General features: G+C 49.9%; 1 protein-coding gene and 1 pseudogene across 4 annotated transcripts; both read left to right on the top strand.

Moving 5' to 3' along the window:
- Positions 1-18936: 18936 nt before the first annotated feature.
- On the top strand, positions 18937-19479 carry LOC100435127 (glycine cleavage system H protein, mitochondrial-like; annotated as a pseudogene).
- Positions 19480-36172: 16693 nt separating this feature from the next.
- On the top strand, positions 36173-69741 carry PCDH1 (protocadherin 1). Of its 4 annotated transcripts, none has more exons than XM_054556000.2 (5): positions 36173-36346; positions 46156-47018; positions 50172-52367; positions 58144-58363; positions 61161-69741. In XM_054556000.2, the coding sequence occupies exons 2-5, from the start codon at positions 46182-46184 to the stop codon at positions 61553-61555; spliced, it is 3648 nt and encodes a 1215-aa protein (XP_054411975.1). In that variant the 5' UTR covers positions 36173-36346; positions 46156-46181; the 3' UTR covers positions 61556-69741. The 4 variants fall into 4 exon arrangements, with proteins under 4 accessions (XP_054411975.1, XP_024103364.1, XP_024103362.1 ...); XM_024247596.3 differs by lacking the exon at positions 36173-36346 and adding an exon at positions 36767-36874; XM_024247594.3 differs by lacking the exon at positions 36173-36346 and adding an exon at positions 37189-37395.
- Positions 69742-70816: the final 1075 nt, after the last annotated feature.

Genomic DNA, 70816 nt, shown 5'->3' with positions numbered 1-70816 from the left:
CCCTTCCCCCGGATTGGGGAAGGCAGGTGCAGGTTCGCCCTGACCAAAGGAGCGCCCCGGCGGCAGGCTCGACTGCCCGCGGAGACGGCCCCAGAATCGCCCGGGGCCAGGCCGCACCCACGTGATGGCCCCGCGGCTGAGCTGCCGAGCACCGCCGCAGTGCAGTGGGCGCGGGCGTGTGCGCGCTCCTGCTGCTGCCGCGGCTGTGAAATCTGGAGGGAACCGACCCCAGACGGCGGCCCGGGGCCTGGGAGGGAGGGCAACTCCGCGCCCGGCAGGGGGCTCTCTCTCCCCACGATCCCGGGGCCGAGCCCGCAGCTCCAGTGCCTGCATCACGTTCCCTCCAGCCTTGAGGGGGAAAGCAGCGTTCATTTCTGATTAAAAATGACTATTTTTAATGGGCATCATTCTTTATTTCTTGCTGTCCTCTCCCAGGGCTGGAAAGAGGCGGAAAGCGACACTGAGAATCCATTCCAAACGAGCAGCCAAGAGGAGACGCGGCAGCTCCCAGATGTTGATGTTTTGTTTTTTGACATAAATCTTTGCACTCATATGGGAGTTTTCATTGATTCATGTTCCCATCTGCTGAATTTCCTTTTATTTATTTAATATGGCTTTGGGGGGAAATCTTGCTCCGAGGCTCTGGAGGAACAATAACTGTGGCAACCATTGCACCCCACCCCCCAATCCCAAAAACCTTGGCTGCCGGGGGAGAGAAATTTAGTGGCATCCTGCGCTCATGCCCTCATCTTGAAGGCAAGCGCTCTAGGCATGCGTTTACGTGGCTGTTCTACTTGGGGCCTGCCCAAGGCTGTAAACCCAAGAAAGAAACAGCATAAGAGAGTCGGGGATCATTGAGTCTCTGTTCCTCATCCTTCCTGCCAACCCACAGCACCGTGTTTCCTTCATGCTAAAACACACTTACTCTCTTTTTAACAACTTGGAAATCAGGAAACATTTAACAGCGGTTGTATTAAGTGTGTTAAAAGTATATCCTCCTCCCCCCACTCATTCTGCACACCCCCATCCCACTAGTGATTCTTAGCAATGAAGAACTCCAGCTCTGGTGTCAGACTGCCTGCGCTTGAATCCTGACTCCGCTTTCTCTAATGAATTCTTGAGCAACCTAACTTCTGGTATTTGTCATCTGTAAAATGAGGATAATAACTATCTCTTTCTCAGATATAGGTATATTTTACCAATGAGGAAACTGAGGCTGAGAGTAATCAAGAGATTTGCCCAACTAGGGCAGAGCTAGGAAGCACCTCCTAGGTCTTTCTGATCCTCACCCTATCCCACCACCTCTCCTACGCCCACAACCCCCTATGTATCTCACATCCAGTCCACCCTTCTCTGCATGTACTACATGGGACTGTCCTTGCAGGACAGGATATGGCTGGACATCTAAGACTCTATAAATTGGTTCTAAGCTTACCCTGTGGGTGCACATACCCTTAACCCTTCAACTGTGCATGGCCTTTTATTGGAATTTCCATGCATGGTAAGCAGTCAGGATGCCTTTGCATGTGCTTAGTATCTTATGGGAAGTAAGCCCTCAAAATATGTTTATTCAAGAAAATTTGAGGCTGGGCGCGGTGGCTCACACCTGTAATCCCAGCGCTTTGGGAGGTTGAGGTGGGCAGATCACTTGAGCTCAGGAGTTTGAGGCCAGCCTGGCCAACATGGTAAAACCCCGCCTCTACTAAAAATAAAAAAAATTAGCCCAGTGTGATGGTGCACACCTGTAATCCCAGCTACTTGGGAGGCTGAGGCAGGAGAATTACTTGAACCTGGGAGATGGAGGTTGCAGTGCACCAACATTGTGCCACTGCACTGCAGCCTGGATAACAGAGTGAGACGCCATCTAAAAAAAAAAAAAAAAAAAGAGAGAGAGAAATTTGATGGTGTAGAAGGGCATTTCTGCTCACATTGCCCAAAACCACCTAGAATGAAATTATTGCCTTCTTGAACTAAAGCCTACTCATTGGTTCCATGATTTATCATTGAGGTTGCTGTGAGATAGGAAAGAAGGGGAAATTATTAATCAAAGTACGCAGGAAAGAAAAACTCCAGAAATAATGGGAGGTGGGTGGGTAATACATTGTAGCAAAATGGCCAATTATCCACCAACATCCATTTTCTCCTTCTTCCATGGTATTAGAATTCAGCTGGGATGTGGCTGTCCAGTCGGGGTCTACATTTTCTAGCCTTACACGAAGATAAGAGTAAGTTTAAAAAAAAAAAACTCGAAAGGATATGTACAGTATGATCCCATTCACTTATATTTCAAAAATAGGCAAGACTAAATTATATCATTTAGAAATGCATATATGGGTAACAAAACTATAAAGAAAGAAAGGGAATGTTGTTACAGATATATATGTAATAGATATATATTAATATAGATTCATATACATGTTTTAGACATCTTCTGTATATATGTTATATTTCACAATTACCTTTTTAAGATGTTACTTACCTGGCCAGGTGTGGTGGCTCACACCTGTAATCCCAGCACTTTGGGCGGCCAAGGCGGGTGGATCATCTGAGGTCAGGAGTTCAAGACCAGCCTGGCCAATATAGCGAAACCCCATCTCAACTAAAAATACAAAAATTTGCCGGGCATGGTGGCGCACGTCTATAATCCCAGCTACTTGGGAGGCTGCGGCAGAATAGCTTGAACCCGGGAGGCGGAGGTTGCAGTGAGCCAAGATCCACCATTGCACTCCATGCTGGGCGACAAAAGTGAAACTCTGTCTCAAAAAAAAAAGAAAAGAAAAAAGAAAATGTTACTTACCTTATAGGGTTGTGTGGGAACTGAATGAGGTGATGCATTTGTAAGGCTCTAAGCTTAACTGCCTGGTGCATTGTAGGTACTCAATGGAAACAACTTTTTTCATTTATTATTTTTTATTTTTAAAATTATTTAATTATTTTACAGATGGGGGTCTCAGTTTGTTGCCCAGGCTGGAGAGCAGTGGCATGATGATAGCTTACTGCAGACTCGAACTCCTGGGCTCAAGAGATTCTCCCTCCTCAGCCTTTGCAGTAGCTGGGACTATAGGCACATGCCTCTGCCCCTGGCTGGCAGTAACTGTTCATGTTGAGGGAAGGATTTGAGGCCTTGAAGAAGGCCACATAATTAGCCAATGATAAGATTTTAAAAAGGTCCTACTTTTTTCTATGAAAGACATTGACTTCAAATATATATATACATATATATACACACACATATATATACATACATATATACACACACACATATATATACATATATACACACACATATATATACACACACACAAACACACACACACATATATATATGGTTTTTTTGAGAAGGAGTCTTGCTCTTTCGCCCAGGCTGGAGTGCAGTGGTGTGATCTCAGCTCACTGCAACCTCTGCCTCCTGGGTCCAAACGCTTATCCTCCCTCAGCTTCCTGAGCAGCTGGGATTACAGGCATGTGCCACCATGCCCAGCTAATTTTTTTTTTTTTCACTTTTAGTAGAGACAGGTTTCACCATGTTGGCCAGGCTGGTCTCGAACTCCTGACCTCAGGTGATCCACTCGCCTCGGCCTTCCAAAGTGCTGGGATTATAGGCGTGAGCCGCTGTGCCTGGCTGACTTCCTATATTTGTGTATATAAGTGTGTGTGTGTATAGGGGTGGTGATTATTGATTGATTTAGGGTTAATTGATGGTCACAAACTTAGTGAAGACTTGAAAAATTTCACCCTTCCCTTCAGAGAAGACAGAGGAGAAAAGGAAAATTGCTTGACTAGAGGAAGCCTGCCCCTGGATGAGAAGAGGTAAGAGCAGTGACGATATAATTATATTTGTGCTGGCTCCATATGAGAGGCCCAGGTAGGAGGCTCCATCCCCTGGATGTCCCACCTACATCCTCTTGGGTGCCTCATGCTTCCTGCAGTATTGATGAGGCCTCAGAAGTCAGCATAGGCGACAGTGGGATGGCCCAGACCCAGCTCAGTGATGCTGAGGGAAGCTATTCTGCTGACTGTGTGCCCTAAGGCACCGTGGAAGCAGCCAAGAGTGAGAGCAGTCACCAAGCCAAAAGGCACTGGGATCAGCCAGGGAGACCAGGAAAACCTGGCCAGAGTCTTCCAGCCAGGCCATGCCAACAGAGCTGTGCACCTCTGGATGCCATGCTCCAGGGTCTCAGAGCCAAGACTACTCTGCTCAGTCTTGGCCATGAGCTCCTAGAGGTGCCTCCCCAAGGGGAGCCCAGTCTGGGGCCGTGGGGAAGGCCTCCTTTCCCTACCATAGTTTCCTGATTTCCACACTGTGGGCTGATACATTTTGTTGTGCAATGGAAGCCATGGGGATAATGGGGGTTAAACGCTGGTCCCATTACTTACACTGTGGATTCTTGGGCTAGAGGCTCCTTAAGATTTTTCCCTTCTACTCTGATCCCTTCTAGTTAATCCAGTTCAGTCATTCAGTTCACTCTATATCAGGCCGGGCGTGGTGGCTCATGCCTGTAATCCCAGCACTTTGGGAGGCCGAGGCTGGTGCATCACCTAAGGTCAGGAGTTCAAGACCAGCCTGGCCAACATGGTGAAATCCCGCCTCTACCAAAAAATATAAGAAATTAGCCAGGCGTGGTGAAGCGCGCCTGTAATCCCAGCTGCTCTGGAGGCTGAGTTAGGAGAATCGCTTAAACCTGGAGGCGAGGTTGTAGTGAGCCGAGATCACACCACTGCACTCCATCCTGGGTGACAGAGCGAGATTCTGTCTCAAAAAAAAAAAAAAAAAAAAAAAAAAAAAAAAAAATTCACCCTGTACCTACTGGGCACATGTAAGGTCAAGGTGCTTTTTCTTTTCTTCTCTTTATTTTATTTTATTTTTTGAGACAGAGTCTCACTCTCATCCAGGCTGGAGTGCAGTGGCACAATCCCAGCTCACTGCAGCCTCAACCTCCCAGACTCAATCTATCCTCCTGCATCAGCCTCCCAGGTAGTGGGGACTACAGGCACATGCACCACCACACCCAGCTAATTTTTTATTTTTTTGTAGAGATGGGTTTTTGACACGTTGCCCAGGCCTCAGCCTCCCAAAGTGCTGAGATTACAGGCATGAGCCACCATGCCCAGCCTCAAGGTGCTTTTTCCAAATGCTAGCATTATGATGATGAAGAAGGAAGATATGGGCCCTGCCCTCATGGAGTTTACAGTCTATGAGAAACAAGGTGCAGGATAAGCCATTACAATGATGATATATGTTACAAAAAGTAAAAGGCTCAGAGATCTATGGAAGAGAATCAGTTCGAAGCTTAACACTGTTTAACAATGTTTCTCAAAATATGGTCCCTGGACCACTTGCATCAGTGGTATCTGAGGTACTTGTTGAAAATTCAGGTCCTGGGCATCATGCCAGATATACTGAATCCAAAGCTCTGAATGTGGGGCCTAAGGAACTTGCTTTTTAAAAAAATTTAGGTAAAATCTACATAACAAAAAATTAGCCATTAAAAGTATACACTTCAGTGGCATTTAGTACATTCACAATGTTGTACAATCATCATCTCTATCTAGTTCCAAAACATTTGATCATCTCCCAAAGAAACTCCTGACTCATTAAGCAGTCACTCCCATTCTCCCTTCGCCCCATCCCCTGGTAACCACTAACCTTCTTTCTATTTCATAGAAATGAAATCATACACTACATGATCTTTTGCATCTAGCTTCCTTCACTTAACAATGTTTTCAAGGTTCATCCATGTTGTAGCATACATCAGTACTTCATTTATTTTTATTGCTAACTAATATTCTATTGTGTGGATATACCACATTTTGTTTATCCATTCATCCATTGATGGATATTTGGGTTGTTTCCATCTTTTGGCTATTGTGAATATTGCTACTGTGAACATTTATATACAAGTATTTGAGTGCCTACTTTCAAGTCTCTTGGGTATACCCCTACGAATGAAATTGCTGGGTCATAAGGCAATTCTATGTCTAACATTTTAAGGAACCACCAACTGTTTTCCACAGTGGCTGTACCATTTTATGTTCCCATCAGGAAGGCCCAAGGGTTTCAGTGTCCCCACATTCTTGCCAATACGTGTTCTTTTCCTTAATTATAGCCATCACAGTGGGTTTAAAGTGGTATCTCATTGTAGTTTTGATTTGCATTTCCCTAATGACTAATGATGTTGAGCATCTTTTCATGTACTTTTTGGCCATTTATATGTCTTCTTTAGAGAAATGTCTATTCAAGTCCTTTGCTCATTTAAAAAATTGAGTTATCTAGGCCAGGCAGGATGCTCACACCTGTAATCCCAGCACTTTGGGAGGCCAAAGAGTGTGGATCACTTGAGCCCAAGAGTTTGAGACCAGCTGGGGCAATATGGCAAAACCCCATCTCTACGAAAAAATACAAAAAAATTAGCCTGGCATGGTGGCACCTGTAGTCCCAGCTACTCAGGAGGCTCAGGTGGGAGGATCACTTGAGCCCCAGGAAGGTTGAGGCTGCAATGAGCTGTGATCTTTCCACTGTACTGTAGCCTGGGTGACAGAGTGAGACCTTGTCTCAAAAAAAAAAAAAAAACGGATTGTCTTTTTGTTATCAAATTATAAGAGTCCTTTATATATTCTGGATACTAGAAGGTTATAGGATATGTGATTTGCAAACTGACAAATGAAATGAAAAGTGTCTTTTCACTTTCTTGAAGATGTTCTCTGATGCATGAAAGTTTTTAATTTTGCTGAAGTCCAGTGTATCCATACCTACTTTTTGTTGCATGTGGTTTTGATATCATGTTTAAGAAACCATTGCCAGGCCGGGCATGGTGGCTCACGCCTGTAATCCCAGCACTTTGGGAGGCTGAGGTGGGCGGATCACCTAAGGTCAGGAGTTCGAGACCAGCCTGGCCAACATGGTGGAACCCCGTCTCCACTAAAAAATATAAAAATTAGCCGGGCGTGATGGCCGGTGCCTTGTTCCCAACTACTTGGGAGGCAGAGGCAGGAGAATTGTTTGAACCCAGGAGGCAGATGTTGCAGTGAGCCGAGATTGAGCCATTGCACTCAAGCCTGGGGAATGAAAGCAAGACATCTCTCAAAAAAAAAAAAAAAAAAAAAAAAGACAGAAACCATTGCCAAATCCAAAGTCATGAATATTTATCCTTATGTTTTCTCCTAAAGGTTTTACACTTTTTGCTCTTACATTTAGGTATTTGATACATAATGAGTTCAAAATTTTTGTTTTTTTGTTTTTGTTTTAGGCCACTAAGTTTGTGGTAATTTGTTACATAGCAATAGAAAGCTAATACAGGACCAGAGCAAGAAAAGTTTCTGAAGCTATTGCAGGTATGATATAAGCTGCTTTCCTGCTTGGGCCTTATGACCCAGCAGATTCAACAGTGCTCCAAACATCTATTGCAGATAGGAATGCTGGCGAACCATCTGGGAATCCCTGATAGAGGAAACATGATGTAGACTCCTAGAGTTTTGTATTGCAGCTATGCCTTTTTACACAAATAACTCATTCACACTTTGAAAAAATAAAAAAAATACAGCTCCTGGGCTTGTTCCTGGGCTCTGGTGGAGACCAAATGCCTGACCTAGGATGCCAAGTGAACGTGTAGCATTTACCCATTTATCATAAGGGGTATTTTAAAGATGAACAGCCAGATGGAGAGATGGATAGGTCAAGCCATGTGGGAAGGGGCATAGAGCTTTCATACATCTCTAGGCATGCCACCTTCCCTCCAAGTATCTTCATGTGTTCAGCTATCCAGAAGCTCCTTAGTGAGTTAATATTTGTATATGGTATGAGGTAAGGGGTCCAACTTTCTTCTTTGTTCTTCTTTCTTTCTCCTTCTTCTTCCTTCTTCTTCCTCCTTCTTTTTCCTTCTCCTCCTCCTCTTCCTTCTTCTTCTTCTTCTCCTTCTCCTTCTTCTTCCTTTTTTGTATGTGGATATCCAGTTGTCCCAGCACTATTTGTTGAAGACACTATTCTTGCCCATTGAATGCTCTTGGCACCCTTGTCAAAAATTAATTGACCCCATAGCTGTATTAGTATATTTTTGGACTCTCAATTCTATTCCATTGATATATATCTCTCTATCCTTTATGCTACTACCACACTATTTTGATTACTGTAGCTTTGTAATACGTTTTGAAATCAGGAAGTGTAAGTCTTCCAGCTTTGTTCTTCTTTTTCAAGATTGCTTTGGCTATTTGGGGTCCACTGCAATTCTATATGAATTTGAGGATCAGCTTTTCCATTTCTGCATTGAGTCAAAACCTCTGAAGGTAAAGCCAAGGAATCTGCTTTTTTAAAAAAAAAAAGTTTTGATTGTGAGTAAAATACACACAACATAAATTTTACCACTTTAACCATTTCTAAATGTACAGTTAAGTACATTCACATTTTTATGCAGTCAATACCCAGAACATTTTCATCTTGCAAAACTGAAACTATACCCATTAAACAACCCCCCTTTTCCTCCTACCCCTGGAACCTGATAACCACCATTCTACTTTCTGTCTCTATGAGTCGGACTACTCTAGGTACTTCATATAAGTGGAATCATATAGTAGTTGTCTTTTTGTGACTGGCTTATTTCACTAATGTCCTCAAGTTTCATCCATGTTGTAGCATGTGTTTGAATTTCTGTGGACAGCAAGCCACCCAGGTGCCGAGGCAAGAGACAGAGGACACGAGCTGTTCCAGTATAATAAAATGTAAAACAAGAATAGTTATACCAGATATAGATCTTAGATATGATTATATATGAATATCATTAATCATTAGTTGGTAGCAATTACTCTTTATTCCAATATTATAATAATCCTCACTCTATAATCATAACCTAGGAAAAGCCAGGCCATACAAAGATAGGAGCTGAGGAGACATAGTGAGAAGTGACCAGAAGACAAGAGTGCGAGCCTTCTGTTATGCCCAGACAGGGCCAACAGAAGGGCTCCTTGGTCTAGCGGTGACACCAGCGTCTGGGAAGATTCCCGTTGCCAGGCGGACCGTGGTCTAGCAGCAGCGAAAAGTGTCAAGGAACAACACCTGCTACTTAGCAGACCGGGAAAGGGAGTCTCCTTTTCCCTGGGGGAGTTTAGAGAAGACTCTGCTCCTCCACCTCTTGTGGAGGGCCTGACATTTGTCAGGCTCACCCGCAGTTATCCGGAGGCCTAACCGTCTCCCTGTGATGCTGTGCTTCAGTGGTCACGCTCCTAGTCCGCCTTCATGCTCCATCCTGTACACCTGGCTCTGCCTTCTAGATAGCAGTAGTGAATTAGTGAAAGTACTAATAGTCCCTGATATGCAGAAGTAATGGTGTAAGTTGTCTTTCTCTCTGTCTCCTCTCCCTCTCTGCCTCGGCTGCCAGGCAGGGAAGGGCCCCCTGTCCAGTGGACACGTGACCCACGTGACCTTACCTATCGTTGGAGATGACTCACATTCTTTACCCTGCCCCTTCTGCCTTGTATCCAATAAATAACAGCACAGCCAGACATTCGGGGCCACTACCGGTCTCCGCGCATCGGTGGTAGTGGTTCCCCGGGCCCAGCTGTCTTTTCTTTTATCTCTTTGTCTTGTGTCTTTATTTCTACACTCTCTAGTCGCTGCACACGGGGAGAGACGCACCAACCCTGTGAGGCTGGTCCCTACAAATTTCCTTTGTTTTTAGGGTTGAATAATATTCCATTGTATGGATATACCACATTTTGTTTACCTATTCAGCTATCAATGAACATTTGAGTTGCTTCCAGTTTGGCTATTGTTGAATAATGCTGTTATAAACATGGGCATACAAATATCTCCTCAAGGCCCTGCTTTCAATTATTTTGAATGTATATCCAGAGGTAAAATTACTGGATCATATGGTAATTCAATTTTTAACTTTTTGAGGAACCACCGTACTATTTTCCATAGCAGCTGTACCATTTTATCCTCCCACAAAAGCTTCAGTTTTCCACACCCTCACTTTTTTTCTTTCTTTTTTTTTTTTTTTTGAGATGGAGTCTCACTCAGCCACCCAGGCTGGAGTACAGTGGCGTGATCTTGGCTCACTACAACCACGGTCTCCTGGGTTCAAGTGATTCTCCCGTCTCAGCCTCCCGAGTAGCTGGGATTACAGGCACCCGCCATCATGCCTGGCTAATTTTTGTATTTTGGTAGAGACGGGGGTTTCACCATGTTGGCCAGGCTGGTCTTGAACTCCTGACCTCAGGCGATCCACCTGCCTCGGCCTCCCAAAGTGCTAGGATTACAGGTGTGAGCCACAGTGCCCAGCTTCTTTCTCTTTTTTTAGGGGGGGATAGTGTGTGGTGATATTGCATTGTGGTTTTGATTTCTGCATAGGAATCTGCCTTTTTAAATGAACTTTTTATTTTGGAATAATTTTAGATTTACAGAAAAGGTACAAAGATAGTACAGAGAGTTCCTGCACATCTTTTATTTGGTTTCCATTTCCCCTAATGTTATCATCTTACATTACAATGGCACTTTGACAAAACTTGGAATCTGCTTTGTACTAAGCACGTGCATGTGCACACACACACGTGCACATCACTTATACTCATTATTTATTTATTTATTTGAGACAGGCTCTTATTCTGTCACCCAGGCTGGAGTGCAGGGTGTGATCTCAGCTCACTGCAACCCCCACCTGCCAGGCTCAAGTGATCCTCCTGCCTCTGCCTCCTGAGTAGTCGGGACTACATGCGCATGCTACCACACCCAGCTAGTTTTTTGTATTTTTCTGTAGAGACAGAGTTTTGCCATGTTGCCCAGGCTGGTCTCGAACTCCCAGGTTCTAGGGATCCACCCACCTTGGCCTCCCAAAGTGATGGGATTACCAGCATGAGCCACTGCACCTGGCCGTGATTCTTACTTGCACTACAGTTTGAGAGCTGCTAATCTAGGGGTCAGGAAAGTCCTTCCAGGGAAATACATTTCAGCTGTTACTTGAAAGATGCGCATGAGTGAGTAAAAGGAACAGTGTGTGATCCAGGCAAAGGAAACAAACTGTGCCAAAGCCTGGGGGTAATAAAGAACTTGGAACATTTAAGGATAATCATAATAGCAGTAATAGTAATTTATTGACACTTACCATATGCCAAGCACTGGTAAGCACTTTAGAACATTATTTTACTTAATTTTTCACAACAATCCTACAAAGTGGAAAATATGATCATTTCTATCTTATAGATGAGGTAACAGAATTGAAAGAAGTAACTTGCCCAAGGCCACACAACTGTAATGTGGCAAAAGCAAATTTGAACTTAGGTCTTTCTTTCCTGATTCCTTTTCTCCCACTAGGCCCCAGTAAATTTTATTCACCTGCTTGCAGCAAGAAGCAAAACCTTAAATATGTGGCTTTTCCTCCTTCTGGTCTACTCTTCCCATTCTCTTTTCCAGACTTCTCATCCTTCAGGGTTCAGAGAGGTCTTCCCATTCCAAAGCTATTCCTTAATGTTATTCTCTCTCGTTGCATTGAAGGCTAAATTAATGAATAAATATAAATAAACAGCCTTAGCAACAATTTGCAATTATATACTCATTCATGCATTTATTTATTTAATGCCTATCTTTCCTGCTGTACTGTCAACTTCATGAAGGCAAGGATCCAATCTGTCTGGTTCACCTAGTACCAGGAGGTGCTTACTAAGTATTTGGGTGTTTTTTGTTTTTTGTTTTTTGTTTTTGAGATGGAGTCTCGCTCTGTCACCCAGGCTGGAGTGCAGTGGCACCATCTCGGCTTACTGCAACTTCTGCCTCCTGGGTTCAAGCAATTCTCCTTGCTTCAGCCTCTCGAGCAGCTGAGATTACAAGCACCCACCACCATGCCTAGCTAATTTTTGTATTTTTTAGTAGAGATGGGGTTTCGCCATGTTGGCCAGGCTGGTCTTGAACTCCTGACCTCAGGTTATCCGCCCACCTCCACCTCCCAAAGTGCTGGGATTACAGGCATGAGCCACCGTGCCTGGCCTAAGTATTTGTTGAATAAATGAAGAAAGATAGGAACTCAAACATGTTTTGGATGTTAAATGAGTGACTTATTTTTGAGAAAGAAAAAAATCAAATGGATTGTTGAATATCATTTAAGACATGAACCATAGGTTCCCTTTTTCTCTAGCAAAAACCTCAACATTGCTGTGCATGGTGGCTTATGCCTGTAATCCCAGCACTTTGGGAGGCCAAGGCAGGTGATTGGTTGAGCTCAGGAGTCTGAGACAGCCTGGGCAATGTGGTGAAACTCCTTCTTTAGGAAAACAAAACAAAACAGAAACAATTAGCGGGGTGTGATGGCACAGGCCTGTAGTCCCAGCTACTCTGGAGGCTGAGGTGGCAGGGTCGCTTGAGCCAGGGAGGTGGAGGCTGCAGTCAGACGAGATCATGCCACTGCACTCCAGCCTGGGTGACACAGGGAGACCTTGTCTCAAAACAAACAAAAACCCTCAACCTTGTTTATCCAACTGTCATACCCCATAGAAAGTGACAGTGGTTTTGATTCCCTGGAGAGACTGACCTGAGTCTGACTGACCTGAGAAACATCTCTTTGTTAAGAAGTTCAGATCTGAAGACAGGGGTGGGAAGTCTCTATTCCTGACGCAAAAGGTCAAGAGTATCATCAAGAAGAAAATACCATCCTAACAACTTCAGAAAGTCAACTGGCTGCAAGGAGGGAAGGGTGCAATTGACCTCCCCAGGTCTTTTTCTCCTCTGGGGTTCTGCTTTCCAGCATAGCACCAGAGTGCTAGCAGAGTGACCATGTTGTAAGTGAAGGCTAACTGCTCCCTACTTCTCCTGGCTCCCCCAGTGTTAAATTAACTTTATGTCAATACCACACCAGCAGCTGGGATGAATTATTGAAGCTCATTCATTGCAGTGAGCCCAGGTTCCACTTGCTTTATGAAATGGAAGTGAATGTGACCATATTATTTCTGTTTGTCTTGTTGCAGTCAGTACATCTTCAGTCTGTTGTTAATGTGAAGGGACTCAGCCCTGGCAGGCAGATAATCCCAGCCTCTGCTTCTCATGAGAGCTACAGAGATAAGCATAGTGGGAGTGTCAGAGCACATAAAGTGGGAGGGGAGGAGTGCAGGAACACATCTGCTGGCTCCAGACTCACAGGGGCTCTTAGTTATCACAATTTACATGGTAGTCCCCAACACCTATTCATATACACATAAGCACAGTCAACACACACATACACACATATATGCATATATACATTCAGAGTCTTAAAGGCACACTCATCAGGGGCCCAGGAACAAAAATGTGGAGGGTGCCAACATTTTAAAGTTATTTTCTCAAAGATTGTGCACATTTTAAAGCCTTCTCCTCCCCCCACCTTCAGCACCAGTCCTTCTCTAGAAGTGCTGGCTAGCTTGCCCCTGACTCTTGGCAGAGATGGCTGACCTGGAATGTCTAAGGTCATGAACAGGGAAACCACTTGTAGGAGGCTCCTGTGTGCATGTGGGAGAGCAGTCTTTCTTCTCTGCTCCCCTCCAACTCCCTCCTGAACTGATGTATGCCTGACTTTCAAGATATATTTCTGTTGCTTGGCCCAGATGCCAAAATTCTCTGTTATAGCTCTGCATCTATCCATATACACCCGCATTGACGTTCACAGTCACAAACATGCAGTCACACTCCTACACGCTCATGCTCACACACACACACTACATACCCAGAGCCAGGCCTCCTAGCCGTATGGCTTGGTTTGAAGGCTAATGAGAAAGCCTCCTGATCCTATCTGCTGGTCACAAGCCTCTCAAAGATTCCACCATTAAATATTTATCATTTTGGGAGTACTCAGCTAAGAATTAAGACCTCCAGTCACGGCAACACACCATAAAGTTTTCATCCAACATTTTGGCAGAAGCCCACTTCTACCCAGAAACTTCTTTCTCCTTGACTAGCTGACTCTTACTCATTCTTCAGGTCTGACCCAACCTCCCCTGCTCACCCCTGACCCCTTACTATTGAGGGATGGTAAGTTCCCCCATTATCCATGCTCCTTACTCTCTGTCATTTTCCTTCCATGCACTAATTAAACCTGTAATTAAATGATTATTTATGTGGTCACATTTATATGGTTTGTGGCCCCATTAGAAAGAGAACTCCAGTTGGTTAGGAGTTGCCTTTCTCTCTGTTCTTCACTATACCCCCAGTGCTAGCACAATGCCTGGCACAGAATTGACGTTCAATAAAACTTAAATGGCTGGGCGCGGTGGCTCACGCCTGTAATCCCAGTACTTTGGGAGGCTGAGGCAGGTGGATCACCTGAGGTCAGGAGTTCAAGACCAGCCTGACCAACATGGAGAAACCCCATCTCTACTAAAAACACAAAATTAGCCGGGCATGGTGGCACATGCCTGTAATCCCAGCTACTAGGGAGGCTGAGGCAGGAGAATCGCTTGAACCTGGGAGTCCTAGGTTGCGGTGAGCCGAGATCACACCATTGCACTCCAGCCTGGGCAACAAGAGCGAAACTCCATCTCAAAAAAAAAACATTTATTTATTTAAAAAAATGAAGTTGAATGGTTTGGGGAAAGGACATTAGAGAAGAAGGAAAACAGACAGAAAATGTCAGAACAGATGGTTCCAAATCCTTCTGATCTTGAGCCTCTGACTATCACCAGTATCTTCCTTTCTCACCTGCCAGGGTGCCACCATGTAACTCTCCTGGGGCATGTTAAGATGCCCAGCAGAGGTCGGGGGTGGTGGCTCAAGCCTGTAATCCCAGCACTTTGGAAGGCTGAGGCGGGCGGATCACTTGAGGTCAGGAGTTCGAGACCAGCCTGGTCAACATGGCAAAACCGCCTCTACTAAAAATACAAAAATTAGCCAGGCATGGTGGCATGCACCTGTCGTCCCAGCTACTTGGGAGGCTGAGGCACAAGAATCACTTGAACCCAGGAGGTGGAGGTTGCAGTGAGCCAACATCATGCCACTGCACTCCAGCCTGGGCAACACAATGAGACTCCATCTCAAAAAAAAAAAAAAAGATGCCCAGTAGAACTACACAGGGACAGCATTAGGATTGAAGCACACAGAAACTTCTCAGCTGGAGGAAACAGGCCCGAGGGGCATCCTGGCATGGTCTGGCTCTGCAGTTTTCCAGAATGTGACTAAGAGGTCATAGTTCTAGACCAAGCTTTGTGTGAGGATCCTTCTATTCCAGATGTTTTCTGGTAATTAAGATGGGAGATGTTTGTTGCCGAGAACATATGGTATTGATAATAATAACAAAAATACTATCAGCTACCATTTATAGAAAGCTTACTATATACCAGGCACTGGGCTAAGCACTTTATATATAGTTACATATAATTAATTAATCCTCACAACCATCCCGAGAGAAAAATGTACTACTATTTCCATTTTGAGAATAAGTAATTTGCCCAACATCACATAACTAGGAAGCAACTGAGCCAGGAAAGGACTCTGAGGCCAAGCTTTTAACCAGCATGATAGGCTGCCTTCTATGTAAGCCCCGAGGAGATACCAGACCACCTCATACTCACTCAACAGCTATAAAGTGGTGCCCTTTAATGGACTTGGGATTTATTTGCAATCTTAGAAGCTGCCACTATTCCCTTGTCTTAGAACGACCAGGACCTGGCTCCTGATTGCTGGAGTCACAGAAGAGAGGTGCCGAAACATCTGGAATTGCAGGAGGAAGCAAATACAGGCAGCTGGAAGGCACCTGATCCTTGGTCTTCTACAGCAAAATACTCCTGGGTCCCTGGCCCTCCTGCTTGGAAGATGGGACCACTTTGAATCCTTTCCCTCTGTATTTCTCTTCTCCCAGTGGTGATCCTGCGGGCTCATTTGTGAATGATGATGGTCTTGAGGCAGGTGACAAATAAGCCACAAAGGGCCTCATAAACCATAACCAGCCAGTGTGAGAGAGAAGCTGCCACTGAAGGTGGGCCCTATTTACTTGGGGCTGCACTCGCGGCCTTGTGTACAGCCACTTGCAGGAAGTGAGAGCTCCAAGCTTTTGACATCGGGTCATGGTGTCTTCTGTTCCCCTCTCTTCCGTGTTGCACTGACTTCAGCTTTGTCCCTTTAATGATTCTGAGTCTGACCTCCATGGCTTCAGATTAGGTCTGGAATCATTTTAAGACTACTATGGGGCAGATGCAGTGGCTCATGCCTGTAATCCCAGCACTTTGGGAGGCTGAGGCCGACAGATCACCTGAGGTTGGAAGTTCGAGACCAGGCTGACCAACATGGAGAAACCCCGTCTCTACTAAAAATACAAAATTGGCTGATGTGGTGGCGCATGCCTGTAATCCCAGCTACTCGGGAGGCTGAGGAAGGAGAATCACTTGAACCTGGGAGGAAGAGTTTGCAGTGAGCCGAGATCGCGCCATTGCACTCCAGCCTGGGCAACGAGAGCAAAACTCCATCTCAAAAAGGAAAAAAAAAAAATAGTCCCAGACTCGTGCCACTTAAACTCGGTCTGAAACAGATACTTCCTGGCTCATCCTTTCAACCTGCATTTATTGTGGTGTTCTCTCTCTAGTCTGTGGACTCCTAAAGGGCAGGTTTGTATTGAATATGGTCAATTGGCATGCATCCTCTATTCTTGTTTTCTTCTAATGTGTTACAGGGACTGGGAAGCTAGAATACATTTCCATGACTCCCTTACAATTAGGCACACTTGTATGACTGGAAGACAGAAAGGAGGAAGATGACTTCTTTCTGCTATTCTGGGCTTTCTGTTGGCAAGCAGGATCCTGGAGACATGGGGTTCTCCTGCAACAGCCATTCAGCATCCTGATCTCTGCTTTCTAGTTCCTGGATGGCAGATCTCTGACAATGTGTTCTTTAACTCAACAGTTAGAGTGGTGGCCTTTTGATTCCCCATCTTACTAATCATGGCAAACATATTCGCTTTCCTGTTGCAGTTTTGGGAAGTCCATTCCACAACTCCTTTCAATGATTGTGTAAGCACTAATTCTCTACACTAAGTTCTCCTCAGTTCAAAATACCTAGAGTAGTTTCTGTTTTCCTACACTGAACTAGGCCCTCAAATAGTTGTGAAATGACTCCTTGGAGAAACAAAGAAAAAAAAAGTCAGTGTTGTGTTGGAGAGAAAAGATTTCTTTTCTCATCCACTTCTAGGTTCATGGCCAAGATTCCAATAATAAAAAACAGATTAAGAAGAGAAAAGTATGCAAATGTATTTAATATAAGGTTTACATGACACAGGAGCCTTCATAAGGAAATGAAGATCCCCCCAAAACAGGAAAACTTGTGTATTTATTTAGGCTTAGGTTTGAGGAAGAGTAGAAGTGGTCACTCACGCAGAAGTATGATAGGACAAAAGGGGTGTGATCTAATGGTAATAAACTGGGGGTGGGGGACTTAGCAAGTCCTGTTCAGATTCTTCTGTCTTCAAGAACAAGGAAGTCCCTTTTCTTCAGTATAGGGAGGGTATCTCTGGAATGAGGATTTCATGACCTACTTCAGGAAAGAAAGGAGGGAGAAGGTCAGAGAGTGACCTTGCCAGGTTTTTTTCTTTTCTTTTTTTTTGAGATAGAGTTGCACTCTGTCGCCCAGGCTGGAGGGCAGTGGTGCGATCTTGGCTCACTGCAACCTCTGCCTCTTGGGTTCAAGTAATTCTCCTGCCTCAGCCTCCCAAGTAGTTGGGATTACAGGTGCCCGCCACCATGCCAGGCTAATTTTTTTTTTTTGTATTTTTAGTAGAGACAGGGTTTCACCATGTTGGCCAAGCTGGTCTTGAACTCCTGACTGCAGATGATCCACCAGCCTCAGCCTCCCAAAGTGCTGGGATTACAGGCATGAGCCACTGCGCCTGGCCAACCTTCCCAGGTTTTATGGCTTGCTTCAGGGAAGAAGGGAGAGGGAAAGGTGAGAGTGGTTCTCCTGCTTCTGCTGTTTTTTCAAATGCCAAGTTGCCATATTTTGGAGTACGGTATCCTGAACCCCATCATTCTCCTGTCTGAAACTTTCCCAAGAGGCTTCACAGCCCAAAAACTGAGTTGGAAGATTATTGTATAACCCATTGAACCATCTCTCAGTTCCAGGAATAACTCAGTCCAGTTAAATAGTTAACAGTTGTATCTTATTCCAGTTGTTAGGTGGTATTGCAGTCGGGCTTCTACCAAAGTTAGGCCTCTATGTAGTGTAATCAATCAGGCATTTAATAAGAGGCATTTCCAGACAAACAATAGAAAAACAAACATTAACAATTAGAGCAATCCATAAACTCAGTTTTTGAGTCCGGAAGACAGCCAGTCAAAAAAATTTCTAGATTTGAGCTCAAAGCATCTTGAGATGGTGGAATGAGGACACACAGTGACAAGCTGATAGATTTTCCTGGTTTGCAGTTTGCATGAGGTGTTCTGGGGAAATTTCTGTGCAGCACATAGAGCAACAGGTACAAAAATTGTTCATATATGGCTGTTGTGATTTCTCTAAAGTCTATATGAAGTTGTCCAGCTTTAGCTTGCAGGGCTTTGGGAAAAGGGCAGTTTTAATTTTTAGTGATTCTCAGTCATAAGGTGGGAGAAAAATTGGAAATTGTTTGGAGAGTGATAACCAGATATTGGAGGAAACTAGAATTTAAGATCCAGTCCAGATTATAGGTAGATAACAAAACCTCAAGTCCGTGCGCGGTCGCTCACCCTTTTAATCCCAGCACTTTGGAAGGCGGAGGCGGCTGGATCACGAGGTCAGGAGATCAAGACCATCCTGGCTAACACGGTGAAACCCCGTCTCTACTAAAAAATACAAAAAATTAGCCAGGCATGGTGGCGGGCACCTGTAGTCTCAGCTACTCGGGAGGCTGAGGCAGAAGAATGGCGTGAACCCAGGAGGTGGAACTTGCAGTGAGCTGAGATCGTGCCACTGCACTCCAGCCTGGGCGACAGAGCAAGACTCCGTCTCAGAAAACAACAACAACAGCGAACATGGCGCTGTGAGTGGTGCAGAGCTTACGGGCCCTGCTCTGCACCCTGCGCGCGGTCCCGTCACCCGCCGCGCCCTGCCTGCCGAGGCCCTGGCAGCTGGGGGTGGGCGCCGTCTGTACGCTGCGCACTGGACCCGCTCTGCTCTCGGTGCGTAAATTCACAGAGAAACATGAATGGGTAACAACAGAAAATGGCATTGAAACAGTGGGAATCAGCAATTTTGCACAGGAAGCGTTGGGAGATGTTGCTTACTGTAGTCTGCCTGAAGTTGGGACAAAATTGAACACACAAGATGAGTTTGGTGCTTTGGAAAGTGTGAAAGCTGCTAGTGAACTCTATTCTCCTTTATCAGGAGAAGTAACTGAAATTAATGAAGCTCTTGCAGAAAATCCAGGACTTGTAAACAAATCTTGTTATGAAGATGGTTGGCAGATCAAGATGACACTGAGTAACCCTTCAGAACTAGATGAACTTATGAGTGAAGAAGCATATGAGAAATACATAAAATCTATTGAGGAGTGAAAATGGAACTCCTAAATAAACTAGTATGAAATAATGCAACCCAGCAGAGTTGTCTTAAATTAGTGGTGGATAGACTTAGAATAGCAACTTTTAGCACTACCGATGGGGAAAAAAAAAACTACTGTTAACACTGCTAATGAAAGAAAATGCCCTTTAACTTTCTAATGATTATAGATAAATATAATATGCGTCTTTTTCACAATATCCTATGATTTTTAGACTAGGCTCTAGTGTTCAGAATTCATGAAATTATCCATGGTAAAAACTAGTTATAAAAATTACACAATTCAAAGATAACATTGTTATTCTTAAGCCTTATATAATATTGTAACTTGCATGTATCCATACCTGGATTTGGGATGAAATACTTAATGATCTTTCCATTGAAAATAACTGGAAGTGAAGAGGTTTTTGCTGCTTGTACAGTGTCAGATGAGGAACACCACTATCTTAAGTTTGCAATACACTGCATTTGCTGGTGCTATTTTTATACAGTGAAGCAATAGCTTTGCAGCAAAATAATAAAAGACTTCTTCATTAAAAACAACAACAACAACAACAAAACAAAACCTTAAAAACATGAACAGGACTAGAATTCAATAATAGATACACTTTAGTTTTCTTCTGAACTGTAATTTTTAAACCTACAGTCACCTCTGTTTCTACCAAAGATGATCAAAATAAGATGAATTTGTTTGCAAAATAGGCCCAATCTCATTAAACTTAACCTGATTATTTGCATAAGTGCAGCAAAACAGTGATTGCCATATAGGCTCATTTAAGTTTGCTTTGCTGTAATTTTTCACAAGGAATCTCAAACTGGACTTTTAAAACCTCACTCAAGTCTAGGAAGCCAAACCAAGGATTTCTCATTATACTTTGCCTATAATACCTATAGATTTGGGTGAATTCCTCTCTTTTTTTTTTTTTTTTTTTTTTTGAGAGGGAGTCTTGCTTTTGTTGCCCAGGCTGAAGTGCAATGGCACGATGGCACAATCTCAGCTCACTGCAACCTCTGCCTCCCGGGTTCAAGCAATTCTGCTGCCTCAGCCTCCCCAGTAGCTGGGATTACAGGTGGCCGCCACCATGCCTGGCTAATTTTTGTATTTTTAGTAGAGATGGAGTTTCACCATATTTGCCAGGCTGGTCTCGAACTCCTGACCTCAGGTGATCTGCCCCCCTTGGCCTCCCAAAGTCCTAGGATTACAGGTGTGTGCGCCTGGCTGAATTCCTCCCTTCTTGAAGTCCCCAAAATACCCTGAGTTTCCTGGGCCTGTCAGAAAGTGGCATTACTTACTTACCTGTAAGGCAACCATATAGGGGAACCATGTAAGGGAACCATGTATGCAGACTACCAAGCCAGTTTTTCCTGAGGCTTTACTAGATCAATAAAGTCAGCCTTAGTTCTTTAAAGTATTCTGGTTATATCTGAAAATAGGCATTCCAGTCAAAGCTTTGGTAATATAGCCAATATTTGCAATGTGTTCTGCTACAAGGGGAACAGATTCTTTTTGAACTTATGCAAATAACTATATTGCCATAAAAATAAGGATACTCACTAATAGTTTCTGAATTCTGGAGGAATCAGGAAAGGATACTAATAGTTTCTGAATTCTGGAGGAATCAGGTAAGGAGAAAAAGTGATGACTTCAATTCTGTTTATAAAAGTATACTTTACCAAGTGGCTGTAAGCTATAGATAGCTTAAAAGTGGAAAAAAAAAGTTTTCTTAAATATGGAAAACAAAACATTAAAGAACCAGCAATGTTTCAGACAAAAAGTCATCCCCCAAAATCATCCTCATTAGTTTATTCAGTCCTATGTAATCAAATCTTGTTCCGTTTGATCTTGCTTAACAGTTTCATGAATTTATCAGTTTCTTCATTAGAGTTTTGGAAATTCTTACCTAGTGCAATGGTATGATTTTTAAGTTATCAGAAACCTGAACCTGCATTCTATCCCAGGGTACTTGTCAAAATCTTTTTCATGAATGTCTTGAAGAAGAAGCAATTTTGGACAATAGTTGATTGCAAATACTTTCAGACAAGAATAAAAGTAAAACAACTGTCTGTGAACAACAACAACAACAACAACAAAACTGGCCATGGTTAAAAATATGAGAGTTCATCATAATAATAACAAAATTGATGAAGAAATTTGTTTTTTTTTGAGACAGAGTCTCGCTGTGTCGCTCAGGCTGGAGTGTAGTGGTACAATCTCCGCTCACTGCAAGCTCTGCCTCCCAGGTTCATGCCATTCTCCTGCCTCAGCCTCCCGAGTAGCTGGGACTACAGGCGCCCGCCACCGCATGTGGCTAATTTTTTGTATTTTTAGTGGAGACAGGGTTTCACCATGTTAGCCAGGATGGTCTCAATCTCCTGACCTCGTGATCCACCTGTCACGGCCTCCCAAAGTGCTGGGATTACAGGCATGAGCCACCGCGCCTGGCCTGATGAAGAAATTTGATTATTCCTGTGGGATAAAACATTTTAACATAACTAAAATTACGACCAAAAACATTATATGAGAACATATCAGATTTTTAAGAATTTTATACAGTTTTTGGAACACACATTAATAATATACCCATACAGATATAATTCAAAGAACATTAAACATCGTTTCTTAGTTGACAATGTTTCCCATGTAAATTTAACATGTCAAATAAGCCAAATTATGGCTCACGCCTGTAATCCCAACACTTTGGGAGGCCGAGGTGGGCCGATCACGAGGTCACAAGATCGAGACCATCCTGGCAAACAAGGTGAAACCGCATCTCTACTAAAAATACAAAAAATTAGCTGGGCGAGGTGGCGGGCACCTGTAGTTCCAGCTACCCGGGAGGCTGAAGCAGGAGAATGGTGTGAACCCGGGAAGTGGAGCTTGCAGTGAGCCCAGATCACGCCACTGCACTCCAGCCTGGGCGACAGAGTGAGACTCCATCTCAAAAAACAAAACAAAACAAAACAAAACAAAAACAAACAAAAAAACACAAATAAGCCAAATTAGTTTAATATCTCTCTTTATATAAGGAGAGAAAATAATTTTGAGATATTCCAGAGGCCCTCTAAAAGCTCCCAAATTTAGATTTAGGTCAAAAAGATTTAATTTAGAATTTGATTTGGGGAAGTTTGTCAACAATATCAAAAGGTGTAAAACTCTTGATTAAATCAGGTTATTTGTTATCTATTTAATCAAAGTAGCAACAAAATATTTTAAAGGCAAGTACAGAAAGTTACATAGTTTTAAAAACAAATCTTTAGTTCTTTTAATAGAGAGAACTCCATTTTCTTAAGTAATCAAAGACCTAGTAGAGACCATGTGAAGCACCAAAAATTATTTTGATAGCTCACAAAACCTTTGTTTTCTATGCCAATTACTTAAAAGGTAAAGAAAAAACTTTTCATAATCTCTTATCAAAAGCAAACCAATATACCCCCCATCAAAAAACTTTGTCTTTATTATTTTTATCTTTTATTTTTTATTTTTTGGTGAGATGGAGATTTACTCTTGTTGCCCAGGCTGGAGTGCAATGGCGCGATCTCAGTTCACCGCATCCTCCGCTTCCCAAGTTCAAGGGATTCTCCTGCCTCAGCCTCCCGAGTAGCTGGAATTACAGGCATGTGTCACCACGCCCAGCTAATTTTTGTATTTTTAGTAGAGACGGGGTTTCACTGTGTTGCCCAGGCTGATCTCGAACTCCTGACCTCAGGTAATCCGCCCGCCTCGGCCTCCCAAAGTGCTGGGATTACAGGCGTGAGCCACTGCGCCCGGCCAAAACTTTGTCTTTGACAGAGGAGACCAAATTCTAGTTTTGCATCAGTGTACTATTAATGCTAAGGCTAATTTTAAAAATGTCTTCTGAATAAATCTATCCAGTCTCGGATAGCTTTGATCACACCAGATAAGACTCCTTTCCTAAGATTTCCTTCCTCAAACCCATTACAACCTTTTAAAAATATCCATCAAGCTGGGCGCGGTGGCTCACGCCTGTAATCCCAGCACTTTGGGAGGCTGAGGTGGGCAGATCACAAGGTCAGGCGTTGATGATATATATCCATCAACATTTCTTTCCCTACATTTTTCTCTTTCTCATTCTGGGAAGATCAGTCATTCTACTTTATGACAGAATTAATTACTCGTTTTTCCCCTAACAGAAAAACACATCCTCATGCCTTATAATTTTCTTTACCAAAAATGTGTCTTATTTTCCTTGCATTACATGCATACAGAGTTGTTACACTTATAATTTCTAATAGTTTTAATTCCATATATTAATTTGAATTTTAAATTTTAGTATCCTTAATTTCTAGTGAAAACTAAGAAGTAAGCAATTGTGAACTGTCACATACCAACATTCTGTAGATTAACACCATTTCATAATTTCTAGAAATGTATGCATCTCCATAACAAAATTTTTCAATGTGGCACAGGACATTTTTACTGAGACCCAAATATATTTCGTTCTTCTGAAATAAGAAGCAAAAGTAGATAAACTCATGTTCAGCGATTAATGTTTCAGCATTATATCTTACACAGAAATGACTTGTTTGATAAATGTTTGTTACTCAATTTAATTTAGTATAACTTTAAGCTTGAAGTTGCCAAAAAAATTTTGGAACTATTTTTAACTGGAAATGTTTTATAAAACATAATTGTTGTTGGAAAAGATTATTTATAAGCTTTTATCCCACTTATATCTCATTTAATTCACTTGTTCTTAACAATTATGCTTGAATTAAATTGCTCATGAAAATTTCATGAGACATTAAACAAAGCTAGCCACCATCTTAAGTTATTTTTCTTGTTGACAAATTAGGCAAGTATCAAAAATACCACAGAAGCAAAGAAACTAAAAGTTAAATATATAAGTGGGATAATATAAGCTTGTTTGACTAGTAAACCCAAGTGGAAAAAAATGTATGTCTGCATTATATTTAATGCTAACAATTCTGAAGACATTTCTGATTTTCTTTTATGAACAATTTAAAAACTAATCTTATTTCTTGAAAATTTACCCAAGTCAGCCAGGCGTGGTGGCTCACGCTTGTAATCCCAGCACTTTGGGAGGCTGAGGCGGGCGGATCGCGAGGTCAGGAGTTCAAGACCAGCCTGGCCAACATAGTGAAACCATGTCTCTACTAAAAACACAAAAAACTAGCTGGGCTTGGTGGCAGGCACCTGTAATTCCAGCTACTTGGGAGGCTGAGGCAGGAGAGTCCCTTGAACCCAGGAGGCAGAGTTTGCAGTGAGCTGAGATAGTGCCATTGCACTCCAGCCCAGGCAGCAAGAGTGAAACTCTGTCAAAAAAAAAAAAAAGAAAGAAAGAAAAAGAAAGAAAGACAGAAAGAAAGAAAGAAAGAAAAAGAAAGAAAGAAAGATAAAGAAAGAAAGAAAAAGAGGAAAGAAGGAAGGAAGAAAATTTACCCAAGTCATCTAAACTCAAAAAAGCTTGGGGTTAGTTTCTGTTTCTTTCTTTGTTTTTCAGAGAGAGAGAGAGAGATGAGGCCACTATGTTGCCCAGGCTGGTCTTGAACTATTGGACTCAAGGAATTCTCCAAGAGATTCTCCTGCCTCAGCTTCTGAAGTAGCTGAGACTGCAGGATCATGCCACTACACCTGGCTTAGACTCTACATTTCTGAGAGTTTTAGGAATACTTTATACAAGCACTGATTTATTTCCAGACCAATTTGAATAGAATTCCTTTAAGGAATTTTATAAATAAATGTGATAATACTATCCAGAGGTAGGAAAAATACCAGCTATGCATAACATACAAATACACATACATATGTAAACATATGGACAGATGGCAAAGATCTTACAGCTTTTTTTTTTTTTTTTTTTTTTTAGACGAAGTCTCGTTCTGTCACCAGGCTGGAGTGCAGTGGCACAATCTCGGCTCACTGCAACCTCTACCTCCCTGATTCAAGCGATTCTCCTGCCTCAGCCTCCTGAGTAGCTGGGACTACAGGCGCATGCCACCACACCCAGCTAATTTTTGTAGTTTTAGTAGAGACAGGGTTTCACCATGTTGGCCAGAATGGTCTCAATCTCTTGACCTTGTGATCCGCCCACCTCGGCCTCCCAAAGTGCTGAGATTACAGGCATGAGCCACTGTGCCCAGCCGATCTTACAGCTTTTAACATGTTAGCCATGTGCCAGGTACAATAATTCAAAACACACTAATTTATAAAATAAATGGCTAGATCTAAATTGTGTTTTTGGCAGGTATAAAAAGTTAAGATTACCTTCTCAGTTGTCTAAAGCTTTTTTACCAATATTTGTAGAAAAGACTTTTAAGATTTTTTACTTACCTGATTTCAAATAGCTCTTTTTTTTTTTTTTTTTTTCTGATGACAATTCCCTCCCTGAAGTTTGTATTTCCAAAAGGTAACTATTAGGTTCTAAAGAAGACAGGGTAGAAAATTTACAACTCAATGGCACAGAAAAAGAATGCAAGTTTTGGAAGCATATTTGTCTATTATCAGAGGTTAATCTTATGGAGGCTGTGGACTAATTTTAGGTGAGTGACTGAGGAGACATCTAGTGGCTATCGGCCTCCAAAGCCCATCTAAGTAGACATCCATTTTTTGTTTCCAAATAGTATTTTTCTTTCTCTTTGTTAGCCTCAAGTGGTTACTTTCAGGAGTCTCTGAGTATCTTGAGAGCTGGAGACCTAAAGTTCAAGTAATTGAGGTTCCGGAGAGGGAAGGGAGAAAGGTGGCATATCAAGAATTCAAGGGAACTGAAAGAAGACCAAAGCAAAAGGAGGAAGGAAAAGCAGAAGTAAATGGAAAGAAGAGGTCTTAGAGGAGCTAGTCTGGGGGGATCTTCAGCTTCCCTAAGAGGCAATGAAGCTCAAGAAAGAGGGAGATGGAGAGAGTTGACAGAAAATATAGTCAGAAGGAGTTTGGGAAGGGGGCGAAGGGTCAGTCAACTGAGAAGTTCCCATGAGAAAAGCAGGGTTCAATAGACAGAAAAGAAATGCCTTAAAATATGTATATTCTGGGCCAGGCACAGTGGCTCACACCTGTAATGCCTACACTTTGGGAGGCTGAGGCAGGTAGATCACGAGGTCAGGAGATCGAGACTATCCTGGCTAACACGGTGAAACCCCATCTCTACTAAAAATACAAAAAAAAAAATTAGTTGTGAGTGGTGGCAGGCACTTGTAATCCCAGCTACGCGGGAGGCTGAGGCAGGACACTGGCATGAACCCGGGAGGTGGAGCTTTCAGTGAGCCAAGATTGTGCCACTGCACTCCAGTCTGGGTGACAGAGCAAGACTCCGTCTCAAACAACAACAACAACGACAAATATATATATATATATATATATATATATATATATATATATATATATATTCTGGGCCAGGCATGGTGGCTCACACCTGTAATCCCAGCATTTTGGGAGGCCAAAGTGGGTGAATCACTTGAGGTCAGGAGTTCAAGACCAGCCTGGCCAACATGGTAAAACTTCGTCTCTATTAAAAATATAAAAATTAGCCAGGCGTGGTCATGCGCCCCTGTAGTCCTAGCTACTCGGGAGGCTGAGGTATGAGAATTGCTTGAACCTGGGAAGTGGAGGTTGCAGTGAGCCAAGATCACGCCACTGCACTGCAACCTGGGCAACAGATTGATAACTTGTCTCAAAATATGTGTGTGTATATATATATATAATATATATAATATGTGTATATATATATAATATATATAATATGTGTATATATATAATATATATAATATGTGTATATATATAATATATAATATGTGTATATATATAATATGTATATATATGAAATATATATTCTGAATATCAACTTTCTTTTTTTTTTTTTTTTTTTTGTGAGACGGAGTCTCGCTCCGTCACCCAGGCTGGAGTGCAGTGGCGCGATCTCGGCTCACTGCAAGCTCCACCTCCCAGGTTTACACCATTCTCCTGCCTCAGCCTCCCGAGTAGCTGGGACTACAGGGGCCTGCCACCACCATGCCTGGCTAATTTTTTTTTTTTTTTTGTATTTTTAGTAGACACGGGGTTTCACAGTATTAGCCAGGATGGTCTTGATCTCCTGACCTCATTATGCGCCCGCATCAGCCTCCCAAAGTACTGGGATTACAGGTGTGAGCCACCACGCCCAGCCTATCAACTTTCAATTAAACCAACTTCCCACCATAGAGCTATTTATTTATTTATTTATTTATTTATTTATTTATTTTTATTTTGAGACGGAATCTCACTCTATCGCCCAGGCTGAAGTGCAGTGGCGCGATCTGGGCTCACTGCAAGCTCCGCCTCCCGGGTTCATGCCATTCTCCTGCCTCAGCCTCCCGAGTAGCTGGGACTACAGGCACCCACCACCACGCCCAGCTAATTTTTTGTATTTTTAGTAGAGATGGGGTTTTAGCGTGTTAGCCAGGATGGTCTCGATCTCCTTACCTCGTGATCCGCCCACCTCAGCCTCTCAAAGTGTTGGGATTACAGGCGTGAGCCACTGCGCCCGGCGGAGCTCTTTAAAAAACAAGTTAAATCACGCCTGTAATCCCAGCACTTTGGGAGGCTGAGGCGGGTGGATCACGAGGTCAGGAGATGGAGAACATCCCGGCTAACATGGTAAAACCCCGCCTCTACTGAAAATACAAAAAATTAGCCTGGCATGGTGGCAGGCACCTGTAGTCCCAGCTACTCCAGCCTGGGTGACAGAGCGAGACTCTGTCTCAAAAAAAAAAAAAAAAAAAAAAAAAAAAAAAAAATTAAACTTAAAAAATAAATTAAAAACTTTCAAATATCCTTTTTCTTATTTTAATCAAAGACAGCAATCAAGTGACTCAGAACCAAAACCAATAAGTCTTTCTTTCTTTCTTTTTTTTTTTTTTTTTTCTGAGACATAGTCTTGCTCTGTTGCCCAGGCTGGAGTGCAGTGGCACCATCTCAGCTCACGGCAACCTCTGCCTCCTGGGTTCAAGCAATTCTCGTGCTGCAGCCTCCCAAGTAGCTGGTACTACAGATGCGCGCTTCCATGCCTGGCTAATTTTTGTATTTTTAGGAGAGATGAGGTTTCACCATGTTGGCCAGGATGGTCTCGATCTCCTGACCGCAAGCAATCCACCTGTCTTAGCCCCGCAAAGTGCTGAGATTACAGGCGTGAGCTACCGTGCCTGGCCCAAAACCAATAAGTATTTTATGACTTAACCGTGGATGAAAGAGATGTCCTCAAAAGAGGGTACAAAAAGATTCAGTCCTCCCAAGATCCAGAACCACCCCCAAAGATAGCCTAAAGAAAACAAAGGCCTTCAGAGCCACAGGTGGTAAAGGATGGTGTTTGTGAAAATGGTTTCTCCAATTTCCCATGAAATGTAGAAATGTAGGACACTTCCAGTCACATATCCACTAATCTGTGACACCAAACTGGTGCTACTGGGATGGAACTTTCCCAGCAGTAACCAAACAATGAAGATTAAAATGAGGAAAGCTGGGCCAGGTGCAGTGGCTCACACACCTGTAATCCCAGCACTTTGGGAGGCCAAGGTGGGTGGATCACCTAAGGTCAGGAGTTCAAGACCAGCCTGGCCAACATGGTGAAACCCTGCCTCTACCAAAAAAATACAAAAAATTAGCTAGGTGTGGTGACGTGCGCCTGTAATCCCAGCTACTTGGGATGTTGAGGCAGGAGAATCGCTTGAGTCCAGGAGGTGGAGGTTGCAGTGAGCCAAGATTGTGCCACTGTACTCCAGCCTGGGCGACAGAGCAAGACTCTGTCTCAGAAAAAAAAAAAAAAAAAAAGGAAAAAAATGAGGAAAGCCCCTAATGGATGGACTGGGATTTCTTTTCTTTTTCTTTTCTTTCTTTTTTTTTTTTTTTGAGACAGAGTCTCGCTCTGTTGCCCAGGCTGGAGTGCAGTGGCACAATCTCAGCTCACTGCAACCTCCGCCTCCCAGGTTCAAGCGATTCTCCTGCCTCAGCCTCCTGAGTAGCTGGGATTTCAGGCACGCACCACCACGCCCTGCTAATTTTTGTATTTTTAGTAGAGATGGGGTTTCACCATGTGGGTCAGGCTGGTCTTGAACTCCTGACCTTGTGATCCACCCACCTTGGCCTCCCAAAGTGCTGGGATTACAGGAGTGAGCCACCGGGCCTGGCCAGACAGGGATTTCTTATTAAGAGTGGACAAGCAAGCAGAAGTATGATTGGACAAAGGAGGTATAGTCTAGTGGTAGTAAACTGGAGAAAACTTAGCAAGGTCTCTTTGTTCAAATTCTACTTAGTAACTCTGTGTAACTTGAGGACAAGGATGCTCCTTTCCTCTGGGTATGGGGAGGATACGTCTGGAATTAGGGTTTTATGTTCTACCTCAGGAGAAAAGGAGGAAGACGGTCAGAGGTTTTTGGCCCACTTCCGGGAAGAAGAGAGAGGGACAGGTGGGAATGATTTTCCTGCTTCTGCTGTTTGCTCAAATGTCAAGTTGCCACATTTTGGTGTAGTGTATCCTGAACCCATCACCTGTATGGTGATAGGTAGGAGGCCAGTTAAGCAAACAAAAAAACACATTATCATAAATCAGCTTCTCATACTAACAACCAGTAAGCATTCCCATTCAGAATATAACAAAGACATCCAAATTCATCAAATCATACATATTAAATACATGTAGTTCTTTGTATATCAGTTATATCTCAATAAAGATGTTTAAAACAACAAATTCCAAAAGAGAGAGAGGAAAGGACAGAGCAGACAGGTAGGCAGGCAAAGAAATAGACTTGTATTTTAAGAGCTTAAATAGAGGGGATAGAGAGGCAAACAAGCACACAGTTCAAACGCAGGAGTTCAGAAGTCAGCTATAGAGTTACTGTTGAATGTGAATTAATGTGTGTGTTCCTCAGACACACACACACACACATATACACATACACACAGCATGACAGAATTCTCTTTCCTAGTTTGAAAATTCAGCCCTTTTTTTCACTATGATGGCCCCAAATGGGATGAAGAATAATGTAGAAGGTGAAAAAATGTATGTGTATTAGGAGGATAAGAATCAAAGTGAAGTGATAAGATGTCAGTGAAAGAAGGAAAAATGGAGTAGGAACAATGCAGAAAGAACTGGAAGCTGGTGGGAGGGTAAAATGAGAGTGAACTTAAGTTGAAAGGAAGGAAGGAGGTAAAGGAAGGGGTGTTTGAGGAACAAATAGGCAAGAAAGCCAACTTCCTCACTCCTGGATAACTTACTCTCTATTGTACAGTACTTGGAAAATAGTAGGCATTGGATAAACATTGAACAGAAGAACAAAGTCAGGGAGGCTATGGGAAGCAGGATCAAACAGGGTAAGGTATGTGTGTAGTAATAACTACTAACATTCATTGAGTTTTACCATAAGCTGTACACCCGGCTAACCACTTTACATGATTTATCACTTTAAATCCTCACCAACACTCTATGAGGTAATTCACAGTATCCCCATTTAATAGATGAAGAAATGGAGGCTCATAGTTCAAGTAACTCATCGAAGGTCACCTGAGTAGTAAGTGGCAGAGTCAGGATTTACATGTTGACTTGTCCGACTTCCAAACCAGTGTTTCTCACCACTATATTAAATGTATTCCTAGCCAGGCACAGTGGCTCATGCCTGTAATCTCAGCACTTTGGGATGCTGAAGCGAGCGGATTATTTGAGGTCAGGAGTTCGAGACCAGCCTGGCCAACATGATGAAACCTGTCTCTAGTGAAATATTAAAAAATAGCCAGGCGTGGAGGTGCGCAGCTCTAATCCCAGCTACTCGGGAGGCTAAGGCAGGAGAATCACTTGAATCCGGGAGGCAGAGGTTGCAGTGAGCTGAGATGGCGCCACTGCACTCTAATCTGGGCGACAGAGTGAGACTCCGTCTCAAAAAAAAAAAAATTCCCCTTTGAGTAAAGGGTAGGTCTATGCTCCTCTCCCTTACCACCCCATACACATAAAAGTTTGGCGAAGACCACAAAAGTCATGGTACCAAACCTAGCCTATTAGTGAGGAGAGTACTAGGAGAGGAAGAATGGGGGAAGGCTCCCGGGCTGAGGAAGGACCATATTAAAGCCTCATCTTCAACAACACAAAGAAAAACAATTTGAAACTTAATCATCTCCCAGAATTATGATCCCTCCCCGCAGCGGGGAGCACATTAGCAGAGCTGAGAAATGATAATTCAGCAGCCCCCAACCCAGCAGGGAAGGAAAGAGAGGAGGAGGGAGGAGAGCCGGAGGAAAACAGAAACAGAGGCACAGAGAAAGACGGGGAACGCGGGGAGAGGCAAGGCCTGACCTCTCATGGCTCTTCTTCCTGCCCAAGTCTGAGACAGGGTTCCAGGAAAGTGGTCTGGTGGCCCTTGGCCCTTCAATTGTGCCCAGATAGGGCAGGGGTCAAGGTGCTCCCTAGGTCAGTTCTCAGCACCGATGGATCCCCACGTCCGGAGCTGCATCCAAGCTCATCCGGGCCAGGCGTGGTTTAGTGGTCTTAGCCTGGTTGGGGGAAAGCTCCCGAGCCACCAGGGCTGGCTCTGAGCACCCGCTTGTCCGATGGCACCTAGGCGAATCAGCGGTCCGTCAGGACCCGAGGTGCTGGACAGCTCCCGGTCCCAGAAATGGTTCTCCGGAGTCCACCAGAGAGGTGGGGCGAGGCTGCCCCCGCGCCGCGGCAGTCCCCACCCTCCGGAGAAGCGCGAAGGTTGCTGGGAGCTCCTGGGGAAAGGGCTCGGGGTCGTGAAAGGGTCCCGATGGAGATCTGGTGGGGACCTTGAGACTGGAGCCCCGGGGGCAACTTCTCCAGACGCATTCCTTCCTTCTGAGTCCAGACTCCTTCACTCCCCACACCACCCCCCGCTGGGGACAATGGCGCCTTCAGCCCCCAGAGATGAATGGGGCCTTTGAGAGCCGCACGCCACAGGGTCAGCGGCGGCCACCGGGTCCCCAGGGGCTGCCCAGCCTCCCGATCAAGGAGACTCTGGCCAGGGAGAGTGGGGAGCTCTTCGGGGAAGAAAGGAATCCCATGATCCCTTTCTTAGAGACTAGTGGGCCCCGGAGAAGAGATTCATCTGGATCAGGGAGTTCCTGGTAAAGAAGGATTTTAAGGGGGTGGGGAGGGAGGAACCCCCACTACCTGTGGCAGGGAAAGGGAGATTCTGTGCCCCTTCCTCAAGAGGCAGCAAAGCCAGCTACCAAGCTTTTGCTACCTCTTCCTCCCAGTCCACCCTCCATCCTGCCCGGTTCCCCAAATCGGGGTCCCACCCTCAGTTTGCATGGGGCAGCTCCCTGTTTCCCTCGGGCCCTTCATCGGGGGCTGTCCCTAAGGCTTGGTCCCTCCTTCCTGCTCCTGTCTCCCCTCCGCTTCTTGCACTGCACAGCCTACCCAGTTTCTATGGAAACAGGCTGGGAAGGCACTGCCAGGAGGCCAAGGCCACTACAGCTCTTGGGGGGAGGGGAAGATAGAAATGGAAAGAGAGACACAGGAGGCGAGTTCTGGCCATTCCCGGAAGCGGGTGGAGATCTGTTGGGAGTGAGACTTCACTGCCAGAGGGGTGGGGCAGAAGGAGAGGTGTGATTAAGTGATGTGACTGAGACAGAGTCGAGGGGCTCCTCCTCATTCCCCCAATTCCCAGTGCTCCAGACATCTAGACAAGCCTCCTCAGAGGGGAAAGTGGTGGATGAAGAAGGAAAAGAGACAGGTAGTACCAAGAGCTCTGCCCATTTCTAACTTATGTGAGGCTCTATCCTTTTACCCCTCCTGGGGACATGCCCACTTGAGAGGAGGTCTCCAGGGAACTAGAAGGCTCCCAAGAAATGGGAGGGAAAATTGGAGTGCAGTGTGAGTGGTCAGGGTTGTTCAGGAATCTCCCCTAGGAAGGTGAGCTAGAGGTGGGCAGAGGCCTCAGAATGTCAGCTACTTTTATGGTACCCCTCTCTGGCACCTCCACTGAGGAGTTGGTAGGGGGCTGGAGACTGTCAGCTTCCTCCCCTCTGTTCATCCCATCAGAATGTTGGGCTATGAGAAAACAAAAGTGGCCTAGTGGGGGTTGGGTGCAGAGAAAGGGAGATAAGCCTAAGGCAAGAAGGGCCAGAAGAGGGTTGGGTGAGTGAGTGAGTGCAGATGCTTGTGGCTAGGGCAGGGAGGGAGCTTCTTAGAAGCTTCATCTGCCAGCTCCTGGGAAATGATCCCCAGCCCTCACCCTCTCCTGATGCTCCCACCTCAGGCAAAGCTGCACCTTGGACAGGAACTATGGGAAATCTCAGAGTCCTGGGAGATTGTGCTGTGGGAGAGTCCTTGGAAAGGGGCCCTCTAGGTTATCAGAACGTTCAGCAAAGCTTCCCTGGGGGAGAGGGGTAGTGAAACAGGTACCCTGGAGCCTAGGGTTTCCTGGATCTGAGCCATTGGCTCTCCCTCAACCATAGTCCCCAGAACAGTCGTCTTGGTGTTTGCTTATTTTGGTTATTTTTTGATCAGATATTTTGGCACTGAGCACACTGCCTCCTGTTGCCATGGCAGCCATGACAGGGGCTGAGGCACCGTGAGAAAAATACCAAAATTAATGAGTGAGCGAAAGTGCAGCCGAGAGAAAAACAAGGTTAAAAAAAGAGTTAAAACAGTAATGAAAACAGGCTTTCCAGCTCCACAGCAGAGCAGCTGCTGAGGCCTCCCCAGAGCAGCAGCCCCCACCCAACCTAGGGCTCCTGGCATCTCCCAGACCTCAAGGCAGGACTCACTTGGCTTCCCCCACCCAGCTCGTCACTGATCCAGCAACAGCCACTTGGGGACCACCCTAGGCACAACAGTAGATCAGCTCCAACAGTACATCAGCTTCCATCTCAGGTAGTATCCTGCCTCCCAGAACAGCTTGTCATCTCCTAGACAATAGAGTCTCTGGACAATAGAGTCCAGCAAAATTACCAGGAAATGGCCTCCTAGCTACACCCAAGCTTTAAAGTTATAGCTGCAGGCATCCCAGCTAGAGTCCAGCACACAGTAACAGCCCAGCCACAATCCTGAGCAACAGCATCTTAGCTATAGCCAATCCCCAGTATGCTGTCATCACAGCTACAGCTCCAGGACCAATAGCAGCTCAGCTACAGTCCTATATACAACAGTAGCTCTGCTCCTATCCCAGGTTAACAGCCTGTCTCCCAGGTACAGGCTCCTCACAACAGCCTCTCATCTCCTAGGACCTAGGCAATGGATCCAGCTACGGTCCCATCTACATCATATTAACAGGGAATAGCTTTTCAGCTATAGCCAGTCTCAAGTGTGCCAGCTCGTATCTATAGCTTCAGGCCCAACAGCTTATCAGCGTTACAGCCCTCCCTCAACATGCACACACACACCCATATACACACAGCTTGGCGATAGTTTCTCAGGTAATCTTATTGGCTATAGCCTAGGCACACCAGTATCAAAGCACTGCAACAGTGTCCCAAGTACGATCAGAGGCAGCAGCCTTGGTGTTACAGTTCCAGGCCCTACAGCATCCTAGTTCACTTAGCCACAGCCCATCCCAGGTACATGGATATCACAGCAAGTTCCCCAACCATTCCCATACCCGGCATCACCCTGGTTCCAATCCCTGGCCACAGTCTCAGCTAGAACTCAGGCACCATCAGTTTCAGGAGCCTCCCCCAATGCTTCACTTGCCAAGCAGGTCCTCCTCCCACTTTGGTACAGGGCCAAAAGTCTGACTTCTCTCCTCTTCAAATGCCACCTCCCTTGCTCCCCAACCATCCTCCCAGTCCCTGCTTGCTCACCTGCCCTCTTTCCTGGGGGAAAAAGGCCCCAGTTCTCATATCTACATTGCCCCTGACTCAGGGGCACAGAGCCCAGCCTGGCAGCCGGGGTAGGAGGGGCTGGGGAGCAGGGAGAAGAGTAGGCACACCCTGGTGCTGCTGCTCTGGCCCAGTTCTGCTCCTACCACTTGGTGCAGAATTTGAGTTTGATGGTGGTGGAGCAGGGAGGATGGAGGCGAACATCTGGGAGATTAGCATTTCCTGCCCAGCTCTGCGGCTGCTGATCCTGCTCCGCCCTGAGCAACGGAGGAGAACAGAGGAGCCTTTGAATGGCTCCCAGCAAGCAGACCGGGGAGGGTTTGCTGCACTGGGCAGCGGGCACACGCTGGGGGCAGGGAGACCCGGGCAGCTCTTCCGTGGAAGATTTCTTCTCTCTGGGCCACTGATTCCCTCCTCAGAGCTGTGCTCAATGATATGGAGAGTATGAGCTTTCTAGAGACAGAAAGAAGCTACTTACAGGACAGACCCACCCCCCTCTTTCACCAGATTACCCCATCTCCCATCTAGAGCCCCGCCCCTGGGCTCCTGAGGCTGAAGGATAGAGCAGGGCCCAGGCCAGAAAAGGAGTCCAGTTAAGCGGGGCTGCTCTGGGAGAGATCTTGGACAGACTTTGCTTGCCCTCTTAGCTAGCCAGAGATTCCACTTTTACCCTGAAGAGCATCCCACCAAGAGAGGCCAGAGCTGAGAAGAGAAGGAAGTAGAAGAAAGAGGAAAGGCACAGAAGAGTTGTAGGAACAGGAAAACGGGGAAGGACAGAGATGGGGAGTCAGAGGCTATGGCAAAAAGAGGCCCAGCAACTGGTCATCCCATAACGAGAGCCTTTCCTCACCCAGCACTAGGCCTGGCTAGGGATAACCTTCCTCATTCTTTTGACCTAGAACACTCTGCCTGGGCCTGCAGGCGAAGAAGGCAGGAGGTCCTGTTGAACTGGGACACTTGGCAGCCTGGGTTACCAAACCGCAAGCGCAGGAGAGGGAGTTCCCAAGCTGCTCAGAGACCTCTAGATGGCGCCAGAGAGCCAGAGCTGAATGGGAGAAACCGAGTATTGGAGTGTGTGAGACACTGCGTGTGACACCGTGTGTGATTTGGTGAGTGTGATAGGGAGCGTGTGGCACTGCGAGGGCGTGTGACACAGGCCGTGACACTGCGCGGCCTCGCGGGGCAGGGATCCGGTGACTGTATAATGTTAAGTCACTGGCAAATACGTGTGGCCTCAGCACTACGCCGCCCAGAGGGCAGGTGATCAGGGGACCCTCGAATAGCCTAAGCTCAGGAGCAGCACTTCGTCTTCACGCTTGTGTATCTTCCCTATCCTCACTCTAGAGCCCCCGGGTCCCATTAGCCTCCTCCTCCCACGGTCCCCTCCATAGCCCCACCCCCACGGCTTGCTGCGGCCACCGAGGCTGACCGCTCTGCGGCTTCGGCCGGAGGGGGAGGGGTGGACTTTCCCCGAGCGCAGCGGGAAGGGAGGGCCACACAGGGTGATCGGGGATCTGGGCGGGAAGAGGGTGGATATGGAGGAGCAGGTGCCCAGGGAAGAAGGCGCTGTGCGAGACACTTCCCTTGCCTCGACTTCCCAGGGGGCAGACAGAGCTGGGGACAGGTGTTTGAGTAGGGTAAGGAGGGGAATCCAGGAGCGGTCCTAGATGGAGGCTTGGGTGCGATAAGTGTAAGGTGAAGCGCAGAGGAGGGGACGGCCTGTGTACTGGGCCTCGGGCAGTGAAGAGATGGCAAAGGGAGGGGTCCAGGCTTTGGGGAGCGGTGCTCGGGGTCCCCTCCCAGCCGGACCGGAGCGGTCCCGAGCTCCACCTCCCGGCCGGAGGGGGGGCGGGGAGGCGGGCGGGCGGGCCGGGAGGGAGGGGGGAGGGAGGGAGGGGGCGGGCCGGGCTGTGCGCTCCGCTCTCTGCTGGCTCCGCCGCCGCCGCCGCCGCCGCCGCCGCCGCCGCCTCACACACTCGGGAAGCGGGAGCGCGGCGCGGACGCAAAGCCGCCGGGCTGCTGCGCCCAGAGCCAGCCGGAGCCGGAGCCCGAACCGCAGCGCCAGCCCCAGCCGTGCGGAGCCGCAGCCCGGGCCGGGGCCGGGGCCGGCGGCGGCTCATGGACAGCGGGGCGGGCGGCCGGCGCTGCCCGGAGGCGGGTAAGGATCCGGCGGCGGTGGAGGCAGCAGCGGCTTGGGGCCCGAAGCGGTCATGGCCGGCGGGAGCTGAGGGAGGGGCGCTCGGCGGAGCGAGGCCGCGGGGGCCCAGCCCGAGCTCGGCGCGAGGGGGCTGAGGTGGGGGCTGCTGGGAGCCCAGAGTGGGGGATGCGGCCGAGGGATTCCGGCCTCCCAGGTCCGCGGCGAGAAGCCGAGGGAGGGGAGGGGGTGCTGAGCAGAACCCCAGTCCCCGCGTCCCGAACCTGGGCGCGCTCGGAGAGAAGGGGATAAGGAGACTCCAGGAGCGCGCGGCGTGGAGGATGGGTTTGGGGAAGCGCGCGGCCCCCAGTTTGGTGGGGGTCTCCCGGAGGACGGAGCAAGCAAGGACCCTTGTCCACGATACATACGTACACACTTGTTGGGCAACTAGCTCGGCTCACTCAGCCGCTTGCAGCTTCCCGCGGGCACCCAGAGGGCCAGACCGTGGACATATATACACACATACATACATCCGTACATATGTGCACACAGACATACCTCCCGCACACCAGCGCCCACTGGGGCACCGTCACCAGCTCAGAATCCGCTTCAGTGTCTGCACGATCAGCAGCACCGACACACAACCCGTGGCTTTACAGAGCAGTAACACAACCGGGTGTGACACCCCGCGACGTGGACACACAAACACAATCTCGTGCCCTCATGTACGAGTGTCACAGCCACAGTTCAGTACATTAACCCTCAAAACCTAGCCACCCCCCACATTCCTTTAAGGAACACACCCTAGCATATATCATCTTATCCACTTCTTGGCCAGAACATAGGTAAACAGCACAGGTCTCCTTGCACCCCTCTACTGCACCCACACAAACACACAACCCAATATCTCAGCACACGCGTGATGGCACACACTCTAACACAGGAAGTGGCACCTACAGCAGCGCCTCACGGTCACAAACACAGAATCCACTGCTTCACCCATCTTAACACTGGGTGTCACACACACCTTAAACCAACAGTGTCACATTACATTACACCCTGCAGCGCATACACACAAACACACACACTCCGTTCCTCTCCCTCGGAGTCCAGATTCAGGCAGGAGAAGCCGCCGGGGTCGCTCGGCGAGCCCCAAGCGCCCCGCCACGTTAATCGCGACATTATTATTGTAAATATCGGCACAGCGGGAAGGCTGGGCCGGCCTGCGGGCTTCCCTGTCGGCGCCTCCCCAACCCCCACTCCCGGGCCGAACCGGCCGGTGTTCCGGGAACAAGCTGGACCTGGCTGGCCAAGCCATCCCGCCTCCCCGGAGATCCGGGCCCCAGGTTCCTTTGTAAAGGGTGCTAGCCTGGGACGGTGATTGCGACCCTCTTCCAGCCATTTAGCTGAGTTTTCTGAGCCACCTGGGTCTCCAGCACACCTGGGTCCCACACACCTTGGTGGGTCCCGCACACCTGGGTTCGTCTCACACCTGGGCGCCCCCTCCGCCTGGTCCCTGCTGTAGGCCAGTGTGTGCTCGGGCAGGCCCTGGAGCCAGAAGGGAGATCGCGGCAGGCACAGGAGCAGAATTTGTAGGCGAGGTGGTCTCGCACCCCTTCCCCCCCAGCTATCCTCTGTAAGTCAGAATTCTGGCCTCAGTTTCTCCAACAGTGGTCGGCTACTATTTCTTCTGCCAGGAAAGACTGGGGGCGGCACTGAGGCCTTGGAGGATTGAGCGTAGGGCAAAAACCCCCCTCCGCTTGCCACGAGAGGGTCGGTTTTATGAGAATGTCCCCGCCTAGCCGGGTTCGCGGCTTTGTGATTCCGGCGCCGGCTCCCTCCCCGCCCCCTCCCGGCCCCCGCTGCGCTGCTCGCGCCGGCTCCGGCTTGCGGGGGACCCTAGGCCGAGGCCGGAGATGCCGGGGAGGAGGGATTCCCCGCGGTGGCCTGGGTGCGGGGGGCGCAAGGGCTCCCCGCGCTAGCCGAGGCGCGTTCTCACCACGCCGCGCCCTAGCCTTGCCTTGGGTTCCTGGAGGCTGGGCGCTGCCGGGGTGGGGGTGGGGCCACCAGAGCCCAAGAAACTGCGGCCGTCTCCCCTGCCACCCCCGAATCCCCGCAACACACACACACTCGGCGTCCTCTGGGAGGAGTCGCTCCGCGCGCTGGGTGTGTGCTGGGAGCGCCCTCTGACCAAGGCGGTGCGGACTGGGGCTGCTCGGGTCGGCGAGTCCAGGACTTCGTGCAGGAAGACGCCGCGAGCCTTCTAGCACCTGCTCTGGGTCAACCCTCGGGAGCTGCCATGGAAGGGGCCGCCCAGAAAGTTTTTATGACAAGCCGGAGGTCTAGCTGTGTTTGTGGGGAGTGGGGGGCGCGGGAGTAGGTGGGTATTACTTTACTGACGTTAAGGTCTGGGGGAATTGGAACCTGTAATTACAACTAGACTAGGGCATGGGGTGAAATCGAGGGGAGAGGCAGACTGATCCCCAGAGGTGGCCAGAGGCAGTGTGATAGGGAGGCAAGTCTGGATTCAGTTTTGGCCACATTTAGTTTTTACCCCTTCTCCTACCCACCTCCAATTCCCAATTCCAAAAGGGACTTCAGCTGGAAGTGGGTGTCTTGCTGGTCTGCCATCTTCTTAGCAGAGGGGCTGCTGCTGTGGCTACTTCTGCAGGGGAGCTGGGCAAGCGATAGTAAGCTAATTGCTGGGAAGAAGGGGGTTGAAGGGCCAGGAGGGGGCCGCGAGGGTGGGGGAGGAGCTAAGTGGGAATCAGGGTTCGGGGAGGGGTGTGGGGAAAGAAGAAGGTGAGGGCTGCCCCTGCCGTGAGCAAGGATAGTTGGTGCAGAGATTCTGTTCAACAATGTATTGAGCACCTTTTATCTGCCAGGGCCCATGGTGGGTGGTGAGGATGTGGTAGTAAGAGACATACCATCATTGCCTTCATAGGACTTACCAACCAGCGAAGGATTGGCTTGTTTATTCATCGAACCAAGGGGCACCCACTGTGTGCCTGATGCTGGAAATAAAATGGTCTATTCAGCAATTGGAAGACTTAGAAAAAAAATGATTTGTCCTTTACATGTAATGTAATAGACCTTATAGGCATGAGATCTCATTTAATTCTCCCAAATAATTTCAAGAGGCAGGATTCATTATTTCCATTTCACAGTATGGAAACAGGTTCAGAAAAGTAAATTCACTTGGTTAATGTCACACAGCTAGGAAGTGGTGGAGCGAGGGTTCTAACCCCAACAATCTGACATGCAGGTGCCCAGAAGCCCTGCAGATGCTAATAGAGGGTTGTGGGAGAGAGGGGAGAGGAGCTGAGGTCTGCACACTTGCTCTCTGTGGGAGGCTTCTGTTCAGCTCCACCCCAAGAAACCCCATTTGCTTCCCCTCTCCCCGCGCGACAGTCCGTTTGTCCCTTGGTGTTTTGTGCCCGCGGCAGGGCAGTGACGGTTGTGTAACAGTGCTGGGGTGAGGGTGGAGAGTCAGAGCTGACCTGGCTACTGGGACAGTGGTGGCTGCCTCTGTGTGTTTTTTCTCTGGCCACAGCACTCAGCAAAATGGACCTTGGTCCCCGGGGTGGGCTGGAAGTGAAGTTTCCGGGTGAACCCTCACCTCTGTTCTCATCCCTTCCCAGATGTTGACACAGACGCTATTTCCTTCAGCTTTGCTGGGACTCCGTCCCCTCCTTATCCCTTACTCCTACACCGCTGATGGCACTTCTGCTCCTCTGTCTGAGGGACATGGGTCCCTGCGCCTGTTCCCCCTCAGGCTCTGGCTTCTCAGGGTCCTGGGTGCTCATGTCACTGGGGGGAGGTAGGGCACCGTTGCCCAGGAAGGCAGCCAGGGCCTGGGGAAGGGCAGATAAGGCGCTGCATGTATCAAAGGCTGCCGTATGGGACTAATGACTCCCAGTGCCCAACTGCTGGGGACAAAGTTCAGAGATAGTGGGAGCAGGGGTGAGGGAAGGCCTCCTTATTGCTGCTCCTGCCCTTCCAGGCCACCCTGGCTTTCTCCCTGCATCTCTACGGGCCCCTGGGTGAACAGCAGCATCCTAGGAAGCCTGGGCTGGTTCATTCCTTGACCCTTAGGCCCAATGTTTCTTATTCCCTCCTTACTGGGCAAGGTTGGCAGTCCGGGAATGGAGGGGAGGCGGGTGTGACATAACAGGCATCAGATTCTAGCCTCAGATATTTCTGTTCCTTTCCCCCAGACTCTGGGATGTGAAGAGGCATTCTTATTTCTCAAGTCCTGGTTCTTCCACATACTACTTCTGTGACTTAAGACAGTTTATTCTTTCTCAGCCCGCATTTGATCATCTGTAGTATGGGAAGGAGTGTAATAATAAATACTACCCATTTCACAGGGTTGGGAGGAAAGAGATCATGTGTGTAAAATGTTTAGTACTGAGTAAAATCTTAGTGTTTGCTGAGATGATGATGATGATGAGTGATTATGATGGCAAAGGTGATGATAAGAGTTTGCAGGGGCTGGGCGCGGTCGCTCACGCCTGTAATCCCAGCACTTTGGGAGGCCAACGCAGGAGGATCACGAGATCAGGAGATCGAGACCATCTTGGCTAACACAGTGAAACCCCGTCTCTACTAAAAATACAAAAAAAAAAAAAATTAGCCGGGCATGGTGGCAGGTGCCTGTAGTCCCAGCTACTTGGGAGGCTGAGGCAGGAGAATGGCGTGAACCCGGCAGGCGGAGCTTGCAGTGAGCCAGGATCGGGCCACTGCACTCCAGCCTGGGCAACAGAGCAAGACTCCGTCTCAAAAAAAAAAAAAAAAAAAGTTTGCAGGACCGGGCTGGGCGCGGTGGCTCAAGCCTGTAATCCTAGCAGTTTGGGAGGCCGAGGCAGACAGATCGTGAGGTCAGCAGATCGAGACCATCCTGGCCAACATGGTGAAACCCCGTCTCTACTAAAATACAAAAAAAAAAAAATTTAGCCGGGCGTGATGGCATGCGCCTGTAGTCCCAGCTACTTGAGAGGCTGAGGCAGGGGACTGCACTCCAGCCTGGCGACGGAGTGAGACTCCGTCTCAAAAAAAAAAAAAAAAAAAAGAGTTTGCAGGACCTCAGGCTCTTTCTGAACTCCCTGGAATTATCTCAAAGTTGTACCCAGATGGTCCGACCATTGCATCACAATTGCTTGGGGGTTTCTCTAGGTCCCACCCCCTGAATAAAGATTCCTAAGGGTGGGGCCAGATAATCTTCATTTTGAAGAAACTCTCCAGATGCTTGAAGGGCCTAAGCCCTCTTCAACTCCTTTCCCCACTGTGAGCAACTCTCCCCCAACCCTGTTTTCCCCACATTCCTCCTACTTTCTGGGACCTTTCCCCGGCCCCGCCATCCCATACCTTCCTTGAGCTGGATATTATCCTGTGGTTCTCCTCTTTCCAATTCAAAGGTTAGATACCACAGTCCTTAACTGGTTCTTTTGCTGGTTGAAGGTAAGGCAACTCCTCAGGGTGAGAAAGAGCGTGTGAGGGGCAGAGGTAGTCTCACAAGCATGTATGCCTGTTCTGCCTAGGAGGTTTGAAAGGTTATAGGGCCTCAGGTTGTGACTGTGAGATGGAGGAAGCCTGAGGTAGGGGCTTAATTCGTAGCTCTTGGAGTGGCCACACATCATTCGCCCTGACTGCCAGATCATGGCCCCCTGAATTAGCAGCTAAAATTTGTGAACAGTCATGTTTCCTGGAAAAATCTGCACCATGGTTTTATAAAATTCTTGAAGGAGGATGTGACCACAAAAGATTAACTATCTTGAATATCCTTGATCTGGAGAGAACAGAGGCAAACAGTGACTGCCTTATTTATTCTCTTGGTCAGGTTTAGGGTAATTCCCGTGGGCTTCCCACATAACACCTCACCTGCCAAGACTTTTGTAGAGAATTGGGGTGCACAGTGATACCACCTTGTATATGCAGACGAGGGTGGCAGCAGGATACAGTCCCATAAGAAAATGAGGTTCTCTGGTGATGGTCCTTTGGGGACGTGTTTGGGTTGGGGTTGAAGTAGTCAGATGAGCCTTGTGCCAGGTTCATGCAGGTGGAGGGGAGGTGGCTGGAGAGTGTGTGGGGGGTGGATCCAAATGGAGTACAGATAAATTTCTGCTTCCTTTAAAGAGATTAACATTCACACCAATCTGATAATGCTGCACACACTTTAGGGAGGGGCCTGTGCTTGGGGAAGGCCATACAGAGGAGGGGATGTGTTTGATTTATCTAAGGACTCTGTGCATTCAGTGAACATTTGCTGAGAGTCTACTATGTGCCCTAAACAGAGGAGACTTACATTTTACCCCAGGAAGTTCTTAGTGGCATAGGGGAATCGGGTAAATGAGCAAGTAAAAGAGCAGTGGTCACACAGCAAGTACCAGGAAAGGCTAAGCCCAGAGAGCCAAAATAACAACAGTCATTCAAGAGTTGCTGAGTGCCCACTGTGTGCCAGGTCCAGGGCTAAGCCCTGAGGAGGTAGCAGCAAACAAAGTAGAAACTCTCCTGCTTTCTGCTCACCATCTTGGAGCAAAGACAGACAATTAACACATTTTCCAAACAGGTACACAACTACAATTGTGCTAAATGCTTTGAAGGAGTCCTTTGTTGAGTACCCACATTTAGCCCACAGTATCTCAAATACCCTAGGAAATAGGTAGTATTATCCCCATTTTACAGACAAGGAAACTGAGGCACTAAATCTTTGCTTCAGGTCATGCAGCCAGGAAGTGAGCAGCTGGGTTTGCCTCAGACTGTCTGATGCCACAGCCCTCACTCTTCTCCACCGTGCTGCCTTACTTTCGCCAAATGGTATACAGAAGCAACCAAACAAAATGGACAAATCGTCATTGAGTTAGAAGCACTGTCATGGCAGATTGGACCAGTCTTGTTTACTTCTGCATCCCAGTGCCCAGGACAGAGCCTGGCATATTATAAATGCCCGATAAACATTTGTTGAATGCATGACTGAGTCCCTACAGTGTACCCAGATGTGCAAAGGTGCATTGTTAGGGGGCAGGGGATGAGTGAATATACAGAGTACTGTCCCTTCCTTCATGGTACTTTGTGTTTGCCTGGAAAGGCAGAGAACTCAGGAAGAGGTGCACAATACTGAAGCTGAACAATACAGGCGGGCGGTGTCCCAGTCAGCCACATGATTCATTGCCTTGGGATTGGAGCAGACAATAAGTGGCCGTGAGTTGGAGGAAGGAGAGGTCACCGTGGGCAGGAGAGGACTGTGAAGGTTTCCTGGAGGGCCAGAGCCTGCCCTCAGTGGGATTGATGTGGGGTGGGTGTTTCAGGTGTGGGGCAGGTATTCCAGGTAAAAGTGAGGAAGTGGGGAAAGGAGACTGAACCAGAAGCCTCTAAAGAAACTGCCGATCCAAAGATTTTGGATTTGAATAAAGGAGGGACTGGCCATGATTTTGTTGGAGAGGAGGGGGCATTCAAGACAGAGACAGTAGCTGGGTCTAGCTGGGATCTGCAAATGCACGACCTCAAAGCCAGGGGAGATGGGCAGAAGAAGGGGGTTATTGTTGTGATGGGGGTGCAGCTTGTGGTTGCCTAGGGCAGAAGTTGGGAGAGGCAAGTGTGAAGTAGGGGCTGGATATATGGAGATAGATGTCAAATAAGAGCCAGATGTTCATCCAGAGACCAGAGGGTGTGGGGTGGGGGAGTGGCCAGGGAAAGGCTGGTGGTGTCATTATCATCAGCAGCTCTGTCCCAGTTAGACCTGCTGGGCTCCCTGTTGCTAAGGACAGGCCAGGGCAGCTCCCAATGCCAATTCCAGGATTAGTCAGCCCTGACCACAGTTCTGACCCCAATCTTGACCTGTGTTCCCTTGTACACACCTGCCCATGGCAGCAGGAGGGAGAGGAGAGGAGCCCTAGCAACTGTGCATGTTCCTGTGTGCATGCTTTGGGGCATGTGTGCACGCTCTGGGGCATGTGTGCACAGTCTGCGGCCTGTGTGCACGTTCTGGGGCATATGTGTTGGGGGAAAGTCGGGGAAGGCTAACACCTACTCCTCAACCCTAACCATTTTCACAAGCCTTGCCCAATTGAAGCTGGCCTTTTATGGGGGTGGAGAATACTGGGCACCGTGGGTGATTGTCAGAAAAAGAGGATTTAGATGTCATACCTCATGCATATGCACTGACTTGGCATCTCAGAATAAAGAGAAATGAGACATCATCCCCTCTCCCTCCAGCCAACCTTAATGGAGCCCAGTGTGACAAGTCAAGGTCCCAGGGTGTGGGGCGTGTAAGGATGTACTTGTGTCTCTTTCCTACCATGCGTGTGGGGAGGGGTGCTCCAATTGGGGATGCTCGAGGCCTCACCCTTCCACTGGCTCTCTCTCCTTATCTCAGTATCAAGGTAATTACCATCGGTGACTAAGGCAGGATGCTCGTGAGAAGGAGGTGTTGGGTGAAGCACAGAGCAGAGAGCGGGGAGGAAAAGAAGGAAAGAGGGCGGGCAGCCGGGCTTGGGCCCAGGGAGCGTCAGGTGGGTGAGGGTGTTCCATGGGCGGGAGCTGCTCTAGGCATGCCAGACCTCTTACTGGCTCCTCCAGCTGGGGCAGACACTGCTACTACACCCAGCTGTGGATGAGATTCAGGGATCTGAGTTTCTGGAATTGGGGTTCTGTGCTGGGACTGACTGCCCTTGTGGAGAATTGTGTGTCAGTGGGAGAGGGTGAGTGTGGGGCCAGCTCTGGGCAGCTCAGGGCCAGGCTTTTCTTCCCAGCTCATGGCCTCTGTTTTGCCTCTTCCCCTTGCAGCCCTCCTGATTCTGGGGCCTGCCAGGATGGGGCCCCTGAGGCATAGCCCAGGCCCTGGGGGGCAACAGCTACTGCTGCCCTCCATGCTGCTAGCACTGCTGCTCCTGCTGGCTCCATCCCCAGGCCACGCCACTCGGGTAGTGTACAAGGTGCCGGAGGAACAGCCACCCAACACCCTCATTGGGAGCCTCGCAGCCGACTATGGTTTTCCAGATGTGGGGCACCTGTACAAGCTAGAGGTGGGTGCCCCATACCTTCGTGTGGATGGCAAGACAGGTGACATTTTCACCACCGAGACCTCCATCGACCGTGAGGGGCTCCGTGAATGCCAGAACCAGCTCCCTGGTGATCCCTGCATCCTGGAGTTTGAGGTGTCTATCACAGACCTCGTGCAGAATGGCAGCCCCCGGCTGCTAGAGGGCCAGATAGAAGTACAAGACATCAATGACAACACACCCAACTTTGCCTCACCAGTCATCACTCTGGCCATCCCTGAGAACACCAACATCGGCTCACTCTTCCCCATCCCGCTGGCTTCAGACCGTGATGCTGGTCCCAACGGTGTGGCATCCTATGAGCTGCAGGCTGGGCCTGAGGCCCAGGAGCTATTCGGGCTGCAGGTGGCAGAGGACCAGGAGGAGAAGCAACCACAGCTCATTGTGATGGGCAACCTGGACCGTGAGCGCTGGGACTCCTACGACCTCACCATCAAGGTGCAGGATGGCGGCAGCCCCCCACGCGCCAGCAGTGCCCTGCTGCGTGTCACCGTGCTCGACACCAATGACAACGCCCCCAAGTTTGAGCGGCCCTCCTATGAGGCCGAACTATCTGAGAATAGCCCCATAGGCCACTCGGTCATCCAGGTGAGAGGCCCCTTCCGTATAACTGTCAGGGTGACCCACCGCTAGAAATGGGAGCCCACCCAACCAGGTGAGAGTTCCCTTCACTTAGGGGAAAAACTGCCAGAATACTGTAGTGAGACCCCTTCTCCCCAAACTCAGCCAGGGGAGTCTTTCCCACCCCACCCCAGCAGGTGATATTACTTTCCTCTATCAGGCTACTTAGTTGACAGTGAAATACCATGTGAAAAGTTTCCCGTGACCCCTAAGGCAGACTCAAGCTGGGGAAACCTCTGAGAAGTGAAACTCCCGCCTTAGTCAAGTAGAGCCTTCTCTGCCAGCCAGGTGAGCTGAGTTGGAACAAAGGAATCACCGTTTATCCAGGTAGAATCTCCCCTGAGATGAGAGTATCTTCCCAACCAGGGACAGTTTCCCTTTAGCCAGATGAGGTTTTCCTGAAGCTGGAGGATATAGCCTCTTTTTGCCTCTTCCTGACAAAGTCAAATGAGATCATTTTAGCCAGGTGGGACCCTCAGAGTTCTGAAAAAACATACTGGGGTGTCTGTACACCTGCCTCCTCCCCTAGGCATGGGGTGCCCATAGATGTGGGGTGCTTGGCACAGTGGGGTTCAGTGGGGGGTCAATTTCCTCTGTTGAAGTTCTCAGCACCCCTCTCCATGGGAACTGCCCCAGGCGCTGGGCAGCTTGGTGGGGCTGGGGCCTGGGAGGGAGCAAAGAAAGCGTCTCTGCAGACAGGTAGGTGTATCTCCCGCTGTCATCTCAGCTCTGGCCTCCTGCCAGCCCCAGCTCCTTTCTCCTTCCCCATGGGCTGAAGATGCCTCTCTCTTTGATGTGAGGGAGCTGAGGAGGCTCAGCCTGCCCTGGACACCGTTACCCATCCTGGAAAACCCTTAGTCCTAGGTCCTCAAGCCAAAGTGGGAGATGGGTGGGAGTTTCAGCCTTTTTTTTTTTTTTTAGAGCCTGGTGGACTGGGACCTGGAAAAGAGACTGAGAAAGAAAAGGGAGACAGACAGTCGGGGATAGCAAATAATAATAGACTAGGTGCCAGGCACCGTTCTAAACACATGATGTGTGTTATATCATTTAATCCTTACAGTACAAGGTAAGCGTTATCCCCATTTTGCAGATGAGAAACCAAGCCCAAACATATTAGAAAACTCGCCTGATATCCTACAGCTAATGAGTTCAGAGTCCACCTTTGCCGCAGCCAAGAGTCTGGCTTCAGAGCCTAGGTGTGTAACAGCTTTACCACCTCCCAGTGAGGTGAAGTGGGAGAATAGGGCAGAGAGTAAGCAGAGAGGTCAGCAGGGCTGAAAAGAGAGGATGGAAGAAAACAGGCTGTGGGAAAGGGGCAGAATCAGAACTGAGAAATGAGCAAGGATAGAAAGAAGACAGAAGCCAAGAGTCACAGACAGAGACAAAGAGAGGTAAGACAAGAGGCAGATAAGAAGCTGGAAGACCAATCTAGAGGCAAGGGAGACTGGGGATCCTCATCATAAATTTGGTGACAGGTAGACTGGGGTGAGGGGAGGAGAAACTGCTAGGGTTTGGCACTCAGAGATGTGAGCAGAGACCAGGGTACCTGGGGAACCGTTGCCCAGGAGTCTTCGCTGTAGAAAAAGCCCAGGCAGGGATAGCTGGAGTTCCCATTCCCAAGGAGGAGAGGACTGGCAGTGGCTTGAGGGCTCACTAGGTGCAGTGCCCACTACTGCATTAGCACTGATTTTTCAGAGGCAGGCAGGTAGGAGGGTAGACGGTTGGACAGACAAAAAGAAATACATGCTATTTAGGGAGCACTTTCCCTGTCTCGGGCAGTGTCAGGCATTTTTACCTGTATTATCCCATTTGATGCTCACCACAGTTCTGTGAAATAGGTTACATTATTATCCCCATTTCACACATTCATAGACTGAGGCTTAGGGAGGTTAAATAATTGGCCCAAGGTCACATAGTTACTTGCAAAGTGGTATAACTGGGATTTGAACCCAGGACTCTTCTGTTTTGTTACCCCAGAGACTCTGCCAAGTTATGCTTATTCTCCCCTCACTCCCCACAGCAGTCACATTCTGTCTGGCTGTGACCTAACTCCAGCCCTCATGTTTCTCCCTGCCCAGTAGTACCCCATGGCCATTCCCACCTGGGTCCTCTTGCCCCATTACCAACCATGTTTGTATAGAGTTGAGTCGAGTGCGCGTCGGAGTTGGCGTGGGAGGGCGTGCCCGCTGACTGCAAAGGGACAGACAGTTCATTGTTTGATGCTGGGAGCCCAGCCCACTGCCAGCAGGCCCTGTGGCCTGCATCAACCCCTCCCTCCTGGCTGCAGGCTCAGGCCGGATTCCTCGCATTGGTGCCTCGCCAGCCAGTGCCAGCCAGGAGGAGAAGTTGCTGCTGAAACAGGTTTCCCCGGTTTGACAGAGCGGTAGCTGGGGCCTGGCCTGGAGGGCTTCTCTGACCCACAACCCTACCTGACTTCTTTCAAAAGAAATCCCCCAACCTGGGGCCTTCAGGTGGGCGTGTGAGTCTTTACTCATGTGTGCAGGCACACATATGCACAAATACATATACCTTCTCACACAAAAATCACACATAATCACACATTCTGACACAATCATACATATACAAACACATATACCTTCTCACACAAAAATATCACACTTAATTACACATTCTGACACAATCATACACATACATATGTGCACGCGTGCATGTAGTGCACATTCACATGGGCACACACACCACCTCTACTACTCGCACCTCTCCATCTCTTCAGGAGGGTTCAGGCAGGGTTCATTGGTTCAAATGGCTTCCCTAGTTCTATTGGATCCTCATCCTCTCCTGGTATTTTTGTGGACCCATACAGCAATGACAAGTGAAGTTTAATTTTGCCCTGTCCCATCTCCAATAGTTGCTTGTAGCACTGTTGAGGATTTGCAGGCTGCATCTGAGCTCTTCAGGAAAATAGGTTAGTAATGCCTGCCAGAGTGTCCGAATTGGGAAAAGGCAATACACACATGGCTTCTGGAAAGGGAGCGATGTTGGATTGGCTGTGTCTGCCATGCTTGTTGGAAAGGACATTGGCAGCATATGTGCCCCTTTATTTGCTATCCCTGATCTAAACCATCTCTGTTCTCCTTGTTTTTCTCTCCTGCCCCATAGGTGAAGGCCAATGACTCAGACCAAGGTGCCAATGCAGAGATTGAATACACATTCCACCAGGCTCCCGAAGTTGTGAGGCGTCTTCTTCGACTGGACAGGAACACTGGACTTATCACTGTTCAGGGCCCGGTGGACCGTGAGGACCTAAGCACCCTGCGCTTCTCAGTGCTTGCTAAGGACCGAGGCACCAACCCCAAGAGTGCCCGTGCCCAGGTGGTTGTGACCGTGAAGGACATGAATGACAATGCCCCCACCATTGAGATCCGGGGCATAGGGCTAGTGACTCATCAAGATGGGATGGCTAACATCTCAGAGGATGTGGCAGAGGAGACAGCTGTGGCCCTGGTGCAGGTGTCTGACCGAGACGAGGGAGAGAATGCAGCTGTCACCTGTGTGGTGGCAGGTGATGTGCCCTTCCAGCTGCGCCAGGCCAGTGAGACAGGCAGTGACAGCAAGAAGAAGTATTTCCTGCAGACTACCACCCCGCTGGACTACGAGAAGGTCAAAGACTACACCATTGAGATTGTGGCTGTGGACTCTGGCAACCCCCCACTCTCCAGCACCAACTCCCTCAAGGTGCAGGTGGTGGACGTCAATGACAACGCACCTGTCTTCACTCAGAGTGTCACTGAGGTCGCCTTCCCGGAAAACAACAAGCCTGGTGAAGTGATTGCTGAGATCACTGCCAGTGATGCTGACTCTGGCTCTAATGCTGAGCTGGTTTACTCTCTGGAGCCTGAACCGGCTGCTAAGGGCCTCTTCACCATCTCACCCGAGACTGGAGAGATCCAGGTGAAGACATCCCTGGATCGGGAACAGCGGGAGAGCTATGAGTTGAAGGTGGTGGCAGCTGACCGGGGCAGCCCTAGCCTCCAGGGCACAGCCACTGTCCTTGTCAATGTGCTGGACTGCAATGACAATGACCCCAAATTTATGCTGAGTGGCTACAACTTCTCAGTGATGGAGAACATGCCAGCGCTGAGTCCAGTGGGCATGGTGACTGTCATTGATGGAGACAAGGGGGAGAATGCCCAGGTGCAGCTCTCAGTGGAGCAGGACAACGGTGACTTTGTTATCCAGAATGGCACAGGCACCATCCTATCCAGCCTGAGCTTTGATCGAGAGCAACAAAGCACCTACACCTTCCAGCTGAAGGCGGTGGATGGTGGCGTCCCACCTCGCTCAGCTTATGTTGGTGTCACCATCAATGTGCTGGACGAGAATGACAATGCACCCTATATCACTGCCCCTTCTAACACCTCTCACCGGCTGCTGACCCCCCAGACACGTCTTGGTGAGACGGTCAGCCAGGTGGCAGCCGAGGACTTTGACTCTGGTGTCAATGCTGAGCTGATCTACAGCATTGCAGGTGGCAACCCTTATGGACTCTTCCAGATTGGGTCACATTCAGGTGCCATCACCCTGGAGAAGGAGATTGAGCGGCGCCACCATGGGCTACACCGCCTGGTGGTGAAGGTCAGTGACCGCGGCAAGCCCCCACGCTATGGCACAGCCTTGGTCCATCTTTATGTCAATGAGACTCTGGCCAACCGCACGCTGCTGGAGACCCTCCTGGGCCACAGCCTGGACACGCCACTGGATATTGACATTGCCGGGGATCCAGAATATGAGCGCTCTAAGCAGCGTGGCAACATTCTCTTTGGTGTGGTGGCTGGTGTGGTGGCCGTGGCCTTGCTCATCGCCCTGGCGGTTCTTGTGCGCTACTGCCGACAGCGGGAGGCCAAAAGTGGTTACCAGGCTGGTAAGAAGGAGACCAAGGACCTGTATGCCCCCAAGCCCAGTGGCAAGGCCTCCAAGGGAAACAAAAGCAAAGGCAAGAAGAGCAAGTCCCCAAAGCCCGTGAAGCCAGTGGAGGACGAGGATGAGGCCGGGCTGCAGAAGTCCCTCAAGTTCAACCTGATGAGCGATGCCCCTGGGGACAGTCCCCGCATCCACCTGCCCCTCAACTACCCACCAGGCAGCCCTGACCTGGGCCGCCACTATCGCTCTAACTCCCCACTGCCTTCCATCCAGCTGCAGCCCCAGTCACCCTCGGCCTCCAAGAAGCACCAGGTGGTACAGGACCTGCCACCTGCAAACACATTCGTGGGCACCGGGGACACCACGTCCACGGGCTCTGAGCAGTACTCCGACTACAGCTACCGCACCAACCCCCCCAAATACCCCAGCAAGCAGGTAGGCCAGCCCTTTCAGCTCAGCACACCCCAGCCCCTACCCCACCCCTACCATGGAGCCATCTGGACTGAGGTGTGGGAGTGATGGAGCAGGTTTACTGTGCCTGCTTGTGTGGGGGCCAGCCTGAGCCAGCGGTGGGAGGTGGGGCCTTAGTAATAACACCGCTGCCTCACCCAGGCACAGGGATTAGGCTGAGTGAAGATTCAGGGAGGGTGTGCTCTGTGGTCTCCTCCCTGCCCTCTCCCCACTGGGGAGAAACCTGTGATTTGCCAAGTCCCTGGACCCTGGACCAGCTACTGGGCCTTGTGGGTTGGGGGTGATGGGCAGGTGAGCATAAGTCGGGAGGGAAATGGGGAAGAAGTCTACTCCAAACCTAGGTCTCTATGTGAGACCAGCCCTAGGTGCTTCTCTAGGAGGGAAACAGGGAGACCCGGGGTCCTGTGGATAACTGAGTGGGGAGTCTGCCAGGGGAGGGGACCTCCCCATTGTGCCTTCTGTGTGTATTGTGCATTAACCTCTTCCTCACCACTAGGCTTCTGGGGCTGGGTCCCACATGCCCTTGACCCTGACAATAAAGTTCTCTATTTTTGGAGTTTTGGTTTCTTATTTTCTGGAACTGAGAGAAGCAGCGAGAGAGACTGGAAGCAGCCCTTTGTCCTCAGGTCCCACCTCAATTTCCCCTTCCCTTCTCTTTGCCTCTTGTCACATCCTAGACCTGCCCACTGTACCCCACACTATCTTAGCCTACCATCTTGCCATCCACCCCCATGTCCCTATCCACGTCTGGGAAAGTGGCCTTCTGACCAGCCTTCAAATGAAGGTGTCTGGCAATGTGTCCCCTTGCCCCATGTCTGTAGGGCTTTCTTCCTAAGAATGACCCAAAAAGGGCAGGTGGGGCTATACCCAAGTCCTGCCCCATCTGAGGCTTGATTTTTCCAATCTGCTCAAACAGTTGCCTCTGACAGACCTCAGACTGGAGCACCTGATAGGGAGTAGCATTCAGCCTTCCTTCCTGCCTTGGGTGAAGGCAGAGAACCTCTTGATTACACCAGCCACCTTCCCCCAGGGCAAGTCCTTCCCTCAAGTCCCTTCCCCAGCCTCTTCATCCCAACAACACTCAACACCCAGCAATTAGCTGGCCCTCCCCTGTGTCTCCCCACCATGATCACCAGCCTGGGCTGCAGGGACGGGGCCCAGGGGGAGACATGGGGAATTCCTAAGTTCTTTGCATTGACCTGCCCTGCACCGCCACTCTTAGGGGGTTCCCTGCTCATGAGCAGAGGCTTCCTAGTTCTGCCTTCTGCCTATGATGCTACCTCCCTCCCCTCTTTCCACTCCTTGCTCTGGCCACCCTGGGTTGCTTGCTTGCACTCTCTCTCTCTCCGTCTCTCACTTCTTGCTCTCCTGGGTCTGCCCTGTCTCTGGTTGTGCCTGAGTTGGAGGAAGGCTAAATCGTGGCTGAGGGGCCTCAGGCCCTGGGGGAGTCTCCGAGGCCAGAGGCAACCTATCTCCATGGTGACTAAAGAGGCTTGAGACTCTCCCAAGAGGACCAAGGTGCCAGCTCTCTCCTCTGATTCCATCCACAAATTCCCCCAATGCCCTGGGGGGGGCCCCCAAAGTAAAAACTCCTGGGGTCCTTGGAGGAGTGGAGCCTGCGGAAGTGAGATCTAACCATGTTGTGACCTCCAGCAACTCTTGACCTCCCATTCTTTCTCTTCCTTTTCTGTCCTTGCTGGCATTCCTTCCATCTTTCTCCTGTTCCTTTAGCGTCTTCATCTCTTTCTTTCCCATGATCTGAGGCATTGTCTCTTACTCAGCTCTAATCCAACCTAACCCATCCATGGAGCCACACTGAATGTCTTCTCCCAACATTCAGATACAACCAAACCACACCACCTGTTGTCATCATCAACACACATAGGCCAAGTTTCCACTGAGTACTCAGCATGGTACTAGACCCTGATGAAAAAATGGCCATACTTGTACAAGACAGAAAAGTGAACGATGAGGCAATTGAGAGTCTTAAGAGTCGAATGAGAAGTGCCCTACTAAAGCTTTTCCCAACTTATCCCATGAAACTACTTCTACTGCTACTGCTCACTTCCTTTTTTTTTTTTTTTTTTTGAGATGGAGTTTCGCTCTTGTTGCCCAGGCTGGAGTGCAATGGCACGATCTCGGCTCACTGCAACCTCTGCCTCCCGGGTTCAAGCAATTCTCCTGCCTCAGCCTCCCGAGTAGCTGGGATTACAGGCATGTGCCACCACGCCCAGCTAATTTTGTATTTTTAGTAGAGACAGGGTTTCTCCATGTTGGTCAGGCTGGTCTTGAACTTCTGACCTCAGGCGATCTGCCCCCCGTGGCCTCCCAAAGTGCTGGGATTACAGGCATGAGTCACCGCGCCCGGCACTCACTTCCATTTTTTGAGTCCTTACTAGGTGTGAGGTACCATGCTAAGCACTTTGTGCGAATTAGTGCAATCAGTGCTCATAACTCTTTATGATATGGGTCATTTTAATATTAATTTTGCAGAAGTGAAAACTAGTGGTGCAGCCAAATTCAAACACAAAGCAGGCGGATCTCCTGTTATCTATTATGCTATAAAAAAGGGGTTCTGTGGTGAAGTTAGTTTTGGTAGTAAGAAATTCATGATCACATTAGCCTATTAAAGGCTCTGCAGAGTCCTCCAAAAAAGAGGGAACACGCTAGACTTCGTTTAACTTTTTATTTATTTATTTATTTATTTATTTTTGAGACAGGGTCTTACTCTGTCACCCAGGCTGGGGTGCAGTGGCGCAATCTTGGCTCATGCAATCTCTGCCTCCTGGGCTCAAGCGATCCTCCTGTGTAGCTGGGACTACAGGCGTGCACCACCACACCTGGCTAATTTTTGTAATTTCTGTAGAAACAGGGTTTCGCCATGTTGCCCAGGCTGGTCTCAACTCCTGGGCTCAAGCGATCTGCCCACCTCAGCCTCCCAAAGTGCTGGGATGACAGGTGTGAGCTGCCATGCCCAGCCCCAATTTTGTTTACCTCTTGAGTTTTCTGAATTTATTTCACCATATTGCCCCTCCCTTCCTTTGACGAGCACAGTATGGGAAAACTTGCACAAGACATGGAAATGGGCTTCTGGAAGGAGAAAGTCAGCTTGTCAATGATGAGCAAGATTAGGGCAGGAGGGTCCCCTGCCTCCTCACAGGGTCACCGTGTGGGCAAACTCCTGCGGCAGGAGTGAACCAAGTTGGAGGCAGGGAAAGGGCAGAAAAAGGAATATTCTGGCAAGAAAAGGGGCATAAGAGAAAGCTGAAGGATGAGACTGGAAGAACTGTAGGTTGTAGAGGACATAGGTGCCTTACCAAAAGTTCTTCAGAAGGAACTAGTCCCTGAAAGCTCATGAGTGTTTTAGATGAACTGAGTTTTAGAAAGTGCACTGGAATATATGTTGGGCTTAAAAGGGCATAGAGATGAAGGTACAGGACTGAACCTCTAAGAGTTGGACTATGATGGTGGCAATGGGGGTGATGGATGGATGGATTTGGCCAAGGTTAGGGAGAAAGGACCCACAGGATTCAAGGGATAATTGGATATGGGGTAGGGATGGGGAATGAGGGGAGAGCTACCAGGATTCCCAGGTAGACATCAGCCTTCTGAGTCTGGGTGATACGATAGTGATGAGATCATTGCCCATACAGAAGCTAATTGAAGAAGCATTTGGTTTCAGACATGTTGTATCTTAAGGGCCAGTAGGCAGAGCCAATTGGAAATAATTAGCAAGTGTCTAGAGCTTCAGGACTCAAAGAGTTTGAGAGAGATTTTTTGATCTGGGCTTTTATAATTTGATAGTCATAAAATTAGAGGGAACATTAAGTGTTGGGTATAACCCAACCCTCCATTTTACAGAAAAGAATCATGGGAAAAGAGACCAAGCGACTTGCTTAGTAGGCAGGACCAAAGCCTTCAATTACCAGATGTGAGTTCTGCAGGGAGGTGGGACTGCTGGCCAGTATCTTGAAAGAAAACTGGAAAGAGAAGCACCAACAACCATGTTGCCCTGTGCCTCCCAGACCCCTCCTGGACCCTGATCACCCCTACACCAGGTGGACTACACTCCTTTATAGCCTCCCGGCCCCAAACATCCATGTTAGTTTTGGGGACCTTATCAGTCATCACCCAGACCCTTCAGTGTTTTAGATCAATACAAGGATTCCAAGAACGGTCGCTTATTTCTGAAGATGAGGTGGGAGCCATCTTCAGGAATGGGGATAGTGGGGAGGCAGTTCTGGGCTACCTTCACAGCAGCTCCAAAACTCCTGTCCTGACAGCCTTTTCCACCCTAGCTGCCTTGAATGGGGCTATTAGGAGGGTAAGTCTACAAAGCCAGGGCCACCTCCCCTGGCCATCTTCATAACCTCCTATCCAGTGTTATAGAGTAAGGCAAAGCACTGCCAAAGTCTTGGAGGATGGGAAGGAGTTTAGAGACTCATCAGCAGGGCCCTGGGCTTAGCTGTTTTCACCCCTGGCCTCCAGGGGCCCTGGGTCTGCGCCCTCCACAACTCCTAATTTCTGGTTGGCAGGAAAATCTGTGGCAGTCCCAAGTGGGTATTTGGGTGGCTGGCTGGTTGTGCCAAGTGCCAAGTTGAGGTTGCCAGGTTCCAGGGCTGATCGTTAACCTGTGGCAGGCATACAGGGCTGCTGGCTGGGAACAGCCTGTCACGGTTCCACTCCCCCGACCCCCAGTCCCCAGTCCAAGCCTCCACGTCTGGCTCCTCATGCCAGCAGTCCTCCCAGAAGCTCCTTCCTATTTCCTGGAAGGAGTCTCCCTTTGAGACCAGCTTTCCTAATCCCTAATGGGTGCCATGCCCTCCCCCCATGTCCAGGCTCCTGGCAGAGCCCTACCCTCTCCAGGGAATATTCTATTTCCTGATCGGGAGGACTGGGGAGTTTCCATTGTTCTGCTTTGTCCCCTTCCCTCAGGTGCCCGGGTTTGTTATCAGGCTCCTCCCTTTTTTTCCCACTCCCAGGCCTCTCTGGAGGGGAGTGAAGTGGGGATGGGGGGCTGAGTGGGAGGGGCCACGGCAGGGAGTCTTCAGACTGCTGCAACATCACAAACCAGGGATGAGGAACAGAGGATAAGAAAAGAAAGGTTGTCCCCTCATTTGGAAGGAGGCAGTGGCAAGAGCAGTGAGACAGGTGAGGAGCTGGAGTTTGGAGGGTGCTGTTTGGAAATGAGGGAACTAACTGTTCTGGTATTGGTGAGCTGTTTGGGAGTTAGGAGTCTGCTTCTTTTAGGAAGCTGTTCTAGAAACTGCAGGCTATGCTGGTGTTTAGAGGCTGAGCTGGAATTAGGGGAGTCGGGTGGTATTATGTTACTCTGGTATTGGGCTCTACACTGTATTACAGGTCATTCTGGGATTAAAGGGAGGCTGTGCCAATATTGGGAAGCTGGGTTAGAACTAGAAGGGTTGTGCTATAACAAGCGGTTGCACTGGATGAGGGTTACTGGGGTAGCATAGGGGCTATAATAACACTGGGGCCTGTGCTGTATTGGGACTTCCAGTATGTGGACTTGGCTGTACTAGGAGTGGTCCTAGAACTCAGGAGCTGTCTTTCACTGGGGCCTGTGCTTTCGGGAGGAATGTGCTGTGCTGGGGCCTGGGTCTCTTCTTGGTTGCTGTTGAGGCCTGAGTAGGATGGTGCTTGGCTTGTACTAGGGCCTGGTATGGTGGTGGGCCCTGTGGGCAAGCTGGCTGGTCAGTAGTGACAATCTGTCTCCCTGCAGTTACCTCACCGCCGCGTCACCTTCTCGGCCACCAGCCAGGCCCAGGAGCTGCAGGACCCATCCCAGCACAGTTACTATGACAGTGGCCTGGAGGAGTCTGAGACGCCGTCCAGCAAGTCATCCTCAGGGCCTCGACTCGGTCCCCTGGCCCTGCCTGAGGATCACTATGAGCGCACCACCCCTGACGGCAGCATAGGAGAGATGGAGCACCCCGAGAATGGTGAGGCACAGCAACATGGTCAGGGCACCCCAGGAATGAGTGGAAGCCTGGGAATGGTGACAAGGCCTTAAACAAATCATCTATGTATTGAGTTATTATGTGCTCCGTCATCATCACCGTGCTGAGGGCTTTCAGGAATACACGCATTTAATCCCCAGAACCACTCTGTGATCTGAGAACTTTATGGCACCCACTTTACAATGGAGGAAACTGAGGCTTAGAGAGGTTAAGTCACTTGCCTAAAGTCATACATCTAGAAAGTGACAGACCTAGGAGGGATTCAAACCCAGGTTTCTCTGACTCCAAAGCTGTTGCATTCGTCACCATGTTTACACGGCCACCTGGGAACAGGGACCCTGAGTGTGGTGGCCAGAAAGCTCACGTAATGGTGAGGAAACCTTGAGAAGGTTTCCTCTAAGGTTGGTGGTCCTCTAAGGTTGGGAAGGCCTTGAGAATAGAGATTGGGCCCTGGATGCTACAGGGGGCTCAGAGAATGGAGTGACGATATGCTGGGGTGAGGAGTGGGAGAAGGTTTGGCACCTCTTTGAGGAAGAGCGTGGCAGGAGGTCTGGTGAAGAGAAAGGCCTCTCTGGGAGGGATTTGGAGGGTGATGGCAAAAGGGAGGTGTGAGCTGGAGCAGAGGTCGGCGTGGGAATGGATGGTGAGGTGTGCCGTCAGTAAGTGTGTGTGTAGTGCGTGTGCATGTGTGAAGGCATCCATGGCAGCCTGTGGAGGGGGAGAGTGAACGAGCTAACCCCTGAGATGGAAAGACTCTCTAAGTTGGAGTTGTCCTCGGGTCTCACCCACTCCCTCAACTCAAAGCCCCCTCTCTCCACAAAAGATGGGAGGTTTCACTCCCCTGCCTCAGGCACAGGGCCCTTGTCTAACCTCCCAGGCCCTAGGTCTCAGAGTGTCCTCCACCCCCACCCCGCCCCTCCATGCGCGATCTCATGCCCGTCTCGTCCTTTTTGTGCCCGCGCAGAGCCGGCTGGCCGGAGCAGGCCCTGAGGCAGAGTGCCAGGTATGTGGGAACTGCTCTGGGGTCTGGGGTCTGTGGGACTCTGCCCAGCACCCAGCCTCGCCTACCCAGTACCCATGCTCTGCTCTGAGCCACGTTGCGTCCCCCAACTCTGCTCTGAGCTGTAGAGCCTTGGCACTTTGAGGGTTAACAACAGAGCTGTCCCCTCCTCACCTGGCACTGGCAGGAGGCCAAGCCAGAGTGTGTGGTGCCAGGGGAGCCCCTGTCCCAGGCAGTGTTGCTTAGCCATGTCCCTGGGGGGTGGGGGGGGTCACTGCCTGGTACTGTCCCTGAGCAAGGGCAGGACAGGGACAGCTGTGACAGGAAGTACTCATGGCCCAGCCGTTCCCATGGAGACCCCTGCTGCCCAGCAACTACACCGTCTACTGCTGATGTCAGGCAGCCAACTCCTGTTCCCGTGGGTGTTCTGGGCAGGGAGCCGGGGCAAGGCCAGGGGTGGTGGCTGGTTTAGGGGCCAGAGTGAGGTGGGGAGGGGCTGCATGAGCGTGCTTGTGGATGTGAGTGTGTGCCTCTATGTGAATACCCCACATAGAAGCTCGTCCCTTCCCCCTGGCTTTAAAGCAAGGTCTTGCAGGAGGAGGGTGGGTTCAGGACCACCGGGAGCATGTGAGGCTTGAGGGGGTTCTGAAGGAAGCAATGTGCCCAATTTCATCTGAGGATAGAGGTGCCCACTGTAGTAGATTTGTGTATCCATGCCTATCTGTGTGTGTAAGAGAGGGAGAGAGAGAGAGAGATTGATTGTGTCAATCAATTCAATGAGGATGGGGGTTTCCTCAACCCCACCTGAGGATAGATTTGCATGTTTAAGTCTGTCTGGAGATAGATGAGGCAGTGTGTAGATGAGTGTGTGTTTGTGCACCTGTCTGAGGGCAGATTTGGTGGGTGTGTAAGAAGAGCACTGTGGGGTAGATGACGCTGGAAGGAATGTGTCTATTTAGGGCTTGGTGGCTCATGCCTATAATTCCAACACTCTGGGAGGCTGAGGCAGGCAGATTGCTTGAACTCAGGAGTTCAAGACCAGCCTGGGCAACATGGCTTAAACCCCATCTCTACAAAAAAATACAAAAAATTAGCCAGGCATGGTAGTGCACACCTATAGTCCCAGCTCCTTGGGAGTCTGAGGTGGGAGGATCGCCTGAGCCTGGGAAGTTGAGGCTGCAGTGAGCCAAGATCACACCACTGCACTCCAGCCTGGGTGACAGGAGTGAGACCCTGTCTTGAAAAAAAAAAGGATAAGGCCGGGTGCGGTGGCTCATGCTTGTAATCCCAACACTTTGGGAGGTCAAGGCGGGTGGATCACCTGAGGTCAGGAGTTCAAGACCAGCCTGGTCAACCTGGTGAAACCCCATCTCTACTAAAAATCCAAAAATTAACCAGATATGGTGGTGGGCGCCTGTAATCCCAGCTACTCGGGAGGCTGAGGCAAAAGAATTGCTTGAACCCAGGAGGTGGAGGTTGCAGTAAGCCGAGATTGCGCCATTGCACTCCAGCCTGGGTGACAAGAGCAAGACTCCATCTCAAAACAAAGAAAAAGAAAAAAGATAGATTGTGTGTGTGTGCGTGTGTACAGTAGGCCAGTAGGTCGATGGTGGGAGGGCATGTGTCTATTCGAGGGTGTGTGTGCCTGTGAGTTCAGTGGTCAGGAGGGGCACATACTCCTGTCCTGAGGTGGGGTGTAGATGCCAGTGGGAGGCCATGAAGCAGAGCTTTGCAGAGGCTGTATGTCTGACAATTGTCCTTCCCCGCTCCCTCCTACAGACCTTCGCCCTTTGCCTGATGTCGCCATGACAGGCACATGTACCCGGGAGTGCAGTGAGTTTGGCCACTCTGACACATGCTGGATGCCTGGCCAGTCATCTCCCAGCCGCCGGACCAAGAGCAGCGCCCTCAAACTCTCCACCTTCGTGCCTTACCAGGACCGAGGAGGGCAGGAGCCTGCGGGCGCCGGCAGCCCCAGCCCCCCGGAAGACCGAAACACCAAAACGGCCCCCGTGCGCCTCCTGCCCTCCTACAGTGCCTTCTCCCACAGTAGCCATGATTCCTGCAAGGACTCGGCCACCTTGGAGGAAATCCCCCTGACCCAGACCTCGGACTTCCCACCCGCAGCCACACCGGCATCTGCCCAGACGGCCAAGCGCGAGATCTACCTGTGAGCCCCCTCCTGGCCGGCCGGCCCCCCTCCCCCAGCCGCCGGCCAGCTCCCAAATGGGCCCATTCCGGGGCCTCACTCTCGACCCCTTCAGCGTGGACTTCCTGGCCAGGGCCCCAAGTGGGGGTATCACTGACCTCATGACCACGCTGGCCCTTCTCCCATGCAGGGTCCAGGCCCTCTCCCCTCATTTCCATCTCCCAGCCCCCAGGGGCCCCTTCCCCTTTATGGGGCTTCCCCCGGCTGATGCCCAGGAGGGCTCCTCTGCAATGACTGGGCTCCTTCCCTTGACTTCCAGGGAGCACCCCCTCAATTTGGGCAGATGGTGGAGTCAAGGGTGGGCAACATACTTCTAACTCATTGTTTCCCTCATGGCTGACCAGGGCGGGGATAGCACGCCCAATTTTAGCCCTGAAGCAGGGCTGAACTGGGGAGCCCCTTTCCCTGGGAGCTCCCAGAGGAAACTCTTGACCACCAGTGGCTCCCTGAAGGGCTTTTGTTACCAAAGGTGGGGTAGGGACGGGGGTGGGAGTGGAGCGGAGGCCTCGTCTTCCCGTGCTGCTCCTGGACTGGCCCACCTGCCTGCCACATGCCCACGCCTAGTCCCATCTGGGCCCCCCTTCTCTGCTGGTCATGCAGTGTCTGTATATAAGGACCTTGGAATGACGTCCCCATTTCTGCCTGATTTGCAACTTTTCTCGTTGATGTTGTGTTGTCTTGGGGGACCCCTCTGGGGGGGGACCTGCCCTGTGCCCCCTCCTCCCTGCCGCAGTGCCCCCCAACCCAGGCCTCTATTGTTCCATGTTGTAAATACCCCTGGGGCCATGGTGGGATGGGGCTGCAGGCCAGGGAAACAACGGGTGGGTGGGGGTGGGGATGGGGGTAACATTTGCCTATCAGCAGAGCTGGGCTTTTATTTAATTTTTTTTAAAAATACAAATCTCTATTTTTTTGGAACTGTTGCGCTGTGCCCTGGGGGGATCCCCGCTCAGGCTGGCCTCCCACATCCAGATGAGCATCACAGAGGGGCCCTGAGGCTGTGGGGGGCAGCTGGACAGGGGTGGGATGACTGTGCCTCTGGCCTGGTTGGGTGAGTTGGGAGCAGGAAGGTTTGTTCAGGGGGTGGCTGGGTGCTGCTCCCGATATAGGGGGCCTGCATCCTGCCCCCTCCCTGCCCTCTCAACCCCCAGCCCCTGCCATGACTGACCCGTCAGCCTGTAAAACCACCATTGCCTTGATCTCAGGGGGTGGGAGGGCTGCCTCAGGGCACCTTGGGCTCTAGGCCCCCTTCTTCCAGTTGGGCTTCCCTTTGCCAGGGTCAGGGGTCCCATGGGGGAGGGGGTAGGGAGGTTGGGGGGCAGAGAAGCCCAGTCAGCCATGATGAGGTGGAGTTCTCTTCTTCACCTCAGGGGGCCAGGGTGTAAGGGGCGTCCTGCAGAGCCCCCGTCTCCCACTGTGGCCATCTCAAAGCCTCAGCCCCTCTTCCTTCCAGAAACCCCCACTGCCTTGGCCCATACCTCTCCAGCTCCCTAGGGGCCCAGGCTGGGAGGCTGGAGACTCAGGGTATGGCCCTTGCTTGACTTAGTCTAAGCTTGGGGAGGTGGTCCAAGATTGCGAGGGGTGGGTACAGGCTGCGGGGTCGTCTGGTGCCTTTGGGAGCTGTGCTGCTGGGGTCTTGACTCCTGTACCCCAGAGACCCCACCCCCACCCCGGAAAAGCCAGGGGCCTGAAGAATCACCCTATTTCTCTGCCCCTTACCCCCAACTTGGCTTGGGGTGCTGGTGCTAGGAAGGAGAGCATTGTTAGGCTGGTAGCCCCGGCATATACGAAGCCCTTCTATGGAAGGGAAGGGGTAGAATGGGATGGGGTGGCAGCAGCCAGGTCTAGGGGTTGGCCAAAGGCTCCTTTCCCTTGGGGAGGCCCAGGAAATGGGCTGGGGGCTTGTTAAAGAGACAGCCCCTTTCCCCTGCACAAATGGGGCAGGTGCAATAGTCTTGGAGTTGGTAGTATTGGGTGCCCAGCTGGTGGAACAGTGGCCTCAAGGATTGTCCTGGGTCCTGGAGGTCAGGATTCGGGCAAGAAGATTGTATGAGGCCCATTTGCTTGGTGGAGAAGGTGGTCCAGACAGGCGGCATTCCTGGGGTCAGTGGACTCCCACTGGAAGCCCCTAGTGGCCTGGGTACCCTGCCCTGGTCTTAGAGACCCCTGAGCACTGAGCGGAAGAGCAGAGGATCATTTTGCACAATGGAGAAGCCAGAAGAAAGAGGGTGGCCCAGATGGCTGGGAGGGCTGAGAAGCCCTTCCCACAGGCAAAGACAGAGCCCCCAGCCCCCTGGTTGGGGCTAGGGCACTGAGTCTGTCACCAACTGGGCACTGGAGAGATGAAACCAAAGGTGGGCAGGGGTTGGCAACAGCACTGGGGACTATCCCTGTGGGTCCTAGGTCTGTGAAGCCCCTCCCCAATGCCTGTGTCGCCTACAGTTTTATGTACCAATAGGCGACATTTGGCCAGAGGAGAGCCCCCCTCAAACCCAGCCTGACCCAGTCTGTGTCTTCCTAGAGGGGACCTAGTCGGTCCCCATCCCCCTACTTCAGGGCATGTCTCTCCGTAGGGGGAGGGTATATGGGGACGTATTTCTCTCCTAGGGTCCCTGAAGCATGTTTCACATCCCGGGGTGGGAGGAAGTTCTCTGGGCATCCCTCACCTCTGGGGGCTCTCTAGGCCCTATCTCTCCCCTTGGGAGTCTCTGGGGGACATGTGTTCCTGCTGAGGACCACGGGAGCATGTCTCCCCCGATTACCCAGGCTCTCTGGGGAGCCTGTTTTCCTCCCAGGGTTCCTGGGAGTACTTAAGGCAAGTCAGTTTCGGGCCATCTCTCTTCCCAGGGAAGGGGGCTATCTCTGAAGCACGTCTGGGAAGGGATGTTTCTGGCCCTGCCCCCATCTCTCCTATGGGGGTTTCTCTGCCCTGCAGCACTTTAGGATGAGGCTGGGCATCTCTGAGTTGTCTTTTCTCCTAGGAGCCCTGGGATACCTCTCTCTCCCGAGGGTAGGGCCTCTGGAGCCATTTCTTCCCTGGGTCGGGGCTGTCTCCGGGTGTTGGGAGGGCTTGTGTTGGCCATGAGAAAGTCTCTTAAGGGGCGTCTCCACTGGGGACTTCTCTGGGAGGGGGGACTGTGTCTCGCCCATGGGGTTTCGGGCGGGTGTGTCTGCCCATGGGGAGGGGAGACTGTGTCTCCTCGGGTTATCTAGTGGGGAGGGGGGCCGTGTCTCTCTCGTGTGTAGGGGGGTGGGGGTCGGGGTGGGGGGTTTTGGGCGCGTCGGGTGCCCACATTGGGGTCGTGTTTCTCTTGGTTCGTGCCACTTCCCACCGCCTCGCTCCTCCCGGGAAGGGCCCCCGCCCCGCCCCACCCCACCCCACCCCACCCCACCCCACCCCATCCCACCCCATCCCTGGCGCTGCGAGCACAATCCCGTTGATTTGTAATGATTTCTGTCTCTTTCTGTCTTTCTCTTTCTCTGACCCCCCCCACCCCCACCCCCGCCGCGAGCATGCGCAGGCACCGCCCCTACCCCCTCCAGTTCGGTTCGTTTCCGGTTTGTTTGCTGAGCTGTCAATGAAAGACCCGTGTAATTATTCCCGAGCTTTACAATAAAAGTGTGAAAACCGGACCCCACTCAGCTTCTTCCGGGTCCTCGGGCCTGCGTCCCGTGGAGAGTGGGAGCTAAATCTGGAGACCTTGGAGAGGGCTGGGGGACGCGAGGGACAAGAGACTGAGACCCGCACTGGTATTAATCGGGGATGGGGTCGAGCTGACGCCTTCTGAGGACAGACTCCTAGTCCATACACCTCAAAGTGACCCCTGCCGGATCCTCTGGGCCCGACCTGCTGTGGGCACCCCCTCCCCGCAATAACTCAGGTGCAGGATGGGGTGCGAGGTGACCGCAGGGGAGGTTTTGTGCTGCGCTGCCTTCTTCCCCGGGCGCCCCCAGGACGTGCAGTCGTTCCCGGGTGTATCCATTCCCGCTCCCCACTCTTTGGCAACGAGTGTGAATTGCGGAACTGCATAGGATAAGGGGCGGGAGACATCTGTCTGTCTGCCGCGTTCTCCCACGCTCAGGAACGAGGGTTGGAAGTCGATTTAGGGGAAAGGAACCGAAAAGGTCTCAGCCTCGGTCTCCGACTGCGCTCCCCTCCCCCCTTCCGGGCTCGACCGGACCCGGCCTCCTCCGTGCGGCTCCCGGGTAAACACCGGCTCCGGAGAGGTCGGAAAACAGAGACCGGATCAGCCGGTTCCTGGCCCCGCCTCCCGGGGCGCTGCTCCCTCCTCCGCCCCTCCCCACCCCCACACCCGCCCCACGTCGCGCGCTTTCGCTCGGCCCGCGTCCTAGCTCCCTAGGCGGGTACTGTGTGGGCCTCGCTCCGGACCCCGGGGTCGGTCCAGCCGCTGGGATTAGCCGACCGCAGGGACTAATCCCGGATGAGCCTCGTGTAAACCCAGCTCGACAGCGGGGACGGCGGGGGTTGCTGGCACCCCTTCATCCGTTCCCAGACGCGGAGCATCGCGGGGCATAGAGCCCATCCTGAGGCTCCTTGCTGCTTTCGGAGAGACCCGAGTTGGATCTGCAGTTGGGGGCGGGGCGGGGCAGGAGATGAAGAACGCAGGGCCGGGATCTGACGCGCCGAGAGCCTGGCCGCGGGGTGACTGGGGTGTGGGGCGGAAAGGCAGAGATCTCTCGGGCAGTACTTGAATCTACCGGGTTAGGTCAGCTCCCTACTCAGTCTGCAACCGAAGCCCCCTACCTATCCTCTAGTTACAGAATCACAGACCCTCCCCCTACCAGTGGCTGTGGCAACCCTTTCCTAAACCTGAGGCCTCACCTCTTTAGGAGAGGCGCTGAATCAGCGAGGGAGGGGCCCGCATTGTCTCCACCCCTGACTTGACCCCACAGTGAAGGGTGAGGAGTTCCTTCTGTTAAGGCCTAGCCCAGGAAAAGATGTCTGGAGTTAAGGAAGTTGGAGGAGATGTGGTGGCCGACTGGGTACCAGAATCCTGTCACTGGTTGATTAACTCATTCTACAAACATTTCCTGAGCCCCTCCCATGTGCCAGACCGGCACAGGGTACTGGACCCCAAGAATGACACACAGTCTCTGTGGGGAAGGCAGACAGGTAAACAATGACCACATCTTGTGTTCGGCCCTGCCTTGAGCTGGAAATTCTAGCAGGAGACCTAAAGGCGCTGTCCTCTCCAAAGTCTGGAGGCTTCCTGGAAGGGGTGGTGCCAGAGCTGAGTTTCAAAGGGCAAATGAGGGATAGGCTACTGAGGAAGGGGTCAGCCTTGCAGGCTGAGGAGGAGTGTGTGCCAGGGTCTGGAGGTGGAGGAGGAGGTGAGGTGGCTCAGGAGGGCAGGAGAAGTTGGTGAAGAAGGCAGGGGCCAGAACTAAGGACCTGCTGGTCAACTTAAAGTGCTTGGATTGAGGGGTTGGAGAGGAGCCATTTACAGATTTTAAGCCTGTAAAAGAAAAGGTCAGATTTACATTCTTCCAGATTCTGTGTTCCTCCCTTCCCTGCCCCAGGTTTCTCTGGGGATGCCTGGGTTGGGAGTGGAGATACACAGGCAGACAGGAAGAGGAAACAGGTGCAGTTTAGGCTGGTTAAGAATGGTCCCTGGCTGGTCGCGGTGGCTCACACCTGTAATCCCAGCACTTTGGGAGGCCGAGGTGGGCTGATCACGAGGTCAGGAGTTCAAAACCAGCCTGGCCAACATGGGGAAACCCCATCTCTACTAAAAATATCAAAATTAGCTGGGCATGGTGGTGCGCACCTGTAATCCCAGCTACTTGGGAGGCCGAGGCAGGAGAATCATTTGAACCCGGGAGGCAGAGGTTGCAGTGAGCCGAGATTGCGCCACTGCACTCCAGCCTGGACAACAGAGCAAGACTCCATCTCGGAAAACAAACAAAAGAATGGTCCCCACTTTCCATCAAACTTGGAGTCAGAGAGACCTAAGTTAGAAATTTGGCTGTACTTATTTCTAGTGGCATGACCTTGGGTAGGTGGCTAAGCCTCAGTTTCTTCCTCTGTAAGGTGGGGATAATAGTGCTTACCATCACCAAAGGTTATTGTGGGGCTTCAATGAGATAATTTGTCCACTTTTTTATTTATCACACGTCTAACACCTACTAAGTGGCAGGCACTGTGTCAGGTGCTAGCATTATGGTGCTGAAAAAGACAGGCATGATGCCTACTCTCTCTCTCTCTGGGAACTTGCATTCTAGAGGAAAAGACAGACAATAAACAAATAAATGAGATAATTATAGATTGTGTTAAAGCACTGTGAAGGAAACAAACAGTGGGACAAAAAGGAGGATAACTGGAGGTGGGGGAGGGGAGGGGGCTGCTTTACCCAGCCAGGGAAGCTTCCCTGAGGAAACCTGAAGGTTGGCCAGTGTACTCCAGCCTGGGCGACAAGGTGAGACCCTGTCTCAAAAAAGAGAGAGAAAAAAAGAAAATAACCCTGAAGTTTTAGAGCTTGGCAAAGAACATTCCAGATACAAGGAAACTGCAGGGAAATTGCCTTCAAAGGCCCTGAGGTGGGAGAAAAGAACATAGCCACAGTACTCTAAGATGCTAAGCTTCCTCAGGGCAGTTACCTGGGTCTCTTTTCTTCTAACCTTCTGGGCAAAGTGAGTAGAAATGGAGGGGAGTTGGCCGGATGTGGTGGCTCACGCCTGTAATCTCAGCACTTTCGGAGGCTGAGGCGGGTAGTTCGAGACCAGCTTGATCAACATGGAAGAACCTCGTCTCTACTAAAAAAAAAAAATACAGCCGCGTGCGGTGGCTCACGCCTGTAATCCCAGCACTTTGGGAGGCCGATGCGGGCGGATCACGAGGTCAGGAGATCAAGACCATCCTGGCTAACATGGCGAAACCCCGTCTCTATTAAAAATACAAAAAAATTAGCCAGGCTTGGTGGCGGGCGCCTGTGGTCCCAGCTACTCGGGAGGCTGAGGCAGGAGAATGGCGTGAACCCGGAAGGCGGAGCTTGCAGTGAGCCGAGATTGCGCCACTGCACTCCAGCCTGGGCAACAGAGTGAGACTCCGTCTCAAAACAAACAAACAAACAAAATTAGCCGAGCATGGTGGCGCATGCCAGTAATCCCAGCTACTAGGGAGGCTGAGGCAGGAGAATCGCTTGAACCTGGGAGGTGGAAATTGCGGTGAGCCGAGATCGCACCATTGCACTCCTGCCTGGGCAACAAGATTGAATCTCGGTCTCAAGAAAAAAAAAAAAAAAAAGAAATGGAGGGGAGTTTCCATCCTGCTGGGCCGACCCCCTTCCCCTCCAACCCCATCCCCTGGAGTAATATTGGGGAGATGTGGGCTTCATCAGTCAGCCCATCTGTCCAGCTTAATCTTCCAGCTGTTCTATAGCTGCCCCCAACCCCCCTCCCAGTTTCAGGACAGGTCTCAGCCCGCTCTTTTCCCAGTGGGTTCTGGGGTTCCTAGTCCTCTTGGGCAGGAGGGGCAGGTTAGGGCCTCTCCAGAATCTGCCAGTCCAGATCCTGGATGAAACAGAATTTAGTATCTGACCTGCAGGGGCCAAGGGGTGGATGTTTCTCAGATGAAGATGACCAAGGGGTTTAGGGGCTTAGGCCTTTTGGAGTTTCCACCTTGGCCTGGGTCTCATTTCAAGGAGGCAGCCTGGATCCCTGTCTGATTCCCCCTCAAAGAATGCTTCCTGGAACATGGATACATTTCACACACAGCCGCCCGCCCCTGCTGCAGAGCGCACACAGCTCCTCTCACACACACTCACCATCCAGCTGCACCGTGCGTCTCCATGGCAACCAGTAGGCCTGGTCCACGGATGTTAGAAATAAGTGCCAGAGGAAGAGGAGAGAGAGAGGGAGAGGGAGAAGGGAGAAAGAGAAATAAAGAGACTTAGAAAGATAACCTCCCAAGGAGAGCCCTACCCTTTCCTTACAACCCTGCCAGGAAGACGTGAGTGGATTCGGGCCCTGAGGATGGAGGAGCTCAGGGTGGGGACTAAGCAGTAGATTAGGGGCTGTCTGGACACAGGTAATGGGGCACAGTGGGCAGTAAGGAGTGGGCAGAATCAAGGGAACTTTCTTGACAGTCTGTAGTCTTGGGATAAGAATACTTGGTCTAGGTGAAAAAGGCAGATGGGGGTGGGTGGGTAGGGGTGGGAGACTTGGGGAAGCTACTTTCTCTTCTTCCCGGCCTAATTGGCTGTTCGGGCCAGCTGAAACCACCTCTTAGTCACTTAGTCTAATCAGAATTGTTCCGGAGAAGATAGTGGGGGAGGGGAAGGAGAAGCAGGAGTGTGAAGGGGGAGGGTGGGTGGAGACAAAGCTGGGTGAAGGTGGGGGTGGGTGTTCCTTCCACCACCTGCCATCCATTCTATCGCCACCCAGTGGATGGGGTGGGCTGTGACTATACAGGCTGATGGGTCTCTCTAAACAGCCTCCCAGCTGCCACTAGCACCCCCTCACGCCCACTTGCTTTTTACTCTGCCCCTTCTCGTCTGTCTCCATGTATCTCTGTCTCTAGCTCTAGCTCTCGCTCTTGCTCTCTCCTGCTCACCCTGTCTAGCTCCTCACCTTCCTTTCTCCCCTTCCTGGGAGTCTCCTGACCTCTGGCCACCAATATTTGTGTATGGAACAGATAAAGGATATAGGATTGCTAATCTAGGCCGATCCACTGGGGAGTGGAGGAGGAGCAGGGGGAGGGGATTATACTGAAAGGAGCCCTGTCTTTGGGGAGAAAGAGAGAGTAGGGTGGACGCTGGCCTGGCACAACTCCCCTCCACATACCCACACAGGTCAGGGTGTGTGTGTGTGTGTTTGGTCTGGAGCTGGGTGGGCTGACTATCTCAGACAAGTTACTTAACCTCTCTGTGCATCACTTTTTCTAACTATGAGATGAGGATAATACATTCCAAAAATGCAGTGTGGATTTAAGGTGAGAATGCACGTAAGTTGCTTAGCATGGTATATTGTAAGGGCTCAATAAATGGCAGCTTTTATCATCACTCCAGACTCTTGTCCTTTCTCCGGGGTCCTTCTGGAGCCAGGACAGCTGCATCTTCCAATCCCCTCCTCCTGCCGCTGCTTCTCCATTCTTGGGGGCCCAAATTGCCTCTCAGTTCCTGGACCCATCATCCCCCTTGCCTGGCTCCCAGGGCTACTCACTATCATGTCCCCGTGTAGGGGGTGAGGCTGGGATCCTGCCCTCTGC

The sequence above is a fragment of the Pongo abelii genome, chromosome 4 (assembly GCF_028885655.2).
Source record: "Pongo abelii isolate AG06213 chromosome 4, NHGRI_mPonAbe1-v2.0_pri, whole genome shotgun sequence".
Lineage (NCBI taxonomy): Eukaryota > Metazoa > Chordata > Mammalia > Primates > Hominidae > Pongo > Pongo abelii.
The sequence above is the reverse complement of the archived record's forward strand: the minus strand, read 5'-3'. Positions and strand labels throughout refer to the sequence as shown.

Bases quoted from the DNA above. Each gene is read 5' to 3' on its own strand.
- PCDH1 (XM_024247594.3), top strand. From the start codon at position 37,356: ATGGACAGCGGGGCGGGCGGCCGGCGCTGCCCGGAGGCGG. The intron at 47,019-50,171 runs GTGAGAGGCCCC...CCTGCCCCATAG, and splicing joins TAGGCCACTCGGTCATCCAG to GTGAAGGCCAATGACTCAGA. The intron at 52,368-58,143 runs GTAGGCCAGCCC...GTCTCCCTGCAG, and splicing joins CCAAATACCCCAGCAAGCAG to TTACCTCACCGCCGCGTCAC.